Source organism: Nuphar pumila, chromosome 10 (genome assembly GCF_984573655.1).
Source record: "Nuphar pumila chromosome 10, dmNupPumi1.hap1.1, whole genome shotgun sequence".
NCBI classification, from domain to species: domain Eukaryota; kingdom Viridiplantae; phylum Streptophyta; class Magnoliopsida; order Nymphaeales; family Nymphaeaceae; genus Nuphar; species Nuphar pumila.
Window position 1 is genome coordinate 5,967,456 of NC_143258.1, and position 72,089 is coordinate 6,039,544.

At 39.5% G+C, this 72,089-nt stretch overlaps 3 protein-coding genes and 1 pseudogene across 10 annotated transcripts; 1 reads left to right on the forward strand and 3 right to left on the reverse strand.

Annotated features, from left to right (window-relative positions):
* Positions 1-520: 520 nt before the first annotated feature.
* Positions 521-18,033, reverse strand: LOC149823358 (THO complex subunit 4B-like). 5 transcript variants are annotated; one of them, XM_090018800.1, is made up of 8 exons: positions 17,683-18,033; positions 17,307-17,459; positions 11,047-11,115; positions 10,782-10,966; positions 1,672-2,282; positions 1,388-1,490; positions 995-1,293; positions 521-891 (listed from the first exon to the last, which is right to left on the reverse strand). In XM_090018800.1, the coding sequence occupies exons 1-5, from the start codon at positions 17,866-17,868 to the stop codon at positions 2,120-2,122; spliced, it is 756 nt and encodes a 251-aa protein (XP_089874926.1). In that variant the 5' UTR covers positions 17,869-18,033; the 3' UTR covers positions 521-891; positions 995-1,293; positions 1,388-1,490; positions 1,672-2,119. The 5 variants fall into 5 exon arrangements, with proteins under 5 accessions (XP_089874926.1, XP_089874927.1, XP_089874924.1 ...); XM_090018801.1 differs by lacking the exon at positions 1,388-1,490; XM_090018798.1 differs by having other exon boundaries at positions 995-1,490.
* An 8,754-nt stretch (positions 18,034-26,787) lies between these two features.
* On the forward strand, positions 26,788-30,974 carry LOC149823359 (xyloglucan galactosyltransferase MUR3-like). 3 transcript variants are annotated; one of them, XR_016435073.1, is made up of 2 exons: positions 26,788-26,864; positions 30,617-30,974. XR_016435073.1 is itself a non-coding variant. In XM_090020035.1 (2 exons), the coding sequence occupies exon 1, from the start codon at positions 27,290-27,292 to the stop codon at positions 28,928-28,930; it is 1,641 nt and encodes a 546-aa protein (XP_089876161.1). In that variant the 5' UTR covers positions 26,821-27,289; the 3' UTR covers positions 28,931-29,106; positions 30,617-30,974. The 3 variants fall into 3 exon arrangements, 1 of the variants encoding a protein (XP_089876161.1); XM_090020035.1 differs by having other exon boundaries at positions 26,821-29,106; XR_016435072.1 differs by lacking the exon at positions 26,788-26,864 and adding an exon at positions 30,103-30,305.
* A 13,873-nt stretch (positions 30,975-44,847) lies between these two features.
* On the reverse strand, positions 44,848-45,810 carry LOC149823360 (protein SENSITIVE TO PROTON RHIZOTOXICITY 2 pseudogene; annotated as a pseudogene).
* An 18,812-nt stretch (positions 45,811-64,622) lies between these two features.
* On the reverse strand, positions 64,623-71,689 carry LOC149823361 (putative ADP-ribosylation factor GTPase-activating protein AGD6). 2 transcript variants are annotated; one of them, XM_090018802.1, is made up of 3 exons: positions 70,507-71,689; positions 68,350-68,427; positions 64,623-65,387 (listed from the first exon to the last, which is right to left on the reverse strand). In XM_090018802.1, the coding sequence occupies exons 1-3, from the start codon at positions 71,278-71,280 to the stop codon at positions 64,809-64,811; spliced, it is 1,431 nt and encodes a 476-aa protein (XP_089874928.1). In that variant the 5' UTR covers positions 71,281-71,689; the 3' UTR covers positions 64,623-64,808. The 2 variants fall into 2 exon arrangements, with proteins under 2 accessions (XP_089874928.1, XP_089874929.1); XM_090018803.1 differs by lacking the exon at positions 68,350-68,427 and having other exon boundaries at positions 70,507-71,673.
* Positions 71,690-72,089: the final 400 nt, after the last annotated feature.

Consider the following 72,089-nt stretch of genomic DNA (forward strand, 5'->3'; position numbering starts at 1 on the left):
AAAACTTTGATTGTTGAGCCAATCACTTATGGGGCTTAGTGTCCAAGATGAGGCCCAATCTGACTCGATTTGAAGAAACAAAAGACAAAAAAAAAGGATGAGCTTCATCTGTTTTTGTACTTAAGTTAAGGTGAGACCCTCGCCTGCTGATAGTCACAGTTGTATCCATTCTATTAAGAATAACTTAATTAACTTTTTGCAGAAAAGAAATAATGGCTACCCTGGCCCTGTTTTGACCAAATCTACCCTATGGATGTAACATGGTCAAATTAGTAAAAATCAACCTTAAATTGCATTCTTGAAAAAAAAACCCTTAACTGTATTTTTCTAAATAAAAATATATTTTTTTGAAGATTGAAAACTACAAAATCATTATAAGCCATTCAACTCCGACAAAATCTGAGACATCGGAAAAACATGATTCAAGAGCGCCACTTTCAAACTAAACCAAACATGTATATCACATATGGAAGGTCAGATGTGCAAAAACAGAATAAATGTATTTCACTATAAATTATACCGAAAATTGATATCGTCATTTTCTGCATGGAACCAATCTCCATTTGGGAGCATTGAAGCAAAGCTGCGTTCAGTGGCTTAGAAGAAGGCCGACTTAAACTGCAAGCAGATATACACAAAACTCGAGTTGCATCCAAGCATATGAACAGGTACGCAAAAAACAGAGGCTATGATGCTGTAACTACGAGTATAAAACTCTGATACATTGGCAGCTATTTTTTCTGGAACTGTAGCACAAGCCTGATGATCTTTGATTCAAAACAGGCCCCCAAGATCGATTCAGAAAAAGAATTTGAGAACTCACAAAATGCAACACATTCAAGAAGACTGAAATGGTTTTCCATGCTCACTTATCTATACAGATCAAGTTTCCTGCATATTCAACAAACCAACCACCATACACAATGATTAGCTCCATCTCTCACCAAAAAAATAAGAGAGACAACCAAAAGCGGTGTTTCTATACATTTCTCACCAGCAAAATAATTCAGCGCCAATTTAAGATGCCACAGCTCAGACCATCTAATAAAACCTCAACAGCCAACATGCTACCTGATTGATTTTTCTTCTGAAGTCTGTATCACTCTCACTAGCCAGCGCCCAAGAAAGAATTCATTTCATAAGTGCCTATCAGTAAACCAAATTGAACTCATTGCCCCATGATGTCAACTATAATTCTAGATAAACTGCAAGTCACTGCCGCATCCAAAGCTATGGTGCATGGCCGCAAATCCAGCTTAGTAGGCAGCCTACTAGGCTATTCAAGCAATCAAACTGAATCAAGAAGAAAATCACAATGAGGAATCATGTATGGTTCCTTTTTCTAGGTAAAATTGGGGATACCCTGCCATGGATTTGAACCTGAGACCTCTCAGCTAAAATAGTGTACCACCAGAAAACCAGCCATCCACCCCCCTCCACAATTTATTACTAAACTGACATTCATGAGAAGGAAACCAAAAATGCAAGATCTGCAAGAACTTCCAGTAATCAGAGATTCAGAATGATAATGAAAGATGAGATATAAAGAGAGCCTTTCTGCACATTCACGTCAGCCTCCAAAGTCCAAACTGCAAATCAAAACCATCGCATTCTACAAAAAACTACATTATCAGAACAGAGGGCAGAGATTAAGGAGAAAATGAACAATACCTTCAATGTGATCATCCACTGATTACACAAGAAGGGTCTCTTTGCTCTTCAGCATGCCTTGATCAGTAAGCTGTCATATTGAAGAGACAGCTCCACTGGTCGTGCATCTGACTTTTCCCACCACACCGCTTTTAGAAAGGGGTCCAGCGAACAAGGAAAATGTGGAGACTTCAACTCAGGACTCCGTGTTCAAGAATTCAAAATAAAAATAAAAGGGAAATCAAGCTAACCAGTCTGGTCCAGCACTCAAACCGTTCACTAATAGCCTTAATACCATGTCAGAAGCAATGGAATGAACGGCAAGAACAATTTTCAAGCCCCATTGTCCAGTAACAAGACCCCTTAGCTTCCCCCCTCTAGAAAGTGTAGCATGATGGTAAAAATACATAATATTCAGATGAGTATCTTTGAGCAAGCCCTAAGGCATCAGAAGCCAGGCAAACACACTTCAATTTATCTGCATTGCCTCCGTGTGGTATTTATCCAGGTCTGCATCAAGTTCTTCAGCAGATACACGTTCACCATGTCCTCTACCCCTTCCTCGCCCTCTACCCAATCCACGACCACCGCCACCTCGGAGACGTGAAACAGCAGCAACTCTTCCTTTGTTGCTGTTAGATCATAAGCACCAAGCGTTAATTAGTAACCTTAAAATCTCTCATTATAGAACAATAAGTTAAGAAGGTTCAAATAATATTCATAATACAAAGAAGATAACTAACAAAAAAGGGACGTGATTTGTGAAAGGCTTTGCTCAAGAGCAAAGGCTGCTGTTGCACAAAGCTGCATGCACATATACAGATGCATGGCTTGAGTTAACTAAAATGCCTTTTTTCCAAGAAGAGACCCAAATAGGTTCTTCAAGTCCACTCAACTTGCATAACTCTAGTGAGAAGGGAATTATGGAACATGCTTCAGTTCATTTAAGCTGATTTGAGTGCAATTTTGATCAAGCAGCAGAATTAGTATTTCTGCTACAGTTGTTAGCAAATGAACAGTGTTATCGTTACAGTTGTGACTGACTGACCAATTATTTGGAAACTAGAACTTAGAGAACCGTTTGATTGATAGGACACACACGTCCAATGGACAAGTCTGACCCACTTTAGGGTCATCCTGTTAAATATTATACTTATATTTGTGTGTGTGTGCATATAAATATATGTGTATACTATGTCACATGGGTACGGGTGCAGGGGGGGGGGGGGGGGGGGCACTTTCAAAAAACCTGGGTGCGGAGGTGCGGCAAAAATATAAAAAAATATATATATATATATATATATATATATATATATATATATATATATATATATATATATATATATATATATATATAAAGTCCAAAAGTTGGACATAAATGACCCTGGGTGCGTTGACTGCACTCAGGGTCAGGTTGACCGCATCGGGTGCGGGTGCGACACGGGCGCGACACCTAGTTGGAGAATCCCTGTGACATATTGATGCAGGGAGGGTTGCACTGCTCTTTCGATAACTGGTGCTCACGCTGTTGCTCCTTGATGCAGCAACAGGAAAAAGCAAACCACCCACGTACAGGCCGGACGCTGTCGTGGGTCTTTTGGTGCCGAACAGTTGTGCGACAGCAAAAATAACCAAGGAAAGGCAGAATAAAAAGGTCATATCAATTGATCCGATCAACGTTTATTTAAAAGGACTGATAAAAAAGAAACTACAGTGTTCAGAATATAATCAGACTGGTAAATAGTGATTGGATGTAAGGAGAATCAACAAAGAAATAACATGAAAGAGACAAAAGACTGCAGTGAACCAATAGAAACAAAGAACAGAAAAAAAACAGGCTGCAGTAAATTTCCAATATGCTGTGTAGCAGCACACAACCCTAAGAGGATCTTTTAAAGGCTTCAGCTGGGTCCGGGTCTCGGGTCCGGTCCCGGACCACTCCTGTGTGCTGCTGGATCTGGGGCATTCCGTCCTATGTGCTCGCCTGGAATAGGTACACAGCGGGGCCTCTCCCCCACGTCTTGGAACCATTATCTGGGTTGGATCCACTACTTGGGTTTGATCCCCATAGTGTAGATCCGGTCCCCTGCTTGGGTCACGCTAAATGGATCTGAGTTCATCCTGCTCTGCATCATTCTCCCCTGGTTGGGAAGAAGTCGGCTCTGACGACTTGTTGTCTCCACAGTAAGCATTTAGATCAGACACATTAAATATAGGAGAAAAGTGCCAATTGTTGGGCTGCTCAGGGAGGTAAGACCGATCAAATAGGCGCGCGAGCCGGGGAAACCCGGTCTCCTTGGTGGGAAGAAGAACTATCTTATGATCCTTAAAGGCAAAGGTGTATGTATTCCGACGGCCATCATGGATGGTCTTACGGTCAAACTGCTAGGGACGTCCCAAAAGGATGTGACACGCACTCATAGGGGCCACACTTCAGCGTGGTAATGCTCCCCATGGAGAACCGAACTAGACAACACATGGTGATGGGTACCTCGTTCCCTTTCTTGAACCATGTCATTTTATAAAGATGGGACAATTTTTTCGTTTTTAGGTTCAAGGTGGATACAACACTATCGGATACCATATTCTCACACGCCCCAGTATCAATGATAACATCACACGCGCGCCCCCTCACAGTTGCACCGAGTTCTAAAAATATTATTCTGCAACTATTTTTTCGGTGCCGACTCTCGAGATGTGGTCAAAACATCACGGATGGTTAACAAATTTTTTATGATGCCATCGAACTCTACGACTTTCATCTCCCCCCAACAGGCGATTCACCCTCATTATCGGACGTAGACTCAACAATGCCCTCTGCTATATGGGTGTTCTTACTCATGGTGGGACACTTGGACGCAATATGATTTAACTCTTGACACCTAAAACAACGAACGGTAGACTCACCGGGCTTACCTTTGGATCGGGTGTGGTACGCGGGTCGAGACTGATCGGGTTTGCTAGGGTCAAGTGGTCAACTCTAGGGGTGGACTTTGAGTCTTCTTTCCTAGGGGAGCTCGCTCCCCTGGTTGGGAAACTCGACTTGGGTTGACTAGACTGATCACTACGGGATGTCCTATGTTCCTGCCTCCTTTTCAGTTTCTCCTCCACATTCATGGCATAACTAATTGCCTGATCTAATGACTCGACTGTGATACAACTAAAGTCATCAGAAATAATAGGACGGAGACCAAAAATATAACTCGTGAACTGCTGGTGGGCAGTATCCTCGATATGCACTCGTAGGGAAAGACGATGAAACTCAGCAGTGTAATCCGCCACAGTATTGGTGCCTTGACGCAAGGTCAGGTACTCCTTGTAGGCTCTCTCGACGTGATCTAACGGCACGAACTTAAACTGCATCAACTGCCGCATCTCTTCCCAAGTTTGTACGTGCTCTAATCCCTGCCGCTCCCTCGACCTCTGCAGTTCAACCCACCATGTCTGTGCTAGGCCTCTCAACCGGGTAAGAGGCTAGGGAGACATGATGGTGCTCGACGACATCGTGGTAGTCGAAGAAGAACTGAACGATATATGACCAATCGAAGAACTGCTCCGCATTGAACCGACCTGCGAACTCTGGAAGCTCCAACTTCACCCCATACGTGGAGGGGCGCTTTTGTGCTCTCTGCAGTCGAGCCTTCACCATTCTTGTAGGATGCTCGTTCAAGAAGGTGTTATCATCCCACACTGCTTCATCTCCGTGGTCCTGTTCGCCTGGCTGCTGGGGTTGGCGGATTTCGACGACCTGTTGTCGACCCTCTGGTGGCGTCGGTCCCTACTGAATCTGCCTCGGTCTGGCTGGCCCGTGGGTGGGAGGGAGCCATCTGTGGCCGGCGTTGTGGTACCAGTATGACAGGAGGTCTAAGGTAAGGGGGATGGAGCTGCCGGGTCTCGGGCTCTAGGTGGGTAGGAACTGGATAGCGCAGGTCTGGGTTATGGGTTGGATTAAGGTAGGGGCAGTGGATTGGGTTTGGTACTGGATTCTGGATTTGGGTTGGGTTAAAAGCTTGGGACTGGTAAGGGTACTGGGATGAATTACCCGATTGGATCTGGATCGGGTCAAGTCCTAAACTACTCGTCGGACCAAGATTTTGATAGGTTGGATCGATGATCGAGTTGTGGGGATAAAAGGCTTGGTCTAAACTCGATCCATATGATTATGGGTCTGGTTTTGACTCGGCTCAAATTCAAACTGGAGCTCGGTCCAATATGGGTTTGGGTCGGTACGAGATCCATTTTGTGGGTCAAAACTAACGGGTTGGGTCTGGTTTGGGGCGAACAGCGAACCAAACCCAACTAGGTAAGTCGGGTGATGGGGTTCGGGGCTCGGACCCATTCCCTAGAACCTGAAAAATGGTTCCCGAGAACCTGGTTTGGGCCCTGCTGAAATGAACTCAAACACGGACCCTCTCGGATTCGGCCCAATGTAGTGGGACCCACCTACTCCCGCTCGCAGAGGTGCTGCCACAGGGCATCCACGCACGGACTCAGGAAGAAAAGGGGGGCCCTTCCCGGGTCGAGCCGACAAGGCTGGGTCGTGTAGTCCCGACCCGGCCTATGGCAGGGAAGGACCCACCATGATATTGGGGCCCTGCTGGCCAGGTCTGGCTGGCGACAGGGTTCCAGTGGCCCAAGTCCACGAACCTTGGCCTGCGACTGGACCAAGCGTGACGCTGGGGCCCAGCAGGCCCGGGTCGACCCACGACGCCGGGGCAAATCGGTGTCAGCTGCCAAGATTCATCGGAGGTGGATCGACTGTGCGAACCACAGTCGGTTCAGGGTGTTGAGGAGGTACCGAGGTCGCGGTGATGGCACAGACAGGCTGACAGATCTGCTGGTGTACGTCGATTGTCGCAGCTTCAATGAGAACGATAGTTTTGTTGACCACTCCCGAACCCCTTTGACGTGGGGTCGCCGTGTGGGGCTCCATCCGCGACTCGATGACCGCGATCCAAGTTTCAACCCCATCGAGTCGTTTCGACATGTTGGCCACGTCTCGGCTGACAGGCAGCAAATTTTTGTTCATTCGGGTCATCATCTCCATCATACGCGACATTTGACCGTCGTTATCATTGTCCTCCTGCTCCTTTCCCTTCGCTGGATCGTTCGTCACGTTTGGTGGCATGCTGCCGGCAACGGAGGATGCCCGGTGCTCTTATACCATTTGATGCAGGGAGGGTTGCAGTGCTCTTTCGATAACTGGTGCTCACGCTGTTGCTCCTTGATGCAGCAATAGGAAAAAGCAAACCACCCACATACAGACCAGACGCTGTCGTGGGTCTTCTGGTGCCGAACAGTTGTGCGACAACAAAAATAACCAAGGGAAGGCAGAATAAAAAGGTCGGATCAATTGATCCGATCAATGTTTATTTAAAAGGACTGATAAAAAAGAAACTACAATGTTGAGAAGATAATCAGACTGGTAAATAGTGATTGGATGTAAGGAGAATCAACAAAAAAATAACGTGAAAGAGATAAAAGACTGCAGTGAACCAATAGAAACAAAGAACAGAAAAAAAAACAGGCTGCAGTAAATTTTCAATATGATGTGTAGCCGCACGCAACCCTAAGAGGATCTTTTAAAGGCTTCAGTTGAGTCCGGGTCTCGGGTCCGATCCCGGACCCGATACCACTCCTGTGTGCTGCTGGATCTGGGGCATTCCATCATGTACTCTCTGTGCTCGCCTGGAATAGGTATGCAACGGGGCCTCTCCTCCACGCCTTGGAACCATTATCTAGGTTGGATCCCCATAGTGTAGATCCGGTCCCCTGCTTGGGTCACAGGGTATGGATTCGGGTCCATCTTGCTCTATATCACATATCGGGCAAAAAAAAATTTCTTGGCAAATTTTTTTTAAGTCTGAGAATTGGATCAAAATGACCCTAGGTGCGTTGACCGCACTCTCGTCGAGTCGCGTCGACACGGGTGCGGCACCCTGCTAGCAGAATCCCTGTGATATAGTGTGTATATTTTCCAATACTTATTTTTTGTTTTCTTTGTTTTTTTATTGTTTTGCAGTTCTAGCTGTTGAGAACTAGCCATTAGGAATGCCTAATGGCTAGTCTAACACATGCCTAACGGCTAGTGCTTCCTTCTCTACTCTCTATTGTAAGTGTATATATGGGCATCTTGCCCATTGAAATGAATGCTTGATTGTGAGCATTTTATTAATAAAATCTATATTTTTTATATTGTGTTCTCTTGTGCCTTAGTGCATTTGTATTTGCCCTTAGTGGCTTGTGTTTTTGCACATAATGGCTTGTATTTGGCCTTAGTGCCCATTGACATATCACGTACCTATTTTGGGTTGTTTGCTTACACATCCCATGTTGGCAAGAAACATGTGACGGCTATAAAATATATCATGCCCCACACATTTTTATATTTGCCCTTGGTGGCTTGTGTTTTTGCCCATAGTGGCTTGTATTTGGCCTTAGTGGCCACTGACGTATCTTGCACCTATTTTGGGTTGTTTGCTTATGCATCCCATGTTCGCAAGAAGCATGTGGCGGCTATAAAATATGTCCTGGCCCACGCATTTGTCCCATTTTCATGAGAAGCAAGAGTCAGATGGGGGAAGGTCCAACTCTTGCATCCGGGACATAGGCGACCAAGTAGCCGGCATCCAATGATGCAAACAGTGCCTAAGAGTCTCTAACATGCATGAGAGTCACTGACGTTTTCTTCAGCAAAAGAATTGGATGAGCATTGGAAACAAACAGCTTAATTGAAGTACACCAGATTATGCTTCCTGATTATAAGGCTTCATTTGCTATCCAAGAACAAAATCAACAAACACAACCAGGAAGCACAATCATGGCCTCTAATTTTGGCCAAGCAAATCAGGTTGCATGCTTACAGAACTACAGCTTAAACAAGTATAAAAAACGTGAAGTGATGCAATTCTATAACAGGAAACTCATCAGACATGCAAGAAATGTTTTTCAAACTTTATTCTTGGCAACAACACACATTAAGTTAGGGTAGGTTCGGGTGCCTCAACTCGACGGGATTTGGAATCAGAATGATTTCAAATCATTCTGATTCCAAATCCCAGGGAAATCACAGGCTGCCTGAAATCTCATGTTCGGTTAAACATGAGATTTCGGGCTTTTAGAATCGCTTTCTCAGGTTCCCCTGAGAAAGAAATTATGTGGGAACGAACGGAACGTCCCCTTAGTGTGCACATCTTATGTCAATTTAACACATAACATGCACACGAACCCTGGACATGTCCATATTTGGGAATAACTCATACATATGACCAACCAAACCTATGCCAGGCATAGTCAACAACATGCCCTTTTTTCTTTCTAATATCTCATATAATATTCCTAAATGCACATAACCATGCTTAATCCAAAAAAAAACCTAAACAACCTTATAGCCAAACAAGATATTCATATTATTTTTAAAATTAATATAAACCATAATAAATTTGCTTTAAAAAATGTCAACCTTAAATAGGTCCTAGACAAAATATTTGAAAAGTAAATATATAAACATAGTCCCATTTCTTTGAGAAAAATTGGCAACATGAAAGTTCTAGTGTAGCAGAGTTCATAAAAACCCATTTCTAACAGTATCATGAACATAAATTCGGGGGAGCACATAATGTGCTACCACAACTTTTCACAGAATTAATCAATTAAATTGACACTTCCAGTTTCTCTTTTGAGTTGCCTTTTCTTTCTGATTCGGAGCTCTTCAATATATGAAGACAGTAAGGGTGTGTTTGATTACATTCTCTGAGGAGAACTGAGGTTTTGTGGTTTGAGGCGTGGGGCCCATGCCTTGATCCAACCTCCATACAAATGGAGGATCTCAAGCCCCCCCCCCCCCCCAACCCCAACCCCAAATCCACAGATTTGAAGTTGGGGGTAGATCTTATACCCGAGGTAATCAAACACACCCTAAATGAATGTGTTATTTAAACAGGATTCTATGGAATGAGGGACTAACTGCCAATAAGTCTTTACTCTTTAGTCGAGAAAAATTAATTAGGCTTCATCATGGTGATGGACTATTTGGCTACAACAGCCACCAGTCATCGCAAAATAATAGGAGAATATAGGAAGATGGTTTTTGTTTGATTTAAAGACAAAAGCTAAACAAATATGCAAGAGGATCTTCATAATTGTGAGTTTTCCCAACACTGTCATCTGCTTGTCTTCTTAATAAGTTGGTGATCTCCCATATTTATCCAAAGATTCCAAACATAATATGTAGGATTAAGTACCATCTAACCCGTAACCAATTGCAAAGTACACAGCCATCCCATGTAGAGTGTCACACAGGTTGATATTGGTTACCCTTGTCGGTGAGAAAGGCCCCAGTTGGAACTCATAAGAGAAGATTATCTTAACCAGATCTGACCCCATAGATGTGTTCAGCAAGGTCAAAATAGCAGGCATAGGCCCTTGAATCATGTTTTTTTGACGTAAAATTGTGATATTATGAGGGATGAAAATCGGTACATTAGGCCATTGATTTCTCAACTCACAGAAAATCTGACATACATATCGAAAAAAACATGATCTCGGTTTCTACTAAACTAACATGTAAGTCACATCTGGAGGGTCATATGTGCCAAAAAAAGAGTGTTTCACCAAAGGGTTCCTTACTAATTGGGGTAGCAAACATTATCCCATTGACACATGACAATGTGCACTACATGCTCCATATGATATGCTAATTAGGCTTAGAACATCCAATGGGAAAAAATCCATAAATGTTTTGCAGGTTGCACAAAAATTTAGGACTTCTCAAATATTAGATCATTCCCTAAGGTTCCACAAAATCTCCTGTTCCATGTGGGTATTCACTTCTCAATCAGTTATCAACCACTATAAAAGCACAAGCAAAACAAAAAGAAAAAGAAAAGACTGATGTTGACACTGAAGTAAATGGTAGACATAATAATAAATTATGAAAAGAAGGCCAATCATAAAACAATATCAAAATATCAATTTATATATACTGAAAATTTTCCTCCCAGATTCCCTTTTAAACCTACAATCTGCACGGTCTAATATGAGTAATCCTAAAAGCATTATTTGTCACCAAAGGTATTTGTATTTGGAAACAAGGAAACCAGATCTAGGTTGCTAAAAGAGACAAATGGTACCTCTTTGGAATGCCATTTGGGATAGTGAGTAAGCCATTTGTAACCTGTGGTATCGAAGCAGTTGTTGACAGATTGGTCCCAACGATCTCTATTTTCATTGGCTTTCCATCAAGCTGCACATTATTGTACCGCTTAACAGCTGCTGTAGCATCCGATCTCCGTGAAAACACAACTTCAGCTGTACCCTAAAAAAATAGATTTTCATCATCATTACCACAACTTGCAACTCACATAAATTCAAAGATACATTATGAAAGATGCATACCTTTGACCTGCCACTCCTATCATAGTGGACAGAGAATCGTTTCAAATCACCCACCTCTGAGAAAAGTTCCTGTCACATATACAACAAAGTTAGGGATCCTAACGTTCCTGGTCACATAGTAGTGCTTCATTATAAATGTGAATGTGAGAGCAAGGTTCAACTAAACAGAAACAAGTGATAGATCTGAACTGCATGATCATTTTGGAAAAAGTAAAATAGATGGTAAAATGATCTCAGAAGTCAGAACTTGGAAGCCTTGGGTTATGTCCAAGACTCGAACCAATACGAACTTAGGTACTCATCAACAAAGTACACTAGCAAGGCGGTTCCAATGCACCATAGATGCATCCAAAAAAGCATGGCTTGATTAGAACTTTCAACATTTAAGTATATAACATGGGGTAGATCTTGGTGCCTTAAATGAATATAACGGACATTTTCTTTATGATTTTATATATTTTCCTAAATCTTAAGATTTAGATGGAGTAGTACAAGGGATATCTTATGGAGAAAAGCTTTTCATCGGCGGTGACCTTAATGGACATGTAGGCATTAGTAGAGATGGATTTGAGAGTATCCATGGAGGCTATGGTATAGGAGAAAGAAATGAAAGTGGAGAAAGGATTTTAGATTTTTGTTTGTCCTATGATATGATCTTAGCAAACACTTGGTTTAGGAAGAGGGAGTCTCACCTAGTAACATTTAAAAGTGGGGTTAATACGAGTCAGATAGATTTTTTCCTACTTAGAAAGAGAGATAGGGGTTGTTGCATCGATTGTAAGGTTATACCGGGAGAAAGTGTAGCTACACAACATAGAGTCTTAATTTTAGATCTTAGAATTAGACAATGCCGCAAAAGGGATAGACATAGGATAGATCCTAGAATTAAGTGGTGGGCACTGAAAGGAGCTAAACAAGGAATGTTTGTAGAGCAGGTAGTTAAGGAAGTTGATTGGTGTCCCGAGGAGGATTCAGAATCAATGTGGAATAAGATAGCGGGTGGCATGAGAAAAGTGGCTAAGGAGATATTGGGTGAGTCTAAAGGCGGTGCACCACTAGGTAAGGATACATCATGGTGGAACGAGGATGTCAAATTAGCTATTAAGGTTAAAAGAGAGTGTTATAGAAATCTAAGTAAGAGTCGTGATAATGAGAATTTGGAGAAGTATATGATAGCAAAGAAGGAAGCTAAAAAAGTAATTCGAAACGTGAGGGCTAAGGTATATAAGGAGGTTTATGACAAGTTGGATACCAAAGAAGGCGAGAAGGATATTTATAGGCTTGCAAAGATGAGAGATAGGAAATCGAGGGATTTGGGTATGGTTAGATGTATCAAAGATGAAACGCAAAGGGTTTTAGTTAAAGATGAGGAGATTAAGGAGAGATGGAAAGATTATTTTGATAAGCTATTTAATGATAGTCATGCTCAAGATCTTGGAGACTTCTCAATTCCTTTTCATGAGATAAATCGTGACTTCATGCGCAAGATTCAAAAGAAAGAAATTGCAAAGGCTTTGAAGAAAATGAAATCTAGAAGGGCAGTTGGACCAGATGGTATACCTATCGAGGCTTGGAAATGCTTGGGAGAGAAAGGTTTAGAATGGTTGACAAATCTTTTTAACTTGATTTGGCGAACAAATAAGATGCCTAATGAGTGGAGGAAGAGTACTTTGGTGCCTTTATATAAGAATAAGGGTGATATACAAGATTGCACAAACTATCGTGGTATAAAACTCATGAGTCATACTATGAAACTTTGGGAGAGGGTGATTGAGTCTAGGTTGAGGAAGGTTGTCATGATTATCGGAGAATCAATTTGGTTTTATGCCTGGAAGATCAACTATGGAAGCTATACATCTTCTTAGACAACTTATTGAAAGATATAGAAAGAGGAACAAAGATTTGCATATGGTTTTTATTGATTTAGAGAAGGCATACGATAGAGTACCTAGGGACGTTCTCTGGTGGACAATGATGAAGAAAGGTGTTTCCCTAAAGTACATTAGTATAATTAAAGATATGTATGAAGGAGTAGTAACCAATGTCCGCACTTGTGGAGGGGTGACAACCAATTTTCCGATATCGGTTGGGTTACATCAAGGATCTGCTTTAAGCCCTTTCCTATTTGTGATAGTGATGGATGAGCTTACGAGATCAATTCAAGAAAATGTACCGTGGTGTATGTTGTTTGCTGATGATATTGTTTTGATTGATGAGTCTAGAGCTGGGGTTAATGCTAAGTTAGAATTATGGAGACAGACATTGGAAGCTAGAGGTTTTAAGTTGAGTAAGAGTAAGACTGAATATATGGAATGTCGGTTTAGTAAGCAACGAAGTAGTGATGGGAGTGTAGTGAAGCTTGGTGAGAAAGAAATACCGGTGAATGATTATTTCAAATATTTGGGATCCATCATTCAAAAGTATGGAGAAATTGATGGAGATGTAAATCATAGGATAAAGGTTGGGTGGATGAAATGGAAAAGTGCAACTGGAGTGTTGTGCGATCGTAAAATGCCATTGCGGTTGAAGGGAAAGTTTTATAGGACGACTATTAGACCCGCTTTACTATATGGTACGGAATGTTGGGCTGCCAAGAGACATCATATTCAAAAAATGAGTGTAGCTGAGATGCGGATGCTTAGATGGATGTGTGAAAATACAATAAAAGATAAGATTCGGAACGAGGAGATGCGTAAGAAGGTAGGTGTTGCACCCATTGAAAATAAGATGCGAGAGAATCGTTTACGGTGGTTTGGACATATTCGGCGAAGGCCTAATGATGCTCCAGTTAGAAGGTTGGAGAAATGGGAAAATATATTAGTTAAAAGAGGTCGGGGTAGGCCTAGGAAGACTTGGATGGAGATGATAGGAAAGGATATGAATGCTTTGAACCTCACCGAGGACATGGCATTGGATAGAAATGATTGGAGGAAAAGGATTCATGTGGAAGACCCAAAATGAATTTCTTGTTTGGTTCATATCGCTGACCCCAATTGTTTTGGGATGAAGGCGTAGTTGTTGTTGTTGTTGTTAAATTGTATATGCTGATATTTCCTCATATTTAAAAAAACAAAATTTAAATTTATCACAAGGGTCGCTTTGCCAACAAAATTCCTGACACAAAATTTGTAATAATGGCATTAAAACAACATGAAACCTAGTAGCAAGAGGCAATGAGTAACACCACCAAACAATAAAACCAAGTATAAACAATCAATACTACAAAACAGGAAGCAGATGACGATAGCAGTTTTGGTCCAAACAGTCAACTATATTGATAATTTGACCAAGAACTGCCATGTGATGTGTCCGGCCCCACATCATAGCAAAATATAAAAGCACTTCAGCAAATTGTTGATGCAACATGAAATCTAAAAAGGGCCCTGTTGCATAATTCAAAGAAACATTCAATAGGAAGTATCAATAGTAACAATTTTACACAGTAAACTTGTTCCTGAAGTTTCCACATTAACATTGAGGAGCTCAAAATCCTGCATAAATTTGTTACAATGAAAAGAACCATCCACTCCACCCATGGACTAGGGGAAGCCTCACTATGCAGTAAATTCTAAATTTTTTTAAGAACCAACAAACATATAAACCTGAACACATATACATTATCCAGCAACCAGGAACCAAAAGAAACAACCAATGATTCTACAAGAGAAACAACTAGGAACTAAAAAGGTTTCAATACATTATCCAGCCACCATTACTCCAATTGGATGGTGTTGAGAAAGTCCAAGTTATATCTTCTTGGCCTGCATCTTTTGCTGTGCTATAGGTACCAAAACTCCACTACATCTTTTTTTTATCAAACCTTGAAAGACAAAAAAGGAAAAGAAAATTTCACCTTTTTTGGAAAGTTGGGGAAAAAAGTGTCCTTTTGTGGGAACTGGGAAATGAACATTTAGAAACTACAATTATATTAAAAGATCATGAAATGGCTTTAATTTTACAGTTTTTACCAAGGTTGTAAGTATTGTATCATTACCAGTATTGGTCGGGCCCAAATTAAGAACGTATCGTATCGTAAAATATCATAAATTTTTAATTAAAAATTTCAAAAAATCCAAAAAATCAGAAAAAATTAGCAAACATTCTGAAAAATCACATCACATGAAACAATGATGAATTGCACAAAATACAACCATAAAATCACATATGAAGCATTTATGCCTCTACGAGCAGAATAAGACATCATCAAACATCAACTATCTCACAAGAACAATGCAAAATATTAAATATTTTGAAATTAATAACATGCCACAAGACTCATACTTTCATACTATATAAACAAAAATATTATAACAATAGTTGCACTTGATTTTCACTCATTACTTGAGTGCCCCATTATCATGCCGGATCATCTTATGCCATCTTTGTTTGAAGAGTGTGAAGCCTGATTTCTACCTTGATATAAATTTTTAATGTTCGTTGATCCAACTCCATGGTAAGTTAGCGGGGGGTGTAGGGGGGCGCGAGGCAAAAAAATTCTTGGAAAGTAGTTTTGTAATTTTACTCATAATAAAAAATTTTGAACTTAACCCTTTTTTCTTAGTGGAAAAATGGTGGAAATGCACTTTTTTTACCTTAACCCACTTTTCGGGTGAAAAAATGGTGGAAATGCACTTCTAATGGCCTCTAGACAAATGGAGAAGTTGGCTCTCAAAAGGTATTTAAAACCCAAAATGAAAAAGTAACTTTCAGCCTTTTTAAAGTGAACTGAAGGTGCATCGTACGATACAGCTGAAACAGGTACAATAGTATCGCAAAACCCAAAAGTAACGATATGTATCGTACACTATCGTATGTACAGTACGATACTTACAACACTAGTTTTTACTATATCTAAGGTTTGAATCACATTAACCCTTAGATTTAATTCCAAACATTAACCCTTTAAATAAAATTAGCAGCATTCAATGGATGCAAATTACCAGAAGACGCATCAAAATGGTGGAAGTTTTAAAACTAACAATTACTTCTAAGGGTATGTTAAGCCTTTTGTTTTAAAGGAAAAAGAAAAAGATTATTTTCAAAAGCACAACGGGTATGACAAGTAATTTTTTTTACTCTACAAAATAGCTACATATTTCAAACTTGCCACCACTTATAAGGTCTTTTTTTTATGGTTTCCATGAGTTGAACCTTGCTACCATTAATATAAAAGGTTTAGATTTAGATTAACCCTGCACACATATGCACGTGTATGCATCACAGATAGACACAAAACCCCCATATTGTTTGTCAAGACAATACATTTGAAAGATCCATCCTCCACCTGGTACATTCAGCCCATTTATACCAACTAACTATCCTCACTCATCAACAATTCGAATGCCCAGCTCCTCATATCACTCAAGAAACCTGTTTAATGAGTCACCAAAATGTTATTCATTAACAAATCCTTAAGCATTCCCAGAAATGTGATAGACGTGATTCCAGCACAAACACCTAGACCAATTTCTACCAACTCCACCATCTAGCCTTTTCATATTCCATTCATACAAAACAAAACTGAAAAACAGATGCCATAGGCCAAGTTGATCCATAACCAAAGATTCTCAATGGTCAAACAATATGGAAATCTCAATCTCCACCAAGCCTCCGCTCCAACAAATATCCACCATAAAAAATAATTGAACTCCAGAGAAAAGAACAAATTCTGGGGATAAGCTAAATGGTTAAGCATGCAACGTTATCCATACCAACCAAGTGAACTTTAGCTAAATCCAGCGCACATATCCACCCAAACCACAAGAGAACAATATAATTTCTGTGCTTGATGGCCGGAGAATACTGGAATTATTTAATTCAACTGAACAAAACTTGTCAAGTCCCACGCCCATCCATCAAATCACAAAATAAACACAAGAAATGAGCCCAAATTTCCAATTGGCCTAGATGGAGGAATGATAAGGTTTTTTCATCCACATCAACACATTTTAGCATTGATTCCACACTAACCAACCAAAACTAATCTAAAAAATTCCAAAATACCAGCTGCAGAATTGGACTTTTCATTGTATTGCTGAAAAATACACCTTAATAAAATCAATTTAGGTTTTATCCCATCGCCACCCAATCAAAGATGGAATTTTGAACATACAAATTAAGAAATCAAATAACAATTTATATTAAGATTCATGTATTTATCACGAAGGTCATACTGCGCTATATACAATATGCAGTTACAGTAAAAAGGGAGAAAAACAGGAAAGCGAACTGATTAGAAAAAAGGAATACAAAGAAAGAACCTTAATATCTTCATTTGAAACACCATAATCCAAATTCGATATGTAAAGCTTTGTCCCCGTCTCGATCGACCTCGCCATCAGGCCTGGGTACGCCGCTACCTGATCCGTGAACACGTCATGCTGCCACGTCGTTTCAGGGGCCGCCGGGATAGGCTGCTCCACCAAAAAACAACAACAACCCGAAAAAAGAAAAGATTCAGAAAAACCTAACCCTAGTGAAAGGCACATGAAAAAAGAAAGAAAGAAGGGGAACAAAAAAAAAAAAAAAACAAAGATGTGCATGGCAAAGATACCGACAGAAACACCAAAAAAGGAAGACGCATACGATGAAAACCCTAACAAAAAAAAGAAGGCCCTGAGAGGAAGAAGAAGTCACCTTTCCGGCCGAATACGGGTTCACCCGATTGGCAGCGCGATTGGGGAATCGGCGGGCAGGGCCAGGACCGGAGCCCGCAACTCCGCGGCCCCTTCCTCTCGATCCGCCACCGCCGCCGCCTCCAGCCGTGGGCTTCTTGTTGCTCTTGATCAGGTCGTCGAGGGTCATGTCCAAGGAGCTGGACATCTTCGCGGGGGCCTGCAAAGCCCTAGAGGGAAGGGATCCGGGTGAGTGTGTAGGAAGAATAGAGGATGGGTTCTCAGGAAAAGATTAGGGCTAGGGTTTAGAAGGGAAGGCGAAGAGGGGGCGTTGGTGCAGGGAGGCAGCAGGGACGCTGATCTTCCTCGAAAGAGAGATGGGAATGGGAAACAGAAAGAGATGGGTGGACTTGGTCTTTTATATGTGGACCAGACTGTATGGGAACCGGTGCGGGTTCGGGTTCGGGTTCGGGTCGGATATTTTCTACTTTTCCTAATCTTCGAAGACTGTGCCGAAGTCCAATATTGTCAGCATCGTTGCGAATCGGCATGAATCGGCCGACTCGTATCGTATCGGAAAAATCATACAAAACTGAAGTGATTCTGCTTATTTTTAAATAAACTTCAAAAATACTTTTTAATGTTTTTAATATTATCTTAATATTTGTCCTGACAATTGCCGTCTGCTGGTTAAAACTGGCTCGATTCAGAATCGGAATAGGCTGCTTCCCCGAATCGATTTGAAAATTGATTCAGGGTCCGATACCATTCTGACAACACTGCCGAAGTCTCGGTAGGGAGCGAAACAGGTCGGATGTTCATTTTCTAAGAGTGCATCCTGATCTGGATCACACTGGGTTCTTTCGGTGGATCCAGTTCAAATCCAAGATTCTAAGCTACTTGATCCAACAAGAAAAAATGGGTAAAAACTAAAAAGCTAAAAACCTATTGTAGGACAAATGGGAACGTGAAATGGTTAGGGTTCAGGTTGAATATCCAACTGAAACCGAATCTGTTTAGTCGGAGTCAGAAGCAGAAGTTGGATCAGATTAATAATCAGATTCAAATTTGGTATGAGTATTACATTCAAATCCGAATCCAAGATAGGTCCGAACCTGAATATATGCAACTATCAATCCATTAGCCATTTAAGCTACTTGGATATTGAGTTCGGTTTTAGGTTTTTTCATCTGAATCTGATTATGCAAAATCCGGTCAGGCCGATGTTTAGACCCGAACCAAATTCAACCCGTTTACATGCCTAAGGATAAAGCTTGGCCATGATATGATATGATATGGTAGACAAGAAAATAAAAGAAACATTCAAAATTATTGTTCGCTGATTTTCCTCTTCTAGGTCACCCACCATCTGTTCGACCTTTTGTTTCAACGAACGTTTCATAGGAGATTGGCGACCCCCTCTGATGGGTGACCAGGGGCTTGATGGCTCCACCCCGCCTCTCCCCGCTTGAACCGGGGATGAAGGGCATGAAACAAGGATGGAGGCGGAGATGAAGGTTAAAATCTATCCCCGTCCAGGAATGGACTTACGCTTTTTCCCACCCTAACCCATCCCCATCCCAATCCCCGCCCCGTCCCCAATCCTTTAAGGGATGACTATAGACTAAGAGAAAATGGGGCCCACCCCGCCTCGCCCCCGTTTGGACTGGGGATGGAGGACATGAAACAGGGATGAAGGTGGAGGTTAAAATCCATCTCCGTGCGGGGATGAAGGTTCGGATTTTGAAACAGGGCGGGGGTGGAGACCTTGTCCCCTGCCCCCCCCCCCCCCCCCACCCCCCAATCCACTGCCATCCCTAGGTGCAGGTTATTGGGGCTGAGGAGCAGAGGATCCCCTACGTTTGGATATTTGGCCTGAAGGGGATGAGGAGGAAACAATAGTTATTATGGCTGACACTTGTTCCCAAATGCTAAATCCCTACTGATGGACCCTCCCCCCTCGCAGGCTTCGCTACTGGTGGAGAGGATAACAAGCACTTGGAATACAAGTTTGCTTACCAAAGGTTCTCAACCTATGGCCATCTAGAGATGCACAAGCCAAGCTCAGGCTCTACGAGCTCAAGCTCATTCAAATAATAAATGGGTCAAGCTTGAACAAAGGTTTAAGCTCTGTACACATAAATGAGCCGAGTTTGAATAGGTAGTCCAGCTCGGTTAGGCTCAACAAACCCAATTAAGCTAGATTCACATAGTTATATCAAGAAATTACATTTTATATATGTATATTGTTTTTTTTTTATGAAAATACAAAAAGAGGTGTTACCTTAGTGGGTAAGTCTTTGGACTATTTTAAAGTGGCCTGGGTTCAAATCCCACCACTTATGTTTCTTTCAAAACATGCTTTTGACACATTAAAAAAAAAACATTGAAAAGTTTTTATAAATGTGTTCAGCTCAATCGGGGTGGAGCTTTGCTCGAGCCGATCCCGGGTATAGGTTGTTCAAGCTCGGCTCGAACCCGGCCATCTATCTCCGATATGAAGTTCTCTATCATTGGAGGGGGGTTGTTAATGAAGAAGATATGAGACTAGTGATGAAAAAGGGGGGCTTGGAAGGTGGCTAGGTGCACCCTTCCTGTCAACAAGTAGAAACCTGGAATGGCCATAAAGCTAGAAGAGGATCTCGCAGTTCCACTTTGGTTGCACCTCCCAGGATTATCACCTGAGCTATGGACCAGTGGCGGAGCCAAAAGTTTTTTGTTGGGTGGGCAGACTTCGGGTGGTGATCATCGACCTCTGTCGGTGGCGCAGTGGCACGAAGCTTCCATGGTGGTGAAGATCATGCATCGAGATCGAAAGCCTGTTTCGGTAGTTGAGCCACCTCCTTCTCTGTGGTGATCCCGCAGCAAGCCGAAGGTCTTCCAACTGAGGTGCCTCCTCAGCTCTCTCTCAGAGAGGACGGTCCTCGCCACAGCATCGAGGCAGAGCAACTCTGTATCGCAGGGAGGCGTGATCTCCACTCATGCCCAACCCTGCTCTGATCTTCTTCGACAAGCATTCGCAAGGAAAGAATGCAACCTCCAAATCGTGGGGAATGAAGAAGAAGACCCAAGTCATATCATATTTCGACTCGGTTTCTAATTCTGGGGTGGGCGACCGCCCACCCCTGGCTCCGCCACTGCTATGGACGAGGGATTTTTTCAACAAGGTGGCAAAAAGGCTCAAGGGCCAACTGTTGCAAATAGATTTAATTGCTTTGAATTAGGAAAGGCTGGCGTTTGCTAGGATAAAGGTAGAGTTACTACTGAAGTTTAACCTTTTTCTTTAGGTGGAGAAAATGCCATTTTAAAAGGCAGATCTTTTGAACAAAATATAGTCTTTGAGGGACAAGATTTTGCAGCATCTGTGGATCGACATACCACAACGCTGCCTACTCCCCTCATCTTAAAGCAACAATAAAAAAGGACTCCCTGTCTAAGGATGAGTGGGTGGAAGTTAAAGTTGTCAAGCACTCGAGCAGAGCCTACTCCTAAAAACCAAAGTTGAGAGTGCCAATAGATTTAGTGTGCATGAAGTGGAGGAAAGTTTGGGGGAAAAGATGAGATAATGAAGAGGACGGATAAGGGAGCAATGACGCGAGCAGGTTGTATGTTCCCCCCGCGAACACGGGCCCGCATGTTCGGGGGGTCCGAATGAGTGCCACATTGGCACTCATTCGGGAGTTATGTACGGAGGAATATCTTGGGATCCACAATATTCCTTCATACACACCCAAACTGACGAATGAGTGCCAACGTGGCACTCATTTCGGACCCGCCAACACGCGGCCCCGTGTTCCAGGGGGAACATACAACCTGCTCTCAACAATGACCCCTTATCAGAAGAGTCAAGAGAGAAGGTTGGTCTTTAAAGAGAAGGCAATCAATAATACTTCATTGAATTGAATGCAAGAGAAGAGAAAAGCTATTCATCATGAGAGAAAAAATCCCTCATCTCCTTCACGAGTGGTTAACCAAGGAGGTGAAGCAGTTTTGAGCTTAGTTGGAGGGTCAGTTGACATGGAGGTTGCCCAAAATGTTGAGTCTAGCTATCAGGGTGAAAGTTACTAGGGAGAGATACCCTATTGAATGGAGCCAACAATGATCATAAGGACATGGCTCCAAGAACCTTTGGAAATGATCATAAGGACATGACTTGAGATTTGAGTGAGAGTTGTGAGTTTTCTTTTTAAGGTGCGTCTTTCCTCCTTTGTCAAGCTGGGACCAGTTGCACCAGGAGTTTAAAATCTTCAGCACAGGCTTCAGTTTGTAAGTGGGCGTACCAAAGAAACGAGCTTGATGGTGTGAGCCACCACCGAGGCTTAACAAAAATATAAAAACATAAAAACATGAACAAATATGAAAAAAATAAGAAAATCCATAAGTATAAATGAATGAAATAAATACAAAAGGAAAGTCAAATCTTACATCGGTTAGGTAGCATTTTCCTATGATAACAAGCGTGGTGAAATTCGGGCAACACTTTGACTAGGCACAAACTCCAAAAGTGGGTGAGATAGGAGATCTGGATCCTAGGTTAGGCTAAGTGGGCTTAGCTAAGCTATCATACTATATCTAGATGAGTACGGATTTTGGCAGAGTGTGGGCGCTTTTAAATATCAAATTCCATATGTTAGAAGGGAGACCAAACCTTTATTTATAGAATTCTCGAAGGATTCCAACACAATTTCTACATATCCAGGATTTGGAGATCCAGATCTGTCCAAAGATGAGATGGAGAAATCCTATTACTTATGTGGTTCAATGGTATATTGGTTTACAGTTTTCTGAATGAAATAGTGGTCCTAAGATGCTCCTGTATTCTTATATGATTAAACATTCGACTAAATGTTGCAAATTGTTATGACTTTGTTGCAGAAAGTATAGGACTCTTGTTTTTTTTTCACTCCCCTCTTTTAAAGTTGGTAGCAGATTCCTCCCAAATGCTCCCATGAAGTATCATAAATGATTGTGTAAATTAACTTCCAAGTTGGTGTAAATTATAGAACTTGGAATCATGCGAGTATTAACTTTTTTCCATTCAATGAAATTGTAATATTTTCCACACATTATTTGTAACATTAGTTATTCATTTCACTGAAATTGCTGCAGAATTTTATTCATTTTTGTATTTTCTATATTTGTGACACATAATAAGCAGAAAAAATACAGTTTCACTGAAAAAATGTGCAAATCTGTGCCAGTAAAAATAGTTTCACTGGTGCATATCTATGCCAGTGAATCTGTTTTTACTGGCACAATTATGTGTCAGTAAAACTATATTCAATGGCACAGACTTGTGCCAGTGAAAACCTATTCACTGATGCTATCTTAGTGTCAGTGAAAACTCTTCACGGGTGCAACTGTGCGTCAGTAAAACCATAGTTTTGTTGTTTCACTGGCGCAAATTAGTGCCAGTGAGAACCTATTCTCTGTCGCGAGTTTGTGCCAGTGAAACAGAGATTCACTGGTGCTAACTGTGCCAGTAGAACCGGTTTCACTGGCGCAAAATTGAGCCAGTGAATTTTTTTTTCACTGGGGAATGTAAATTTCACAACTTTTATTGGTGCATCTACTGGCACATGATTTGTGCCAGTAAAGGCTTTTACTGGCTCAATTTCTGCACCAGTAAAACCCCATTTTCTTGTAGTGAGTTTGCACCAGTGAAACAAAGATACACTCACGCTAACTGCGCCAATGAAACAGATTCACTATCGTAGATCTGTGTCGGAAGAATCAGTTTCACTGGCATAAAATTGCGCTACTGATTTTTTTTTTACTGGCGAATGCTTTACGGACGAGACTTTTATCGGCGCATCTACTGGCACATGGTTTGCTCCAATAAAGGATTTTACTAGCGCAATCTTTGCGCCAGTAAAACACCATTTTTCTTTAGAGTGCCACCCGTGGGTTTTGAACTTGTGATGTCTCGTCAACTTAGTGACATTCACAAGTCACACCTACCAGATGAGCGAAGCCCTTGTGGACTACTTTTTAAATTTGCTAAGAGAGAGAGAGAGGTATGATATGTTAGCCTGTCAGGGTTTTTTGTTTTATTCACGCGTTATAAAGATGGGATTCCTATCGTAGCGACAAAAGTTTAAAATGGCAAAATTTAGTTTTTCAAAAACTCTTGAGAATTTGAAATTTTTTCATAAATCTCTCAGTTTTTTTTGGCAAAATCTCCACAATAACAAATAAATTAAAATATATAAAAATATTTAAAAATAAAAACACACTTTTTTTTGTGACAAATAGCTGTTTAAAGTGTAAATATTGCATTTAAATTATGGCATACATTCATACTGGTTTTGATTTTAACCGCTATTCTCACCTCCATCCCCATTTTATGTCTTCCATCCCTGGTTCAAACGGTGCGAGGTAGGGCAGGGCTCTGTTTTTCTTCGATTCATTGCCATCCCTAAAGGTATTTTAGTTATTTTACTAACGAAGATTAGGATGGGGGTGGAGCTGGGAAAAGCGTAAGTCCATCCCCGCCTCTGTCACCGCACGGGTTTGGTTTTAACTTTCATTCCTACCTCCATCCCCATATCATGTCTTCCATCTCAGTCCACACTAGGCGAGGCGGAGAGGGGCCCTGTTTTCCGATCCACTACCATCCCTAGATGGGGGTTTGGTGATAAATAAGTAGAATCCGAGTCCAATACATGGAGCCGGGTATGGTTTGTGAATTTTCATACCAAACTCGGGCCCGACCTAAGTTTTGATTAAGATCCACAAATTTTCAATGTAAAAATATTAATAATTATTATTTTATCTAGTATGATTGAGGTCTGGTTCATGTAATCTTTATAGGATTCAGGTATGGTTTCTCTTATGATGGGTTCGATTAGACTTGAGTATGGACCCGGTACCATAATTTCAATCAGGTTTGGGTCTAGTTTTATATGAATCCAAACCAAACCCGACACATTGACACCCTTAATAGGCAGGAGAGTGTTGCTCATATTAGTCAATAAAATATTAATATACAATAAGTTAAATATAAATTCACATAGATGTACGTGTATGTACATGTATTTTCAACAACCTTTTCTAGATATAGATATAGTAGTGGTTTAAATTATTTAAAATATTAAAGTGCTACTTATATTCAAAGTGTCCAAATTATAATAGTTAATAAAATATAACATACCTCAATAGAAGTTTCTATACACATTTACCCATGCAGGAATATGCATATGCGTTCCCACATCATCAATAATATGCACATGACCTCAAGAAGTTTGCTCCAACTAGGACGGTTTATTATGTTGTTTATATCATGTTTTTATGGGATTTTGTATCATCAGAAAACAGAACACCTCACTCCCTCTCTCTCTCAACTTGAAATTATTGGTTGGCAAAAAAACATTCTTTTTTTATATTTAGAATTTGACATTATTGAGAATAGTTAATAAGCTTTTGATTTGTTTGTTAGCATAGTTGATTCTATTAATTTACATATTTTTTTTATTGATGAGTAATTAGGTCTAGAGTACCAATCATATCAAGACCCGAACTGACACCCGAACCTTTTAAGACCCGAACCAATAATACCTGAACCCTTTAACCCATATGGGTCTACTTTTTTCACCCATACCTAGACCCGAGGCCGACTCACATTAAAGCTTGTCTATTAAAGACCCAAACAAATTATACCTGGCCCATTAACCCATATAGGTCCAGGTGTACACAAACCCAAACCTGAAAGAGATTGGGTCGGGCTTGGTTCTGACTTTTAGACTCAATTCAAAATCACTTTTGATAAGACCCGGACCAGTTGCATCCCTAGTAATAAGTAGGGGTGGCAATCGTGTCGGGTTGGCAGGTCAACCCGACGGGTTGGCAGGTAAGCATACCTAAACCCGAACTCGACCCGTTTATTAAACGGGTCGGCTGTGGCAAACATGAACCCGGCCCGTTTAATAAACGGGTAACCCGACACGACCCGCCAACTCATTTAATAAATGGGTTGGGTCGGGTCGTGTAAATGGGTTCTCAGGTTCGTGGGTCAGGTTGGCGGGTCGGGTTGGCAGGTTGACCCACCCGCCTAACCCGTTTATTAAACGGGTCAGGCGGGTTGGCGGGTTTGCATACCCCTAACACGAACCCGACCTGTTTAATAAACGGGTTAGGCGGGTCAACCCGTTTATTAAACGGGTTCATTTTTTCCAAACCCGAACCCGCCTAAGAGGCGGGTTGGCGGGTAGTGTCAGGTTTTGCCACCCCTAGTAATAAGTACATTTTACATATATTTTATAAGAGTCACTAGAATTTGAGAAATGAAATATGAGTTTTTTTTGCCTCGGCACCGTGAATTTACTAAGAATCAACCATTAGATTGTGTAATTTTTTATGAAAAATATGATTTTTGAATGCTTGAATAATTATGAAGATTATGAGTCATTGATTTTAAAGCATAAAAATCTCATTTATAAATAAAAATCAACTGATTCAATAACGAGTTCTTATAAAACCAAGCATGTAGATCACATCTGTAACGATTAGATTGAAGAGAAAAGAACAAAAATCCCATAAAACTGACGGTTCATACATTAGTTCTCATATTATAGTGACTCTTTTATATTACAGAATATATGAAGGAAATGTTGGTCTTCTAAGTAATAAGTTTACAGATCGTATGCAATGAAACTGTATTTGTTTTTGCAAATGAGTTAGTTTGAACTTAGCTCAGTGGATTTAAAGTTTAAATTTTATTATTTTTAATATAAAATAAATTTTTTTTTTTATTAAAAGCTCAGTCTTTAGCTCGGTTAACTCAAGCTTGTGGTATGAGCTCGGGCTCGACTCGGCGCGTCACAAGATTGAGCCGAACACGTGAGGCTCGTTTGGGGTTTTCACTTTTCAGCGTGGCTTAACCGGCTAACCACACATGGGGAATTTCTGCAAAAGGTTAAGGGTATTATTGTCATCGTAAGTTCACATTCCTCGCTTCGACGGTGACCACGAGTACAGTTTCAATTTTTACAGGCTCAGCCGGTGAGGCCCTCGTTCCATAAATCGCCGCGTCATCGTTATGCTGCCACGTGGCGAGAAACTCCACCGGCTACCGACGTCACTCCGAGATAGAACTAGCGTCGCCGTTTCCCTCCCTCGTCGCGTAAAACCAAAGCCTTCCTTCCCTCGGAAAATAGACGCCGGGAATTTCTTCCTGCGAAAATTCCCATCGCTCTCTTCTCTAAGGTACGGAATTTTTTTCCCTTGTTCGATTCGTTTTCTCCCGTTTGGCTTAAGTTTGTTTACTCTCTCGTTCGAATTCCAGTGTTTGTCTAAGAGAACAGAATTCGAATTCGAACTCTTTTGCTAATAATCTCAGAATTCATTGTCACCGTCAGATTCAGAAATTCTCGCTAGGGTTTTCGTTTGTTTCCATTTTTGCTTGGGGTTTGGATCTGGGGTTTCGTTTTTTGGTGGTATGGTTCAGATTCTTTCATTGTTTGATGAATTTTCTTGGGTCTGAGTCCGTTTCTTGGGTCTGAGGCCGTGGGTGAAGATGAATTAGGGTTAGGGTTTTTGGGCTCTTGGGTGGGTTTCGGGATCGGATTGGCCTTGGAATTGGGGGTTTTCCAGGGTGTGCCGTTGGGGTGTTCTTGGGGCGTCATGATATAATGGAACGGCGATTCACAGCGGGACTGATGGAGAAGGGGGGAGGGAGATTCGGGATCCGGTTCGGCTTCGTGGCGTTCGCTTCCGTTTTCTTCTGGTTCTTGCTCTTCCACTTCCATTTTTCGGTCCTCGGAGGTGGCGATGTTGAGGGGTCCGAATTGTCTCTGTGGAATCTGCGCACGAAGTCTCCGCGGAAGGATTCGAAGGCGAAGGATTATCCGTTCATGCGGGCGTTGAGAACGGCGGAGAATAAGAGCGATCCATGTGGGGGTAAATACATATATGTTCACAAGCTTCCGTCTCGATTCAATGAGGATATGTTGAAGGAGTGCCAGACTCTCAGTTTGTGGACCAACATGTGTGCATTCATCAGCAATGCTGGGCTCGGCCCCCCGCTTGAGAATGTGGAGGGTGTCTTCTCGGATACTGGATGGTACGCCACGAATCAATTCGCAGTGGACGTGATCTTCAGTAACAGAATGAAGCAATATGAATGCTTGACGAATGATTCTTCATTGGCAGCTGCTGTTTTTGTTCCGTTTTACGCCGGGTTTGATATTGCCCGCTATTTGTGGGGTTATAACATATCAGTTAGGGATGTGACATCGTTGGCACTGGTAGATTGGTTGGGGAAGAGGCCGGAATGGAGCGTGATGGGTGGTAGGGATCATTTTCTGGTCGGGGGTAGGATAACATGGGACTTTAGGAGGCTAACAGATTCTGATTCTGATTGGGGTAATAAGCTCTTGTTCCAGCCGGCTGCAAAGAACATGTCGATGCTTGTAGTAGAATCGAGCCCTTGGAATAAGAATGATTTTGGAATCCCATACCCCACTTACTTCCATCCCGCAAAGGATGCTGATATCTTCTTGTGGCAAGATAGGATGAGGAAATTGGACAGGCCGTGGCTGTTTTCATTCGCTGGGGCGCCTCGTCCAGGTAATCCCAAGTCGATCAGAGGGCAGATCATTGATCAGTGCAAGCGGTCCAAAGTGTGCAAGCTCTTAGAGTGCGATTTCGGGGAGAGCAAGTGTCATTCCCCAAGTAGCATTATGCAGATGTTTCAGAGTTCTCTGTTTTGCTTGCAGCCGCAAGGCGATTCCTACACCCGTAGGTCGGCTTTTGATGCTATGTTGGCTGGTTGTATCCCCGTTTTCTTCCACCCTGGTTCGGCTTACACACAATATACATGGCATTTGCCAAGGCACTATTGGAAGTATTCAGTATTCATTCCAGAAAATAACATTAGGAAAAGGAATGCTAGCATTGAGGAAAGGTTGCTTCAAATATCTCCAATTGAGGTGAAGATCATGAGAGAGCAGGTCATAAGTCTCATACCTAGGCTGATTTATGCAGACCCTCGGTCGAGATTAGAAACTTTGCATGATGCGTTTGATGTAGCTGTTGAAGCAATAATCAATAAAGTCACAAAACTGAGGCAGGATATCATTGAGGGCCGGGATGATGATGGCAGTTATGTGGAGGAGATCAGTTGGAAATATGCTTTGTTGGATGGGGGAGCCATCGGACCACATGAGTGGGATCCATTCTTCTCTAAGCCGAAAAATGAAGGAGAGTCGAGTGAGTCATCTGCTGAAGCAGCCAAAAAATCCTGGAAGAATGAGCAAACTAATCGATCATGAATTCCAGTTGATGCTTGATGATCTCTTAAAGCTTTCTTCCAAAAAAAACTTGGGCTTGAATCTTTAGCATGCCTACAACAGATGGGGAGCTTTCAGTTTTGTGGACGCAACACACCATTGGCAGATTCATCTGTTTCTGAGTGATGGATTATCATTTGTTTCATGCCTCTGTTCATGTATACCCTTCTTTAAGTATATAATTTATGGTTGTCTAGTTCTTCCCCTCATATTTTCTTTGCAGCATATGATGCTTATATGTTTAATTCTTTAATATTCTTATAATCTTGTAATACCAAGTTAAGTGATCAAGTCTTTTTGTTGACTGATCATGTTAGTGATATGAAGAAGCCAACGGCCGTAAAGTATGTGATTTTTCCCTCAGAAATTTGCATTCTGTTCGGTTTCTCTTTTATGGTGTTTACTGTCAGTTCAACTCTTATTTTACTTAAGTTATGTAAGATTGCTGGGAATTGTAATTCACTTTGTTCCAACTGTATGAGAATTTCAGGCTTAGATGCTTTTTTCTATTTTAATAGCCTCTGCTCCGTGAATTCGTGGTTTCGAAGTTAGCATCTTCTTGCTTTTCCTGCAGCAGGGTGAAATGTTATTGATGTGAAGGTGTAAGAGGTACTTGAGATGTTGGAAAAGTCTAAGATGGTACTTTGGTTTTTTAGTGGCCACTTTGGTAATCTTCTAGCAGGTTCCAGTTTGGATTTGTACTTATGCCATGGTTCACATATTTAGGCATTTTTGAAAGTTGGTTCTTATTTCTATGTGCTTCATGGTGAATTTTGGCCCCCTCTCTCTCTGCCAGCACACACACACACACACACACACACACACACACACACACACATATATATATATATATATATATATATATATATATATATATATATATATATATAGGAATGAAAACCTACCCACTAAGAAATATTTATCTCTACAAGGTTGAACCCTTTTTTATTCACGCTGGGTCTTTCATTCACGCTTTTTGAACCCCCTTTTGCTTCTGGGTCTTTCGTTCACACTAAGTGCACAGGTTGGACTCCTTTTTATCTTTGTTTTAAATGTGTTTTTTTCGATGGGCAACTAGTAGAACAATGTTCTAATTTTTGTTGGTTCTGATTCTTTTGAATGGGAAAATTTGGTAGAAATTGGGATCTGATTTTCCTGGTTTTGATTCTTTTTAACTGGCCATTGGTAGAATGGTAGTCTGATTTGTAGCTGTTTGGTGATTTGGATTTTTCTGTTGGATGGTTCATTTGGGGTTTGCTGAGTTTCTCTCTGAATGATGAACTGCAATTTGATGAGTGTTTGGTTCTCTGCACTATGTACCAAACTGGGAGCAGAATCTTATTCTATAGCATTTTCGGTATGTTTCGAGCAAATCAGAAGTCTTGTTTATTGGTGTTGTTTGATATTTTTTGATCTTTTTTTGGTTTTAGTTTGATATTTTTCAATGCATGAAATTGTTCTGGCAATGTATGTCGTTGGCTCAAATTGTTCTGGCAATGGGGAGAGATTGATGTAATCTTGTTCTTAGGAGACTTGCCTTTAGACAATGTTTGGCCCAAATGTGTCTGTCATTGTTCATTTGCTGATTTTTTTGAGTATTACTGAGTTTTCTTTCTCTATTTTCTTTCTTCTGCTGAAGGCATAATGGTTCTCTGTAATTTGTGTCAGATGTTGCATTAACCTGGAGGCATGCCTCATTCTGATGAGGCTACTGCACAAATCAGGTTGTAATGGAATCTCATGTTCTTAAGAAGCAAGTTTTCTGTTCTTCAGGGACCTGAGCAGTATGCACTGTGGAACTTGTTATGTTGTTGCCTGTTGTCCGGGATCTTTTCAGGAGTTAAATTGATATGAGGAAGTCTGGGATAAGAATTTTGGACGGGTTCTTTGTGTGAGATCTCTAGAATTAGAGTTCAGGTTGCTGATTTGTTGCAGAGGAAGTATATTGTGTGCTGGACTGCTTATTGAGTTTTATCACTGCCCAAAATATTTTATGATTTAAAATTCTTGTTTATTGTTGATCAAATCCATAATTTAGTTCTTTTAAGTTATTTACTTTTTGTGAGATGACCACCTCTTCGGTAGTTCATAACTCGTTTGTGATTGAGATGGCGTGGTTGATCCGATCTATTGCAAAGTTTTACTAAGAAAATAGAACTAAATTCTGAATTATGATTCATTGTTGGCATACAAAGTTCTGTAAAGTAATATTTCTGCATCTTCAAGGGAAGACCGGTGAATTATGCGTTTAGTAGCACAGATGTGATATTTTTTTCTCCTTTGAAGTACGAGATCAAGTCGTGGATCTCCAGAACATCTAAGATCTCAACTGATGAATGTGTTTTATCATTGCTTATTTTAAAAAAATAAGCTTTTGATTGAATTGATTTGATGAAAAGACATGAATATTTTATCATCAAATTTTAGAGTAATATAAACCATTGATTGTTTATCTCTTCAAAAAACACATCTAAATATGATAAATACTTAATCAAATGCATGTTAACATATTCTAGTTTAGATCAAGCGAAAATTTCCTACTGCTGCAAAAATTGTAGGGTTCCTATTAGTGACCTAGTGAAAAAGAAGGTAGGATGATTCCGATCTCATATATATCAGAGGGCAGGGAGACCATCCAAACTACTTTCAAAATTTAGTTTTAAAAGTGTTCTTTGGCCAATCTGATTGTACGGATGTAATCTCTATGGTAAAAAATATAGGCGCTAGCTCTTATAACAAATTAATAATGATATACACTTTGGATTTTATAATGTATTAAATATCAACAGTTTGAATTTTTTGAAGTTCCCTAGGTTATGAAAATCCTACTTATAGATCAAAAAATATACTAAAAGAGTGATTGTATTATTATTATTATTTATTTCAATGGAGACCACACCCATATGATCAGATTTACTAAAAAACATTTTTAAAAGTGATTTGAAAATTTTGTACCTTCCTTTGGTTGGATGGTCCCTCTTCCCTATGTGTGTACATAACCCGTTTATAAAACGGGCTGTTTTCTAAGAGCTGGTTATTAAGTTTTTATTTTTTTATTATAGAGATCATATTTGTATGGTCAGATTATCTGAAAAACAAAATGGTTTTTAAACATGGTTTGAACGGTTTGTACATTCCTTTGGTTGGACGGTCCCCTTATCCTATATATGTGTATGTGTATGTGTATATATCCTGTTCATAAGGACAGGCCATTTTCTACTATATATATATATGTGTGTGTGTGTGTGTTTTGAACGGTTCTGGTGTGCATGCTTCATGTGCACCAGTGTTTGACATTGTTTTTTGGTGATGGATGTGTTCAACATGTTCTATTTGCTAGAAACAGATCCATGCACTACAAGAAAATTGTTAATTAGCGACGGAAATTAGCGACGGATTTTTTTCGTCGTTAATTAGCGACAGATTAGCTAGAGATAGAATCTGTCGCTAATTCGCGACGGATTAGCGAGGAAACAACTTTTATCGCTAATATGTCGCTACTTAGCGACGGATTAGCGACTGCATTTTTTTGTCGCTACTTTTTATTACAAGAACACCATTTTAGCGTTGGATTTAGAGAGGGAACTATGTCGTCGCTAATTAGCGACGACGTAGCGACAGAATATATTCCGTCGCTTTTTTTGTATTTTGATTTAGCGACGGAATCATTCCGTCGCTAAGCCGTCGCTAAATGTCGCGTAAATCCCTAATCCCATCCCTCTTTCTCTTTTTCCTGTTTCGCTGTATTGCTCCCGCCCGCCGCCCTCTCCCTCCCGCCGCCCGTCGGCTCTCGCCACCGTCCGGCCGCCGCCGCTCGCCAGCCGCCGCCGCTCCCCGTCCACTGCTCGCCAGCCGGCGCTAGCCAGCTGCCGCTCCCCGTCAACCTCCCGCCACCGCCCGGCGATGCGCAGGTAATCACTTGCATCTTCTTCTTCTTCTTCTTCACGTTGTACGCCCCGGCGATGGTCGATGAGGTTGAGCCCGGGCTATCGGCGACGAACCTCGCCTGAGCTTGCCTTGCCTCAAGCTCATGGCCTGAGGTGAGGCTTCGCCTGAGCCGGGCTTGCCTCAGGCTCATAGCCTGAGGTGAGTCCTCGCTTGAGCCAGCCTCATGCTCGAGCCATAAGGTGTGCTCGTTGAGGCCAGGGTCGAGCCCTCGCCTGGGCCAGGTTCACGTCTGAGCCTCCCCTGAGGTGAGCTCACCTCAGCCTAGCCTCCATTCCTCACTTCAGTCAGGCTTGAGGTCTTGCTCATCCACGCAACATCGCCAGCCTGTTCGTTGTCCCTTGTGTGCACGTTTTCAAGATCCACAATCCTTCCATCGCCCTCACGTTGGTCCCTCAAACCTTCAAGTTGTGGGTCTTTTGCTTGGTTTGTTATTGGAATCATCAAAATCACATTTCTTCCTTAAGATTCCACATGCTTGTGTTAATTTTTTTTTCCTTTTTTCCACTTTGGTGATGATCATGAATGTGTGCATCAAGCATGAAAGAATCAGATTTCTTTTTTTTTCCTACTTTGGGCGAAAAGTTTTGTAACATTGGTGCAATTTTGAATTATACTGAAAACATGGGAGCAATTTGAAAAATTAGCCTTTAGTTTTTTCATCGAGTTCTCACTACAATTTGATGTTCAAGCTTCAAAAACAAGGTTCGGAGTGCACTTATAATTTTTCTCCCTTTTTTTTAGGGGAAGACGCTAGTTTAAAAAAATATATCATCAATGCTTCTTTTTCACTTTATTTCATCGCATTTCATCATTAGATATATCATCAACAGTTTAGTTGTTTTTTGCATTGCATAAGTGTTTGTGTTTCCCTAATTAGCTTCAATATTCATTTTAACACAGTGTTTTTTGCAGATTTCTCAACGGAACTCGCTTGTGCCCCGCCACCCGTGGTAAGTAAGTGACAAAAACAATGCAAATCGGGTAAATACCCGTAGTGAGTAAGTGATGCAAGCGCATCACATGTTATTTAATTTATTGAATGTAACACTTTATTGTTCACACACTCACTTAGTTGTTGATATCTAGGACTGCTTTGTTGGAGTTCGGAGATCATGCTGAGCATGATTTTAATGTATGAGAATAGAAGTGTTCTTATTTTTGGAGTACGGAGTCCATGCTATGCATGGTAATAGTTAGTGGGATATTGAAGTGTGTTTGCTGCAGGTACATGTTTGACATTTGTTTGATATGAATTATTTCGATGTATTGCAATGTTTGATGTGATTGTATCCATGCTTACATGTAGTTACTTTCAATTTGATTATGTCTTCCATGTGAAATTGTATACTGAAAGCATGCTTCAAATGAATGTATCGTGTCATGAATAGTTTGCACATGAAAATATTAAGTTATCAATGCATGCATCATAATTCTTGTGATTGTATGACATCATATATTGCATGATAAATTTGATATTTTCTTCATCATAGCATTCTGATGGTTCTCTTTTAACTGGTTAGGATACTATTCGTAACATCATACGACAGAATGACTGCAAACCGTGAATGGATGTACCGTAGGATAGTGGACAATGAGTTATCGCATGAATATATGGATGGTGTCGATAGTTTTATTGAATTTGCAACGACAAGTGTCAGTACGGTAGATCCCACAGGTCGGATTAGGTGTTCCTGCAAGATTTGTAAGAATAATCGATTTGTAGAACCTCATGGCGTTAGACATCACCTATACAGGAAGGGTTTTGTGAGTGGTTATCAGAACTGAACGTTTCATAGAGAAGAATTTAGAAACGATTTTGATGCACGGGTGAATGTGGTGCACGATAATCCATATACGAATTTGATATTTGATGCTGCAGGAACAGAACTGGGTTCTGCTATGAGTTCTAGTGATGTAAGAACTGCCGTAGATGAAGAATCACCAAACGATGCAGCTAGTAGATTTTATGATTTACTTAAAGATGCTGATGAGCCACTTTGGAACGGTTGTGAGAGTCACACTATCTTGTCTGCAGTTCTTCAACTAATGAATTTGAAGTTTGAGTATAATTTGAGTCAATCATGTTTTGACCGTTTGTGCATGATTGTGAAGAGTATGTTGCCTAAAGATGAGAAATTGCCACAAAATTTCTATCGTGCTAAAGTTATGGTCAACGCTCTAGGTATGGGTTACAAAAAGATTGATGCTTGTCCAAATCACTGCATGTTGTATTTCAAGGAGCAGGAAAATGACATATCATGCCCGTCATGTGGGCATCCTCGGTTCAAGCCAAAGACAAGAGGCAATGGTAGCACGAGATCAAAGGAAGTTTCATACAAGTCGCTCCGCTACTTTCCTATCACTCCTAGATTGTAGCGATTTTATATGTCTTCAAAGACAGCTAAACACATGAGATGACATGCAAATAAAGTTCGACACGATGAAAACAAGATCACGCATCCTGTTGACGCTGAAGCTTGGAAGCACTTTGATCGTACTCATCAGAACTTCGCAATGGAAGTGCGAAATGTTAGATCCCTGGTCCGACCTCACCTGGCCAAAATCTTGATGTATATCTAAGGCCATTGATTGATGAATTAAAAGTACTGTAGGATGACGGTGTTACCACGTATGATGCCCAAAAAAAAACAAAATTTCAACATGAAGGTCGTTGTTCTATGGACAATCAGTGACTTCCCTGCATATGGTATGTTATCTGGTTGGAGCACACATGGGAGGTTGGCTTGTCCGTACTGCATGGAGGATTCCAAAGCTTTTAGATTGAGGCATGGAAGGAAGTCTTGCTGGTTTGATTGTCATCGTCGATTTCTACCCAGCGATCATCCGTTCCGACGTCAAAAGAATGCATTTAAAGCAGGCACAACTGAAACGGAAGGTCCATCCTCAAGATTGTCTGCATAGAGATTCTAAGAAGATTTCGATACTTTCCAGATGTATTAACATACTTTCCAGATGTATTGAATGCATTACAATGCTTGATGTGAATGACTTGATTGCATTGTAATACTTGATGTGAATGATTTCAATTATCTGAATGTATTATAATTTATGCAATTAACGAATGATTTGAATTGGTGCAATACTTGATGCCAATGATTTGAATTATTTAAATACATTGCAATGTTTGATGTGAATGACTTGATTGCATTGTAATACTTGATGTGAATGATTTCAATTATCTGAATGTATTATAATTTATGCAATTAACGAATGATTTGAATTAGTGCAATACTTGATGCCAATGATTTGAATTATTTGAATGCATTGCAATGCTTGATGTGAATGACTTGATTGCATTGTAATACTTGATGTGAATTATTTGAATTATCTGAATGTATTATAATTTATGCAATTAACGAATGATTTGAATTAGTGCAATACTTGATGCCAATGATTTGAATTATTTGAATGCATTGCAATGCTTGATGTGGAATGACTTGATTGCATTGTAATACTTGATGTGAATTATTTGAATTATCTGAATGTATTATAATTTATGCAATTAACGAATGATTTGAATTAGTGCAATACTTGATGCCAATGATTTGAATTATTTGAATGCATTGCAATGCTTGATGTGAATGACTTGATTGCATTGTAATACTTGATGTAAATTATTTGAATGTATTGTATGACATATGTTATTTGTTAGAATATGGTTCGTGGAGGTTATAGTGGTCGCTCATCCAGTAGTAGCCAGGCTCAACCTTCATCTTCACGGGCTCCTGTGATAGGTATATCATATAACTAATTAGATGCTTGATTATTTCAAATGCACATTCTGAGAATTTCTAATGTATTTTTTTACAGATGATGTTGCGCCTGTACACGACCCACCTACACCAGTTGATCACACAAGTCAACAGCCAACACAGGAAACAGGGTCTTCTCAGGCTGGCACAAGAAGACTCATTCGAATAGTGTATATCGATAATCGACCGTAAGTATTTTGTTTTAAATTATTGCATATCTTTTAAATATTTTATATTGATATTTACTGTGTAACAATTCATGTGCAGCACGAGGTTTAAGCCACAAGAAGTAGTACGGGAGATTAGGAATTCACTTCTTCAACATCTACCAGGACCAGTTGCTCAATGGAAAGAGTACCCAAAGGAGGTGTTAGATTGTGGTCTTCATTTATGGTATACAGTTATTCCTCATAGTTAATGTGTTTCATATTTAATTTATTTAAGCAATGTCTACTAACTTTCTGAAAATATTTGTAGGCTTCGAATCGCTTCGCAACTACGGTGGAAGAAAATGATGCAAGGAAGGTGTGGCAGAAGGTGGCTGCCAATCGATTTGCAGACATGCTGCACACTATGAAGACTGCAGCAAAAAAAGCATTTGGTGTAGTAGATGATCTATTACTGTGGAAGGGCCATGGTCCTATTACTATCAGGAGAGATTACTGGGATGAAATGGGCGATAAGTGGGCGGGAGATGCATTTAAAAATCGCTCTGCGAAGGCTTCACAAAATCGATCGAAGATGCCCGAAGCCCATCTACACACAGGTGGATCTAAGACATTTGGGAGCCACCTAAAGAAAATGGTAACTCATCAATATATAATATTAATTTTATAAGTATTGTCGCAAACTTGTGTACTAAATCTTTTGTCATTTAACTTCGCAGGAAGCAGAAAAAGGAGGCAGTGTACCATATAAGGATGTGTTTGTAGAAACACATAAACGGAAGACCACGGGAGTCTTCGTATCAGAGAAGGCGAGAACGACAACGGTATGTATTAATTCTATTAATAATCATTGCAATATATATGCAAGTTATCATAATGTTATCATTAATTATTAATGAATACTTTAAACATTATTTTGTAAGAGGCATATGAGCAACAGATGGTAGAGCGATATGGCGAAGACGCTACTCAGCATCCATCATTTGATCCTACAGCATGGGTGACTGCAGCAGGTGAACCAAAAAAAGGTCGCGTGTTCGGGTTTGGGAGTAATATAAACACTTCACCAGTTATTGGTTCTTCCAGTTACGGCTCACCGACTTCTTGCGCCGACATAAGCTCCAAGCAGCCGACTATTCTTTCTGGTGATGATGTACGCGAGATCATTAATGAATCACTGAATAACTACTTTCAATACACCGTCGCCCCCTTTCTCCGAAATGAGATCAAGGCCGTTGTTCAGGATAGGGGATCTTCGATTCCAGGTCCCTCTCAGGTATAATCACATATTCAGTTTTTTGACTGCCTTAGAGCACATATGAGCATGCTATATTCACATATTCAATTTTTTGACTGCCTTAGCACACATACGAGCATGATCGAATCACATATATAGTTTTTTGCCTCCCTTAAAGCACATCTGAGCATGGTAGAATCACATATAGAGTTTTTTTAGATGCCTTAGAACACATATGAACATGCTATAATCACATATTCAATTTTTTGACTGCCTTAGAACACATATGAACATGTTATATATCATTTATGATAGAATCACATATAAAATTTTTGGCTTTGCCTGCCTTAGAGCACATATGAGCATGCTATATTCATATATTCAATTTTTTTACTGCCTTAGCACACATATGAGCATGATAGAATCACACACACACACACACACACACATATATATATATATATATATATATAACTTTTTGTCTACCTTAGAGCACATATGAGCATGATAAAATCACATATAAAGTTTTTTTGACTGCATTATAACACATATGAGCATGCTATAATCACATATTCAGTTTTTTGACTGCCTAAGAACACATATGAGCATATTATAATCACATATTCAGTTTTTTGACTGCCTTAGCACACATATGAGCATGCTATAATAACATATAGAGTTTTTTTACTGCCTTAGAACATATATGAACATGTTATATATCATTTATGATAGAATCACATATAAATTTTTGGCTTTGCCTGCCTTAGAGCACATATGAGCATGCTATATTCACATATTCAATTTTTTTACTGCCTTAGCACACATACGAGTATGATCGAATCACATATATAGTTTTTTGCCTGCCTTAAAGCACATCTGAGCATGGTAGAATCACATATAGAGTTTTTTTAGATGCCTTAGAACACATATGAACATGCTATAATCACATATTCAATTTTTTGACTGCCTTAGAACACATATGAGCATGATAGAATCACATATAGAGTTTTTTTATTGCCTTAGATCACACATGAGCACATGATAGAATCACATATAGTGTGTAATTTATTTCATTATATTTTGTTTATCAATACTGACTGTCCTTTTCTTGTGTAGGCTGCTAGCGATAATCAGGGTAGTGGAGCTGAAGGGACAGATAAAGACAATGAACAAGAAGACGCACAAAATCTTGGCGATGATTAGAGGACTGTGTTGAAGAAGTTCTATTTTTTTTATTTTTCCTAATTGTAATTGTTGAATTGTAAATAATTAAACTTCTTAATTTTAAGGTGGAATGATTAATTGTTGTAGATTCTTGTTATATGAATTTTTTTGTGTGGTTTGTTTTTTATTTACAGGAAATATAAATTGTATAGGAAATAGAAATTGTACAGTTCTCGGTAATTAATTTTCAAATATTTTTTTTTTTATTTTTTTTCGTGTTTGCGACGGATTAGCGACGGAACCATCCGTCGCTATTCATATTAATATAGCGACGGAAGTAAATCCGTCGCCAAGCGATGGTCGACGTTGAGTACCGGCGGATTGGCGACGGAATATAGCGCTCGTTATTCCGTTGCAATTAGCGACGGACCTGGCGACAGAATAATTCCGTCGCCAGTTAGCGTCGAAATATTCGCGACGTAAGCATACTGTCGCCTCGTTGTCGCTAATCCGTCGCTAACCATGTTAGCGACGGATTAGCGACGGAATGTGGTCGTCGCTAATCTACTGCTTTGTTGTAGTGATGGTTTGTATTTTTTTTATGAAAAAATGATTTTATAATATTTACAATTTAAAATTGGTGAGTCATTGGTTTTTCAACCCTTTAAGATCGTTTAGACAGGTTGCAGGAACACCTCTCACGGCGCCTGTGAGAAAAGAGTTGACATGATACAAATAGGAGTTAGGAGGGAAAAAAAAATGAAAACTTGGACCGAGACATTTAGAGGTGACATGAAAGATTATACAGTGACCATGGTTTAATAAACGGCAATGAAGAAATAAGACTAGTAAAACCAATATCATGTAGTTGGAATAAGGCTTGATGATGCTTCGGGGTGGGGGTGGGGGTGGTCTGGTAGGAGCAGACGTTACAGGTTCAAAACCCAATGGTATAATTGTATAACTGGCAGGAGTCTGCCAAATCCAGCTTGCCTTAGAACAAAAAGGCTTGTTGATGATGACCATGGGTTTTCAACCCTTAAAAATACATGCTCTTGCTTTAGAATCGAATGATTCAAAAGTTGGTCCTTTCAAATTTTCGACCATATTGAGCATGTTATCAGAATTTTAAATTAAAAAACTTAAAAAAATATTTGGTGAAATTTTGAATGCACTCTTACTCAGATAAATCTGTACACACCTACCCCTTACCCTGTGTGTGCGTAGCACGCAAAGGGAAGTGTACTGTGAAAAGAATCAGCCTCTCATTCAACAAAGAAAGAGTAGGAAAACTCGAGGAAACCTGTTATTACGTAATTTTCTCTGTTGCAACAGAAAAGTTGGTAGGGAAACCTAATTTTGGTGTATAAGCATCACATTTTATCACCATCACCATCTTTATCTCCAGTCACCAGCATCCGTGCTGTTCTCCTACCGTCTGTGATCATTGGCATCATAGTTATTATTATCAATAATCTCCTTTTAATTATCATCCCGATGGCTCATGGTTGGGTCATGTAAGGCTGGGTGGTCATGTCTTCAACTCGGAGTTTTACCTTGCAGGGAGGCTGGCCTATTAAGTGACTTGGTTCTTGGCGAGGGTTCTCCTTGATCATCCAAAAGGAAAATATATATATATATATATATATATATATATATATATATATATATATATATATATATATATATATATATATATTTTGACAGTTGCATTGTCTAAAATGACTGCAGTATTTAGAAAAAGCTTTTTGCAGAAAACATGAAAAATTCTATGAGCACTCTCGCCGCCCATCGAGGATAGTTTTTCATTGGCTTTGCCTTGTGGCAAGGGACGCGCATCTCAGGTATCGATAATGGCTAAAATGTCGATGCAACTAATTTCACACTAACATCATATGGATCAAACCATGCTGATGCACTGGTGTGTCCTTAGCTTTCAGAGGTGGGTCACGTAAGGCAGGGTGGTCATGAGGCCTCGCTTGGGGTTTTCCTTGCTTTTGCGAGTAAAAAAAATGATAAACCCTTATTTCTGTCATATATAAAGTCGTGCAAATCCACATTGTACGCCTAATCATGTGTCACTACTGAAAAGTGAGTAGCCATCAAAGTTTTAAAAAATTTACTGTCATGCATCATGATCACAAAATTTAGGTGAAATATGGGTAACCTGACTTTCAAAAAACCACCAGAAAATTGAACTAAAGCATAATCTCTCCCCTAAATTTATGTTATGAGAATAATGACATCATATATGTTATAATAAAAGAAATACTAATAAAAGAAAAAACATTAAAAATCAAAATACTGTGTAATTTTGCCATGTATAGCTATATGTAAAAGCAAATTATTGAAAGCAAAATGTTTTAAAATAATAACCAAATAAAAGAAAACATAGAACAATCTCAAGCTAATATGGTCAATAAGGTAAAGGCTGCGTCTTTCAAGAATTTGTAAAAAGTATATGCAACTATAAGCATGATATCTTGCTTGTCTTCTCAACTCTCAACTATGAAATTGATATAAAGTACAAAAATCATGTTTAGATTAAAGAAAAAAATAGCCTTCCTTGACAGCCTCAACGGAAGAGAGAGACGCCTGCTGATGGTTTCAATAGAAGTAAGTTAGACCTACATATGGGATGTGAATGTCCTATTTTCCCATGTTTCACCTTATTTGAGAGAGATACAATGATTGCCACCATCACATATGAAACCAGGTTTGGTGCAGGTTTCACTTGTACAAGGGACTGGCTTTCTATATTCTTAGGAAGGAGTTTTGTATGCATTTAGAAACAAGTTTTTTTAGTATTTCTGACTGTTTTTTAAACTAATTTCGTACTAGTACCAGGCACTAGTACACTTGAAATGGGATACAGAGAGAAAAATGAAGTTTCTATGCAACTATGTTCTTAGTCTTCAATTGTAATCTCCATCTTGTTGGATCTTTACCTATGGGATGAGCGAGCTTCTTCTAATGTAATCACCATCTCATCCTAAGCGATATCTCATCACTTAAAATCTTTGATGTAATTCTTTTCATCTTGACAGTTGATTCATAATTATATTTTTCTTTCAAAAAATATGTTTCAAATATTTATTGCATGTGATTCAGCACCCCTTGGGATTTGGGAAGCCCATGGGTAGTTGCCACTAATTTGGTAGTCGTGACTCAAGAACAAGTTCACCAAGTTCATGGGATGTCACACGTTTGAAACTCATAGGTGCATATTTCTTGCCATGATATTGAAGCTGGGTGTGCTTCCAGCTGGTGGGTAAAGAAGAACTGAGGTTCTGCACCTTGGGTGAGTGAGATAGTTTTTCTCCATTTATTCAAAAAAAAAAAAAAACTCGTTGGGAAGCTTCTTTGCAACCCATACACATCGCACATTCTTGCATCATTATCAGCTAATTGTCCAAACAGAGAAAAAATATTAGCCAACACTCATGTAAAAAAAAAGGTTTATCTTAAGCTAAAACTTTACATACTTATCCTCACTTCCATTGAAAAATGTCTCACTTATGAACAAATGTTATGATTATTAGATTGATATCGTTTGAAAAATATCTAAGCGGCTAATCTTGCTTCCTAGAATTTTCATGAGAAAACGGGATACATGAGAAAATACCAAAAAAAAACAATTTTCAAAAACAACTTCTCTGCTTTGTATTGATTTCAATGAGGGCAATTGCTTGGTGCAATAGCAAGTGCTCAAGCTGTCAGTATGGAGACAAGGGTTTGAGGAGGCTGGATCTGGTGCAATGACATTGCACATTTTTGATGTGCTGCTGCACTTGAGCACCCTCCATCTTTCCCATACAGCCTGTCAGCTGTCGAGCTCAACAGCAGATGGTGGGTGCAGTGACATAAAAAATGTGGAATGTCATTGCACCTAATCTTTTTTCAAGTTTTGAGCCTCAAGGGAGCAGCTTCAGTAACCGGTGCAAAAGTACTCGGCCCGATCACTGGATCAATCGTCAGTCCAAGGGCAGGTACTTGTTGAAAAACAAAAGGTTAGGACCGACTACAGTATGCCCCTCCCCAACACCTCGAATCTCGAATGGTGTGGCCATGCTAATTATGGCCCTCTACTTGTTCAACGCGTCCTAAATGAAAGCAGATCCAGTGTTCGGGGCAGAACACATTATAAGGCCACAATTAGTGCGGTCACACCATTCGAGGTGTTGGGGAGGGGTCATACCGTAGCGCGGTATGCAGGCCACGGCTGTCCATGGCTGAGGGCCCTTAGCCTGACCCGGATTTTGGATCATGGTGCACAAAAGCAAAACACTTCTGCAAGAATTAAGGATCTTTCGGACTACTGCGTGCTATGCAAGCTGTAACTTCGAGCCTAGCTGATAGGGAGAGTCTGTCTTAGGAAAACATGACAGTGCGTGTATTGGAATGTTATCTTAAGCATGGGACGTCTATCCAGTGGGGATAGGTCACCTAACCCTAACCTGGTTTCTCAAGTAACATATATAAAAAGAGATCATGGGGATATGCATGCATGTTCATGGGAATTAGCAGAAGAGTAGGCTTCCATCTGTCAATAATTTTGCTATTTGCAAGTAGGGATGTAAATGGTTCGGATTTGGATTGGATGTGGCCAATACCAAATCTGACTAATCGGATGTTGGCTAAATAGATTCGAATTTGGATTTGGAGTGGGACAGTGAGTTCATACCAAATCTGCTTTTTGACATGTAAACAGATTCAATATCCATCAAATTCGAATATTCATTAGATTTGGTTGGTAGCAAAAAGTCAAAACCATATCTGCATCTAATTATAATCGGATATGGTTTTAGCTTACCAAATGCAACTAAATGGCATCAAACTTATTGGTGAAATATTGGATAAAATCTGATCCATTAACATCCCTATTGGCAAGTGAAGAAACCTCTCACCTGTGAAACTGATGGGACAATATACTTTGTTATGAACTGATATGTTCTAACCATCTAATCATCCAATCAATTGATTTCCGAGAAATTTATGATTTGTTGAACATATTGCGTTAAACTTATTAGCAAAAAGCGGTTTATAATTGATCAATCTAGTGAGTTTGTAAGTTCAGTAATCCTTGTGAATAGCCTAATTTCCATGTTTCTTATTCACAAATGAAATACCCATGAATACATGAATTGATCTTATGCAAAGGATTATAGTGTTTGGCTTTTTCTCACAATGAAAGGAGAAATTTATCATATAAAAGAAAATTATTGGTGTACTACTAATCTCATGAAACCTCTGATCTTAGTTTTATATATTGATTCATGAATCAGTGCATACATGGAAACAAACATGAAAAGTTTTCAGGCACCATGTTTATAAAGATTTTTTTTTTGTTATTTCTGGTGCTATGTATATCAACAACATTTGTCAAAAAAAAGAAAGAAGTACATCAATTACAAACTCTCCATGTTATTGGCATAGCGACATCTATAGTCAGAGATACAAGGTTACAAAGGCAACCCTTTTGTTTTGTTATGCTAATGATATTCTGAAACTTACCTCATCATATTCAATTTATTGATTTCACTTATTTATAAGAGAACAAATCTGCAACTAATATACAAGGACTTCAGATGACCACTTACGACCATGTTTTCAGGTTTTCCTTCCAAAAGTTGAGCACCTCACAAAGGGTGTGTGACCCTTGAACATGGCAACATGACCTAGAAGCTTGTCCTTTCTAGAGAAGCTCGTCCCACAGGAGCACTGCCACTTGAGATCCCCACAGCGTTTCTCATGTGTTCTTAGGTCTGACAGCACTGAAAACTTCTTACAGTTGCACCTCTTGCAGACATACATTTTAGGGCAGTGGCTTCTCTTGTAATGGTTCTTCGCACATGTCATTGATTTCAAGGGCTGGAATTTGGCATGGTTCTTGTTCCACCTGCACCCTTCATGTGGGCAAGAGTACTTTCTAGGAACCTCTAGGCCTTGCCCCTTATCCAAGCCATTGGTGTTTCCCTTAGAACTCACAAGTGCAGCGTTGGTCTTGTATTCATCCCCATGAGCCCTCATATGCATTCTTAGATTGGCCCCCCTCTTGAACCCTTTCCCACATATATGGCAGTAGTGAGTGAACTCAGCCAAGAGGTCAGCAGGACTCACTTCAATAATTTCACAAGAAGATGTGTCACCATTGAATCTCAAACCAGTACTATCTCCATGGTTCACTTGGGGGAAATCATTGAAGATATCTAAGCTCAACCCATTTGAGTTAACATCTAAATGAACATCATCCTCCATCAAGACCCAGTCCTCACCTTCAAGGGGTCCACCAGCCTCACTCGGATCCCTAGCATGGCCTGGTCCCACAGGGAACCCTTCAGCTAGCCTTGGAGCAGACTGGATCTTTGCTGTGTTCAGGCCAATGTTTTGACAGATGGGCATCATGGACGATGCTGTTAAGACAACCTCTTGCATGATACTTCCAAGTTCTGAAGCAATTGATCCTTGTTGTGTTGGTGATTGGTGTGGTAGAACAAGATGAATTAGTGCCTGTACTTGTTGGATCTTGTCATGGAGAAGGGAGAGATGGTATAATAACTGTTGCTTTGCCATCTCTCTCTCTCTCTCTCTCTCTCCCTCTAATGAGTTGCTAAGGTAGTGCTTATAGGTCAAATACACGACGGTTGAAGAACCTTCCTGTAACTTGCCTGGGAATTAAGACCCTTGGAAAAAACAAGCACGCTAAGTAATAAAAAAATACCATATAATGCCACTACCACTACATTACGTGATAGGGATGCCATCATTTACAAGTGTTATAGACATATTTGTTCATAAGCACAGTACTGATATTAATTCTAAAATACCATTTATGCACCACATTACCAACCATGCATAATGCTCCTCACCAGCTATGTTGAAAAACATAGGCTCCATGAAGATGAACCTTCACCAAATGACTCTCTACTTGAGAGAGAGAGAGAGAGAGAGAGAGAGAGAGAGAGAGAGAGGTTATATCCAATATCAGCAAAATTTGGTGATATTGCATTTAGACCACACATCGGGTAGTTCCCCACCTGATGGGAAGGGGATGGATTTCCAAAAAAGGTACATATATGGCCCACATAAAAAAAACCTGCCCCCTCATATGCATTCTTAGAACACGTAGGGATGTAAAAGGTTCAGGTCTGAGTTAGACATCTGACCTAATCCAAGTCTGTTTGGCTAGATTTGGTAGAGACTCCGATTCGGTTGTAGTACTTTTATTTACATTATTGTTCTGAATCTGAACTCAACTCTCAATCTGACCAACTTAAGTCTAGGGCTGGGAAGTGAGATAAGCTGCTTATGGCTCAGCTTGTAAAGAGCTTGTTCGAACTCACAAAATAGGTTCGGCTTGCTCAGCTTGTAAAGAGCTTGTTCAAACTCGTGAAATAGGTTCGGCATGGCTTCTGAACTAGTAGTAAATATAGTCTACAAATATTTTATATCATAGAGTATAGATGGTTGAAGCATTTGGCTTGCAAGCAATAAGTTTAAAGTTTAAATCCTATAGCTTACAACTTTGAAACAATGTATTTATTTTGGAAATTGAGTCATTTGAGCTTGGTTCAGTAGGTTTGGAGTCTAAATTTTAATATTTTTAATTTTGAAAAATGCACTTCTTTGTAAGTGCACCAACTTGAGCTGGGCTCACCTGATTGTGCTTACCATGAGCTTGAACTCAGCTCGCTCAACACAAGAACAAGCCGAGCCTGAACACCTTTTGTTCGATTTATTCGGCTTGTTTACAGCCCTAATAAAATTCAGCTACATCTGATCCAAATCCAACCTGTTTACATCCCTAAATTACAGTAGCATGCGTATGTGCGTGCATATGCTAACGTTGTAATAGGAGTTTCTTTATCCACTAGTGGTCATAAGTTTGTTCTTGTTTGTGGGTAGGTTAGCAGGAAGGGGCAGCCTTTGCTCATGCATGAGTTAGGATGTTTTGTTGAGTACGTACACTTGCTGCCCATGCTTTTCAGTAACCAGTGGCTCAACTGGTTGGGTGAGTTAGTTTTCCACATAGTGACAAAAGTTTAAAATGGCAAAATATATATCGGCAGCCAAAACTCGCAAGAAATAGATTTTTTTTTTAAAAGCTTGCATTTTTTGTGAAATATTGGCAATATAAACAAATAAAAAATAGGAATAAATAAAAATAAAAATATTTAAAAATAAAAAACACAATATTTTCACAATAAATAACATTTAAAACATACAATATCATATCATGTTTAAAACACAATATTTATGTTTTCACAAAAAACAAGTTATTTGAAAATATCGCAATAAATTACCATTTAAAAATTTCAGGTAATTTTTCATGATTTTTTCATAAATATCAGGATATTTGTTACACTGGTTTTCCATGGTTGATGTAAAGCCCTCATCAACACATCATCATGCACACAAGGAGCCTATAGAATCATCACTAGAATATGCAATTGCAAATAGAGAGCAATATTTTGAAAATATCTTCGTTTTGTTGCTGTATTTTCAACGGTTGTTAAAATGCCAAACATCTTCTCATATTTTCTTTTTACATTTTTATATTTGTTTACATGTTTAAAATTTTATATATGCTGATATATATTTCCTTGAAATTTGCTTTAGAAAATCAAATTTTTAATTCATTGCGAGATTGTCCCTCAAAATAGTCTTAGTAGCAAGCGCATCATGTAGATGGGACAATGCTGAATTACCTCCTTTGCCTAGGAGCTCTAAAGTGACAGCACTCCAAAGAGGGGGGCAGGTTAGATGACTAAACAATGGGAGATCACCAATGCCTCTGGGTTCTATTGTAATACTGGGTTTGACCAGTTAAGTAAAAATATGGAGGTATAACTTCATGTTTGCAATGACGTGATTTTTGGATTTTCTCAAGATCTTGTAGTAAATGAGAATCACTTCACTTTTTCAAGATCTGTGAAACATGAGAAAAGTACAAGTTATGATTGTGACTGCATGTTATGATTGTTCTTGTCTTGAAATTTGTAAAAGTTGGTCGCAAAATTGACCTTGTGACTAAGGCTGAGAAATGAGATGAGTGACTCATGACTTGTCTCATGTTAGGCTCGTTAAAGAGCTCATTCAAACTTGTAACAGGCTAGTCAAGCTCGAGCATGAACAACCAATGTTCACTCATTTATTAATAATAAATATATTTTACATATATTTTTTATTATAGAACGAAGATGGTTTACAATAAGTTTAGAGTTCAAAATCCATTTCTTACAAGTTTGAAAATAATCATTTATTTTGTAAATGAGTTAGTTTGAGCTTGGCTTAGCAGGTTTAGAGTCCAAATTCTATTGTTTTCGACTTTAAAAAAATATTTTTTTATTGTAAATGAGCTTGCTTGTGCTCGACTCCTTTAGCTCGGGCTTTTCATGAGCTCAAGCTCGGCTCATCTCAACACAAGAAATGAGCCAAGCTTGAGCACCCTCAGTTCAGTTTGTCTCCTTTACCAGCCCTACTTGTGATCAACATGCACAACCTCTACTTTCTCTCCCGGGGATTTTTTTATCCCCACTTGTGGCCAAACCAAACATACCCTAAGTTTAGGTCACTTCATACCCACAATGGCTCTAGTTATATGGTAAGGGCGACTCATGAAAGTCACCAAGTTAATGAGATTTCATGAGTTTGAAACTTACAAATATTGCACATCCTTTGCTGTAAGGCTGAGGCTGGGTATACTCACTGGTGGACAATGGGTACTGGAATTAAAAACTTGTAAAATCGTGTAATATTATACATTAGACATGATATTTGAGAAGTTGGATTCCCATGAAGAGAAGGAAAAATCTCCACCACATATTTAGGAAAGATCCAACTAAAATCAAGGGGATGAGGTAGAGTTGTTTTTGCTTTGGGTAACTACCAATTAAAGGAAATCTTGACATCTCCCTTGGATTAGGAAACCTCCACTAACAAGAAGATTGGGAATCCCCTTTGGATAAGGAAAGCTCCCTTAGATGTGTTCTCTTGTTTTGTATAAATACATGCATTGTGCATTAATTAATTAATTCAATTTTCTTGCTTCATTGCCTCTACTACCCAAGTTATTGATTTTTTATGATATTAGAGCTCTGAGGTAAGAGATCCTCATTAATGGTTTTGGGAACAGCAGTGATGAACCCCCCTCATCCAATGACTCCATGCCCAATTTTGAGTCAATGGAGAACTCATATTTCCTCCATCATTCAGATAATCCGAGAGCCACGCCTAAAACAACTACTCTATATGATGCCGAGCAATGCACATGGCATTAAGTGCCAAAAATCAATTGGGCTTTATTGATAATATGATTCCAGAGCCCATATCCCTTGCATCAAATATCGTTGCATGGAAACAGTGCAATGATATTAGCAATGATATTATCCTATCAGGGATCATCAACTCACTTAACAAAGATCTTGCATCTGAGTGTGATATATACACAATCATATGTCGAACTCTGGACAAAACTCTAAGAACATTTTTCTCAATCAAACACACCCAAGATTTATCAAATCCAACAGAAAACAATCAATCTTAAGCATATGAAGATGTCTGTATCAACATATTACACCAAATTGAAAAGAACGCGGAATGAGCCCTCCACATACATCAATGTTCCTACATGTTTGTGTGGAGCTATGAAATTCATTCATGATCTTTAGCAACAAGAGAGGCTCATGCAAATTTTTATAAGTTATTTCATACCTCACCTCACCCAAATAATAATATGATAAGATTATGACTATTGCCAACTTAATTAGGTAATCAAAATCCTATACCCATGGCAAATCTTTCTAAACCTTTTGCATGTCTTTCTATATTTTAAGTTTGAGTCATTGATACACGTGTTACAGATCATATGACAAATTCTTTATCTAATTTAATTTCTCTGATATCTGCATCATGTCCCCCCTATTGGCCTACCAAATCGATCGTTCACCCATGTGTCTCACTTGAGAAATGTTGTTTTGTCTCTAAAAATCACTTTGTCTAATGTCCTGTGCATTCCTTGAGAAATGTTGTTTTGCATTCCTCAGTTCCATTTCAACCTTAGTTTCATTAGTAAACTCATTTATAATTTGAAATGTAGAGATATATTTAAACAAGATCATTGTTTTCTTCAGGACCCTCGCTCGAAGATGGAGATTGGAGCGGGTAAGCTGTAGGGAGGTATTTACATTCTTGAGATCAATAGTAGACATGTTTTGCATGTTTTTTCTTCTTTTCTTTGACATTATAGACTTGATCATTTTGTCAAATTAGAGACTTTGTATTTTCATTGATTCTAATAAAGTGAATGAATGTATTCCCTATGATCAATGTTATATTTGACATATGGCCAAACAAACCAAAGAGTTGTTTCCCAATAGCTCTATGACATATGGGGTGGATATCAAACTCAATCGATGTTGAAAGCATAATATTTTTTGACCAGTCAGTGATTTTAGTAGATGTACATGGGTATATCTCATGAGATATAAGTCTGAAACTTATACTCATATCAAAGGTTTCATCAACTTAATTGAAAATCAATTCGGTACTAGCATTTTAAGTCTTAAATCGAACAATGGTACTAAATTTAGTTTCAATGATATGCAAAAGTATCTTAGGGAAAAGGGCATTAACCACCAACACAACTATGTTGCGATCTCACAACAGAATGGGGTTATTAAGTACAAACATAGGGATTTATTAAATGTGGCTCGGGTGATTCATTTTCAAACCCATTTACCTATCAAGTTTTGAGGAGAATGTATTCTCATTGCGGCTTATTTGATAATTAAAGCTCAATAATGATAATAGTGATGTCTTAGAAGATCCTAGTAAATATTGGTGTCTCATTGGTTGACTTGTCTATCTCACCATCATGAGACTAGATATTGTCTTTGTTGTCCATATATTGAGTCAGTTCATGAGTCAGCTACTCAAACTGCATATGGAGGTAGCTCTATGGGTTCTCTGATATCTCAAAAATACTTCTGACCATGGAGTCTTGATGTGTCTAATAGTAAGTTAGAAGTTGTGGGATATTGTGATTCAGATTGGGTCTCCTTCCCCATGACCCGAAGATCCTCTTCAAGTTACTGCATCATGATTGGAGACAACCCAATATCTTAAAAATCAAAGAAGCAGTCTACCATTTTTTCGTCATCAGCAAAGGCCCAGTACCATTTGATGGCATCGGCTAGTTGTGAGCTCACATGGATCAAATACCTATTAATGTGTTAATCTTGGCATTCCACATCCCCAATCCATGATCATGGTTTGTGACAACCAAGTTTCCATGCATATAGCAACTAATCCAGTATAACGTGAGCTTACAAAGCATATTGAAATGAATTGCTACATTATATGAGAGAAGATCCAAAGTAGATTAATCCATACTCAATTTCTTCCCACAACTTTCCAATGTGAAGATTTATTCACCAAGGCCATGGGCTGCAGTTGAAGACCAAATTGGGCATGTTAGATCCACATGCTCCAACTTGAGGAGGCGAATTGGAATTGGAATTGGAAACTTGTAAAATGGTGTAATGTTGTACATTAAGCAGGATATTTGAGAGGTTGGATTCCCATGAAGAGAAGGAAATATCTCCACCACGTATTTAGGAAAGATCTATCTAAAAAGCTTATTTCTGCCTTCAATAGGTATCACTTAGTAGTAGATGGATTTTTGTTTTCCTTCCTTACCTTGTGGCTAGCGTCAGTTCTGACTGCATAAGCATCATGTAGTTTATTTGTTTATATTTTTTACCGAAGACCTTTTAGGTTTGTTTGGGAGCCTTGAATTAGAAGTGCGTTGTGCTTTTTTTCAACACTCTTTGCCGTTTAGGAGCAGTGCATTACGGTTTCTCCAACAACCTCTGCTGTTTGGGAATATTGCATTGTAGTTTCCCCAACACCCTCTGTAGTTTGGGAGCAGTGATGTTGGCAAAACACTGCATTTGAATATAGTTGGCAAACCCAACACCACATTTTCATAACACCATGTTTTGGCAAAACATAGAAATGGTGTTTTCATCCTAATGGAGCACCCCTAAACAGGTTAATCAACTTTTGAACATTATTATTGTTGTTGTTATTTTATTTTTCACTACCATTAAGTATTATTATTATTATCATTATTGAAGTTTATACCTAACGTTATATTACTTTTTAGAAACTTGGGCCGCACGCTTGTGGCCAAGTAATAGTGATGGCAGTGGACCCGGGTGGGGGTGGGGGACAAGGTCACCACCCCTGCCCCGTCTCAAAATCCTGCCTCCATCACCGTTTCATGTCCTCCATCCCCGGTCCAAACGGAGTGAGGCGGGGCGGGGCCTCGTTTCCCCTCGATCCATTGCCATCCCTAAAGAAGGATTGGAGATGGGGCAGGGCAAGGGAGGGATCGGGACGGGGACAAGGACAGGGAGGCGCGGGGGAAAGCGTAAGTCCCTCCCCGCATAGGTTTTGATTTTAACCTCTATCCTCGCCTCCATCCCCATTTTATGTCCTCCATCCACAGTCCAAACGGGGAGGGGGTATTTCTATTTTTTATTTATTCTTTCAAATATGTATCTCTATTTTAATTTATGCTGAAAATATAAAAAAATTCAATTTCTATGAGAAATTTTGCAGCCGTTATTTTTCTGATATAATCGTTTTGTCACTAGGGTGAGCACTATAAAAACCCTACAACATAAACCAAGTAACATTTGCCCTATTCAAAAATCATTTTTTATGTTTTTGTTATTTTCCTGGCTTTATATTCAAGATTAGTTACATTTTTGTAAGAACTCAACGATAGAGAGAGAGAATTCCAAGATGTTTTTGTCCAACAATATCTTTAAAAGCCATTGTTGTCTTATGCTGTTTCTTCCTAGCTGTTTAGGGATGGCAGTGGACCGGGGCGGGGCGGGGGACAAGGTCTCCACCCCGGCCTCATCTCAAAATCCTGTTCTCCATTCCTGCCTTGATTCCCGCATGGGTTTTGATTTTAACCTCCATCCCAGGTCCAAACTAGGCGAGGCAGGATGGGGCCCGTTTCCTCCCGATCCACTACCATCCCTATTGCTTTTGTTGGAGTAGAAACTCTAAAACCAAAGAGGTTGTTAACGATGGCCACATGAAGTAACCTTTCTTGGGTAATCATCTACAAATAGGGCTAGTAAAAAAGCCGAATGAGCCGAGCTTGGGCTGTTCGGGCTCTGCTCATTAAGGGTACACCCCTGCTTCGGTTCGGCTCGCGAGCTCATCAAGAACCGTTCCAAGCTTGAGCTTGTTACAAGCCAATCACGAGCTGGCTTATTTTCTAAAACATTTATTTTTACGTCATTTTTAAAGCTTCATAAAATATACAATATATAATATATGAATAATACATGTATAATATGCATTTTATGCATATAATATATATATTATATGCATAAAAAATCTAATATATAAATATTTAATATGTAAAAAAACCCTATATGAGCCGACTCGAGTTTGCCATGTTCGTGATCGGCTTATTTGCCTATGAGCCGACTCGTAGTTCGGCTCACCAAGCTCAATTTCTGAGCCGAGCTGCTAGCTTCCCGGCTCTATCTACTAGTTTATTATTATCCTTACCCTCCTTACAACTCATGGCGTTGCTAAAACTGTGTCGCTATTTGGTAGACAATTTTCCAAAAACTGACGCTATACAGAAACATCAAGTGGTTTCTTGATAGAGAATAAACCATTATAATATGCACTCCTTATCTACAATAGTACGTAATTAATCTCCCTTAATATGACTATTGACATTTTGGTATTGTTAATGCCTTCATTAATACTGTCTTACATTAATAATCACATCTGAGTCATATTCCCTTTAACACTTATCACAATGTCCTTTACATACAAAAGGCAGACCTTTATCAATGCCATAAAGGAATCTCTCATTAATTTGGAAGGAAAAAAAATTTAATTACCATCCATGTTGATTTATTGTGCTTGCAAAACCAAGAGCAGCTAGCAGTTATATATATATATAGAGAGAGAGAGAGAGAGAGTAACAGGCTAAAACAATTTGGTGCTAAAGGGCATGCTAAATGGGTTTTCGGGTCGGGTATAACCAGGTCAGGTCTTTAGTAAGCCCGTTTTGATTTGGGTCGGGTTCGGGTCTGGGTATGACTGAAAATGTAGACGCATATAGGTTAACTGATTCAGGTATTAACGGTTTGGGTCTTAACGGGTTCGGGTTTCAACTCGAGTCTTGATATGATCGGTATTCTAGACTTAAATACCTGCCATTAAAAATATGTAAATTAATAAAATCAGTTGTTTATTAAGAAGATTATATGCTCACAAAATAGAAGCTTAATAATTATTCTAAATAATATCAAAATTTGAATATAAAAAGAATATATTCACGCCAACCAATCACTTAAGCTGAAACAAAAAAACCAATAATATATCATATTCAAAATGCATCAAATTCAATGAGTTTTTTAGTATTCAGAGTTTCAGTTCAATTTGACAAATTCCATGGCAAAAGGGCAATACCAAGTATATGTAAAAATGAATTAAAGTATAGATTACTAAAATGCAAAGGATATTAATTCTAAGTTTATCAACATCTTTAAGTGTTTAATTGAATATATAATATTTACCAATTAGAAACTTTCATATGGATCGGGTATGAAGCGAGTTCGAGTACGGGTCGGTTCAAGTATATAGTCTGGTCAGGTAAGGGTACATAATCACTTGTGGTTTAGGTTGATCTTAATGGGTTGTTTCACCTTAGGATACAGGAGGAAGTCCATAAATTACTAAGGGGCTTTAACCCCTGAACATGCTTCCAGCACTTACTACATTCTATTCAGTTACACACTTGCAAAACAATCTTCCCAAGTCCCAAGCCCCAAAGGGGATTTCCAGGCCAACGGCATCATATAAAGGGGTGTCAACGGGTCGGGTTTGGTTCAGACCCAGGTGAAAACAATCTTGGACCTGATTTTTGGGTATGGTACCGAGTCTGGACTTAAATTTAATTGGGTCCACTATAAGAAAAACCATACCCAGACCCGATTAAAGAAAGTTTCAGTCAGATATCAGATAAAATTCGATCCATTTGAGATTCCTATCCTTGACATAATTTGGCTATTTTTTTTTATATTGCTAATGCCTTCATTAATATTGTCTTGTGTTAATAATCACGTGTCTTATTCTCTTTAAGACAATGACACTATCACAGTTTCCTTGACAAAAGTCCGACCAATATTACCATTCAAATAAAAAGTCTCTCATGTTATTTAAAAGAAAATGAAAATAAATAAATAATTACTACTATGTTATATTGTGCTTGCAAAAAGCAGCCCCACAGTTTTGTATTTTTTTTTTATAGAGAAAACAGATTTATTAAAATCTGGTCGATAATATCATGAGAAATTGCCTGAAAGTTTAAAACAGCAATTTCTCGCGAGATTTTCAAAATATCACGAGACTTATGAAAAAAAACATAAATACCGCAATTTAAATGCGATATTTACGTTTTAAAGTGCTATTTATCACGAAAAAATTGTGTATTTTTATTTTTAAATATTTTTTATTAATATTTTCTTATAAAAAATACAATTTATTTTTTTATTGCCGAGAATTTGCCAAAAATGCAAGATTTATGAATTTTTTTCAATTTCTCGCGAGTTTTTGAAAAATGTGAAATTGCCTATAAAAACCTTTGTCACTATGGCACTAACTGATCCTGCCTGACAAGCAGAGCCTCCAGTTGGAAAAAGCAGCCCCACAGTTTGCTGCAATAAATAAAGATCTGATGATTTTTTTTCTCCAAGTTTTCCTATTTTTGTAAAATGTCACATCACACAGTTTTTTTAAAGGCAAGCTGGGTTAGGCAGGCCCCACCAGTTGTTCAACTGTACCACTGGGTTTTGAACCTGCAACGTTTCACCGCAAGGAGACGTGCACTGACAGCTCCTACCAAACAACACCTGTCTTGCTATAATGACAGCAATTCAATTTTGGCTTGATGTTTAGATTCTGTATTCAAATAAAGCAGTACAACAAGCCAAGCTAATTTATGATTGGTCCATTTAAGCTCAGTTTAAACTCATCCAAGTAAGTAAATAAGCTGAGTTTGAGCAAGGGCTCAAGCCCATTACAAGCAAATGAGCCAAGCTTGAGCAAGGGCTCATGCCCAATAAGTAAATGAGCCAAGCTTAATCAGACAGTTGAACTCAATTAAGTTTGATTAGCCTGAGTAAGCTTGCCCATATAGTTATATAAGGCATGTTTGAGATATGTATAAAAATGACAGTTCTGTCCTTGTAAAATAGAGCATTTTTTAAAATGCCTCATAATTTGCCGAAATCCTTCCCGTGTCTAAGATTTTAATTCTCAATTTTTTTAAAATATGTTTAGCCTTTGCGAACCTCCACACACATATAGCTGAGTTTGAGCAAGGGCTCATGCCCAATACAAGTAAATGAGCCAAGCTTAATCAGACAGTTGAACTCAATTAGGTTTGATTAACCTGATTTGCTCATATAGTTATATAAGACATGTTTGAGATATGTATAAAATGACCATTCTGTCCTTGTAAAATAGAGTACTTTTTAAAAATACCTCATAATTCGCCAAAATCCTCCTGTGTTCAAAATTCTAATTTTCAATTTTTTTAAAACATTTTTACCCTTTGTGAACCTCTCTCTCTCTCTCACACACACACACATATATATATATAGCTGAGTTTGAGCAAGGGCTCATGCCCAAAATGAGCCAAGCTTAATCAGACAGTTGAACTCAATTAAGTTTGATTAGCCCAACTAAGCTTGCTCATATAGTTATATAAGGCATACGTTTGAGATATGTATAAAATGACATTTTTGTTCTTGTAAAATAAAATGTTTTAAAAAATGCCTCATAATTCGCCGAAATTCTCCCTGTGCCCAAATTTTTTATTCTCAATTTTTTTTTTGAATTTTTACCCTTTGCAAACCTCTCTCTCTCTCTCACACACACACACACACAAACTTTTGCATGCAAACCTCTTGACATTCACTTATATGTACATGTAAAACCTCTTGACTTTTGCACAAATATGTTATTCCTCACGTTCACACAAATATATGGAGAACCTCGGGGGAGGGAGAGGCATTTGAAACCCCTCCCCCAGACTCCCGCTTTCTCCCCTCTCTCTCGGCTCCGGCCCTGCCCAACGCCTCCCTCCTCTCCGGCGAGCTCCGATTCCGATGACCCTCACCCATCGACTCTCTCTCCCCCTCTGCCATCTCTCATCTCGCCTCTCCCTCTGTGTCTCTCGCTTGGCTCCCCCTCTCCGACGAGCTCCCATCTCGGCAACCACCGCCCAACGACCTCCCACCTCCCTGGCAACATCCCTCATCTCCGGCAGCCTCAGATGAGTCCCTTCCCTCTCGCAACCTCCTTTCTCGTTAGCTACAGGCAGGGGCCAAAGGGCCCCTGCTTTGTTTTTCCAAAGCATCGACAGGGGCCACTAACCCCTACCCCGATGACTGTCAAGGTTGACAGGGGCCATTGGACCCTGCTCCCTCCTTTTTTAAGTCCAACAGGGGCCGATGGCCCCTGCCCTTTTTCTTAATGATCGACAGGAGCCATTGGCCCCTGTCTCTTCTCCTGAAAGCCGCAGGGGACCTTTGGCCGCTGCGCTCCCTCTCTTCCTTTTCCTATGTCCGGCAGAGGGACCATCGGCCCATGCCCATCTCCTTGGTTTTCGGCAGGGATCGACACCCATGCCCCTCTTTTTATTCCGGCAAGGGCAAGCCCTTGCCCCCTCCTCATTTACGAGCTAGTAGGAGCCATCAGCTCTTGCCTCATTCTGTTTCAAGTCAGCAGGGACTGTTGGCCCTGCCTTGTATTTCGGAGAAGCCGAGTCTTCTCCCTGTCCTTACTTATTCGTTTAAGTGCATGCTAACAACATACTTTTGTAGTCTGCGCAACGGAGCACGTTCGCGGCCCGCGAACCGAACCAACAAACACCTACGCTCGAAGATGACTTCTTTCTTGCAATACCTCAAGGTAGGGAAAGCTGCACAAGGACTTAAATAATTGAATTGAACTTAAATAATTAAAGATCGAAAGAACTTAATTACATATACATATACGTATATAAGTACACTTTTAATTCAAGGACGCGATTTCACGATCCTTATCCTTTGCTTTCGCATTTCGTGTTTCTGTTTGCCGCCGCACTTTACGCCCAGACTTTTGCTTTCGTATTTACTACTTATTGTCTTTTGCTCAAGGACGCGGTTTCGCGATCCTTGTCCTTTGCTTTCATATTTTCTGTTTCTGTTTGTCGCCGCACTTTGCGGCTAGGCTTTTGCTTTCGCAGTTACTACTTTCTGTCTTTTACTCAAGGACGCGGTTTTGCGATCCTTGTCTTTTGCTTTTGCACTTCCTATTTCTGTCATTTTGCTTTGCCATCGCGCTTCGCCCTCAGACTCTTGTTTTTCACATTATTGTCTTTCATTTTTGCCTTGCCATCGCACATGCTTTTCTCTGTTGCATTCTTCACATAGAATTCCATGGTTTTGACCTCATGGAATGTCCTTCGGCCTCCACCACTCTCACTCTCGCAACCATGGTGGATTTGAGGCTTAAACAACGCAACCTCGAAGTTAATTGGGTCCTTTGTGAGGTGTTCTTAGTTCTTCGATTGCACAGTTCTGCCGGTAAAGTTTGAGCCCCTCCCCCCCCCCCCCTTTTTTTTATGCGCTATTGCATCTGAGCCTCCCCGACTCAGCGTATTGGAGAGGAGTACCCTTTCTACTATTTTTGTATACTCGATATGTTTCAAAAAAAAATTTGATCTGGTGCAAGATCAAGCTGTTGGGCGATGGGTTCTTTTGTGTAGCCCATTTATCAAGACACGTGTGGAGACTTGCGTAGCATCCAGACATTGCGTTATCAGATGCGAGATTCGAGAAAATCGCATGCCATATGTAGTCAAGTTGTTGATCGTTTCGAAAGATTTAGAATGTTAAAATAACTTTGTAAAACATTATATCTTTGTGAAACACACTGCTGAGGCTCCTATTGAGGACCTATATCCCTTTCCTCATAATGTACTCTTGAACATGCGAGGCATGTTAGTACTACGATGATTGGATGAGATGGTCTTATGACCTCGATTAGTGCTTTGTGCACGTTGTTGAAAACACATAAAAATGGGATCGACTTCACAAGCAAGATGCTCGTTTGGTCAATGGGCCAGAGCATGAAGAATGAGGCCAGAGCTAAGAAACTCCGTCGCGCTCGATTCAACCTGGCTTCGTCAAGAGAGAGGACGAAGGGTACCAACTCCGATAGACATACCATTAATGGCTATTTACGGACAAAAGACCCGGCTTCCCCAGTAATCAGAGGTTAGGGGATAGAGGCTACCAAAAGATAGCCTATGGATGCATCCCTATCAGGCCTTGGGGGCTTACTCTCTCGACCACCAATCGTCCCCTTAGGAATAGGATTCAGTCAGACAACCAAGGTATCTTAAAATACATAGTATAATGAACTCTCGGCTTGGTCTTGGCTCTTTCGACTCACGTGTCATGTATGTACCCGCATGGCCGGTTAACAAGAAATAACTAAATTGAGCATGCTCACCTTTCAGTTTGTTACACATTCAGCTTTCTAGCTTTTAGATCGCATGCAGTTCAACTTATGTGTTAGCTTTCATGCTTGACTTAGTTGCTTAACTTGCTTCTTTAATTTATCTGCTTATCTTGTTTGTGCAAATTGCTTGTTTAAGCTTTCTTGATCAGCATATTTGCTTGACTTACTTGCTTAAGTAGGATCACTTAGCTTATTTGCTTAGTTTGCTCATTTCGCTTACTGTTCAGTTACTACTTGTAGTATTAATTATTTATGCCTTATTCAGTTCTTTATGTTCTTGTGCTCACCTCCTAGTTTTTCGTAAAACTAACCCATTTCATGAGTACAGGTGATGAATAGGTGTGCAACATGCGATGACGCGATTGCGAGATGACCTCATGATCCATTGTTTTTGCTCGTAGTTCTTCTCCTGGACATTTTGGGTTTTTATTACGCTTTCTCTAAAAGAATCCGAATTTTGTATAAACTTGACATTTTCTTTTTATAGAAGAAATGGTTTCCTAAGTAAATTGCAGATCATCCATGGTAAATTCTTGTTCTCTCGCTAACGTGCCCAAAGTTGTCAAACTTGTCAATTTTTTTTTAAAGAAATCGTTTTCGCTGATTTTAGAAATAAACTCTGTAAAGAAAATAATTTTTTTCAACTATTTCAAAGGTTTTATAAAGTTCAAAATTTTGGGACGTTACAAGATCTATGCATTTAGGGCCTTTTTGCGGATCTCAGTACCGAGGATTTGATATCCTCTGCTTTCAAATCCAGGGATCTAATCCAATATTCTTTTCTTAGTTGTGGCACAGGGACTCGCCATTTTGGGTGTGTCCCAAGCAACACGAGCGAACACTCTAAGACACGCTGACACATACAGCCATAATGTTAATATTTTTTAATAATATTATAATATTTTTTAATATTATTTCTATAAAAATGCTCTTTTACTATTCAAATATCAAAAAAACAGTTTTTTATTGATTAAAAAATTAAAACGTCCTCATTCCCTACTTTCCAAAAAAATGTTCAAACCTGTGAGTCGAACCAGTGTCACATATCCTCATGTCAGGTGTGGTTTCTTTATGTTGTAAATAAAATAAACAGAGAGAGAGAATCATCCACTCGCTGCAGTTTTAGTATCAAGCTGGGTAGTCATGATGCCACATAAGCTCATGTTTAGTTAATCCTTTTTAGGGCTTTTAATAGGGGTGTCAACGGGTCAGGTTTGGTCCGGACCCAAGTGAAACCAAACCTGCCCTGATTTTCTAGTATGTTATTGGATTCAAACCCAAGTTTAATCAAATCTACCGTAAGAAAACCCATACCCAGACCTGATAAAAACTACATGAACCAGACCCGGGTCATACCAGAACTCGGGTTGGGCCAGGGTCTAGTATAAATTTTCACAAACTACATCAGGCTCCATGTATTAATCGGACCTTCGGATCCAGATTTAGCAGACAGGACAAAGACAGACTATTGTCCCCATTTGTCTTATTAGCCACGTTCAGAGTTTTTACTTTTGGCTTGCTTTGCTCTCTAACATGTGCTGTACAACAAAAAAAAATATTATTTTCTTGGTGCTTCAAAAAATCAGGTGCAATATGATTGCATAAATATTTGTGCATTGAGCACCTGATCACCCTCCATCTTGAGAACAGGCATGTCAGGTGTGGGACCTAAGACCTGATTGAGGGTGATGGTATGCTTAATGCATAAATTTTTGTGCAATCATATTGCACCCGATCCGGAGTCATTATTCCTCCTCTAGCAGGTAAGCAAAACTACCTCATGTTACATCACAAGGCTGACTATTTGAGAGTTGATTTGGTATTTCATCAAGCCTCACTTTTGAATTCCATGCTTAAGATGACCAACTTGTTTGATTTAATGGTTTATTCTATTTTTTTTACTTTCATATTTTCAAGATCACTAATTATTCTTGTGTAAATCAAGATCATCTACTTGACCTCAATCTCACGCCCGGAACACACGCACAATAAGTGATGTAATTTCAGAATCACCTTATTTTCTGCCCATAGGAACTATGGGATTTGAATCCAATACCCAATGTGATTCAAATCTAAACTTTTTTTCTTTTGGGTCCTGGGTTTGTCTTTTCTTTCTTTTACAAAACATTTTAGTTGTTTTCAATAAATAATAAATAAATAAAATCATTTAGGATGAGACTTGCATCTATGCTATATGGTTGCCATCTACAAAGCCAAGCAGCTAGGGCTGGGAAACTCGTGGATGGATTCATGTTTGGTTTGTAAAGAGCTCGAGTTCAAACTCGTGAAATAGGCTCGGCAAGCTAAATAAACAGTAGGTACTCGGCTCGACTCGTATAAGCTCATTAAGAAATATAATTTTAATATATTTTACATGTATCTTTTTATAATCTCATTTCTTCCACCTCTAAAACAATGCATTTTTTTCTATAAACAAGCCAGCTCGAACTCAGCTCATTTAACTTGGGCTGATTATGAGCATGAACTCGCTTGGCTGTCACAAGAATGACCCAAGCCAAGCTTGAACACTTCAAGCTTGTGCCCTTCAGCTTGTCTACCAGCCCTAAAAGCAGTAACTCCCACTTTATTGTTTACCTAGACGGTATAGTGTAAGAGCTGCCTTGGATGTTGTTGATGAACGACAGCCAAAACACCATCAGTTTTTTTTTTTTCTCTTGGGTGATATCTCAGCACCCATAATGAATAAATTCTTTCAATCTTCTCTCTAAAAAAAAAGTTTCTTTTTGTTTCAGCCCTTTATTTTTTAATGTGTAAATACCATACATCTAAAACTTGAATGGCTCTCAAAAATTTTGCGAAACCATCTAAGAAACAACCTATCCATCCATGGTGTCCTGGCCGCCGATCATTGCATGGATGAATGGCATCCAAGGCAGCTCTGATCAATTTGGTTTCGTTTCGGCCGTTCATTCTTTAATCTGTACATCTATCAGCTTCAGATATGACTGCAGTTGGGTTGGCTAGATTCAATTCAACCATCAGTTACTCGATCTAATGGGAGAACGTCCCAGTCATCTCAAGGACGGTTATTTTTGCAAATTAGTCCATGTGTTATCATGAATTTTAAATATCAACCCTGCCTCATGCAATTTTACAGATCAGTCTCTCTTTTTTTCTTAACCCTTGCAAATCTAGGGCTGGGAAACAAGCCGAGCCACTCATGACTCGGCTCGTAAAGAGCTCGATCAAAAACATAAACCTTGGCAAGCTGAATATGAACAATAGGTACTTGTCTCGGCTTGACTTGTATGAGCTTGGTAAAAGTCACATTTAGATATATTTTACATCACCTATACTTAGAATATATAGTAGAACTATTTGGTTTGCAAAAAATAGGTTCTAGTGGTGAAATCTTATTACTTAACTCTGAAACAATGCATTTTTTTTTTGTAATCCTATTTCTTCCGGCTCTAAAACAATATGCTTTTTCCCTAAACATGCCAGCTCGAACTCTATCTGTTTAACCCAGGCTCATTATGAGCTCAAACTCAGCTTGGCTCGCCATGAGAATGAGCCAAGCTTGAACACTCGTTCAGCTCATTTACCAGCCCTACTAATGGCAGCCGTTTAATGCACATAAAACATAAAGTAACATCAATTTTAGTTCACAGTGGTAGAACAATCAGTTTACATATCCCCCCAAACCATGAACTATTTAATCATAGTTAATTTAACACCCTTTTAACACACAAATCCAATATAATTACAGTAACCACCACATTCATCTCAATCTCAATCTACGAGGACACTCAGTGAAATGCATCGTCCAAATACCAGATTTAATTTCTGATAGTTACATCGATGTAAAGGATACCAAGATCAACCTAAACGCAAATTTGATCCTAGCTTGTTCGTTCATGTCCTTAGGTAAATTGTACCCTCAAATGATCTCCAAAGGCCATCTACAAACAGACCGGTGACTTGGGATTCTCAAAAGAACATGAAATGGACAACCTTTCCATACAGAATCAGGCAGTTCGCTGGGCTTATTTTTCGAATCCTGAAGCCCACTAATAATCATTTTCTTTAATCTATTGTCTTTTGTAGAACAGTTAAAGGGCTTAGAACAAGCCGAGCTGCTCGTAGCTCTGCTCATGTTTGGCTCATAAAGAGCTTGTTCAAAAAAGAAGCTTGGCAAGCCGAACATGAACAGTAGATGTTGAGCTCGGCTTGGCTCATATAAGCTTGTTAAGTAGAAATAAGTATATTTTAGATGTATGATACATCATATAATGTCGGGGAGAAGAAATAATTGAAGCATTTGGTTTGCTGGAGATGAAATCTTATTGCTTCCAGCTCTAAAACTGTAACTTCTTATAATCTTATTACTTCCAGCTCTAAAACAATGTATTTTTTCTGTAAACAAACCAGCTTGAGCTAGGGCTGTTCATCTCATTTACCAGCGCTAAATGCTCAAAGGGCTGGTCACTATTTCAATCCAGCAGCTACAAACCTTGCCTGATTCACATAGTTTTTTATGACTAAGGAACCCTCACTGAGAACCAGGCCACTTAATGGGGCCCCCTCCCTGGGCCAGATTCACATAGTTGAATGCCAAAATGACCTATCAGTACCAACAAGGCTGCAAACATGATGTTTCTACTAGGCCAAAAGCACATGCACAGGCCAAGAATGGTACAAAGAACATGAGGGTTTATGTCTGTCAATGAACACATGAATATAAACCAAAATAGAAGGGGAGCAAGGGAATGCATGCTACAAAGATAATCAATCCACAGAGATAAATCAGGCAAGGAAACTACACACTGCTCAAGCAATATGTTTACAAGAATTACATTTCCGTTTATTAGCCATTCAGCTTGTCAACGCCACATACATAAAATATATAATTGAAAATGGAGAAGATTAAAATAAGAGAGCAAAAGAACTCACCTTATAATCGATCAAATTCCTAACTTTGTTTGAAAGGACTAATGGAAGCCACCACCTGTCCATGATGATCCAGATGATTTCCCGTTCATGCCAGAGCTACTCTTGGTTGATCCACTGCAGAAGTCATTGTCGTCGTCTTTCACATCATCCCATCCAGCCCAGCTATCCCCACTTTTAACCTTTGAAGCATCTTCCTTCGCTGGTTCTTTTCGGCCCTTCACATTGTCCCATCCAGCCCAGCTATCCCCAACCTTGGAAGAATCTTTATTTGCCAGTTCTTTTTGGCCCCAATCGTCCCAAGAATCAGATGACATACTGGGATAGTCACCAGTCTGTCTATCAGAATGTCCACCTGAATATGTTGTAGCTTTGTTCTCATGTGCAAATCGTTCATGGTAACCACCATTTCCTTCACCATTTGTACCGTTCTCATTTGGACGCCAACTATCCGACTTCCAGTTCATCCCACCCTCCTTGGCATACTCTTCGACTTTCTGAGATGCCATCGCCATGACACCCTTCATGATTCCCCAAGTCTTCTGCCCAATTTCAGATGTCTTTGATGCAACCACACTTACTGTTTCATTAACCTTTTGGTCATAGCCACCTTCTCTTACCTGTTAGATGGCAATGCTAACATTTCAATAATGTCAAGACATGTTTACCAGCTAATAAACAATTTAGCAGTTCTGAAACCTGAGAAATGGCACGACTTGAAATTCACTTGAACGTCAAGACATTCAATGTCAAGAAAGACCGTCACAACATTCCAAAACAAACAACAAAATCTAAACAAAGCCCTTTTTTTGTAATTTGTAGGAGGGCTTCACTCATTCTCATCGATATGGCACTATTACCACACAACAATACACGCCCCCAGCCCACCATAATTTGTAGGAGGGTTTAACCCATTCTCATCGATATGGAACTATTCCCACCCAACAATACACGCCCCAAACCCCAGCCCCCCCCCCCCCCCCTCTCCCTCTCTCTCTCAATGTATAACAAGCCTGCTTGAGCTTAATTGATCTCGATGAGGCTGATCAACCTCAGCTTGTTACACAAATGATATGAACAAATCTAAGCCAAGCCCTAGTAGATTGAACTGTTAGGGATTTGACCGTTAAGGATTAAGTTCAACTCCCAAATGGGTTTGACCGTTAGGGATTCTGCATTTCCTCTCTGGTGCCCTCTGGTGGAGATTTCCCAAACAAGGCCTTAATTCATCAAATTTTGCATAGTAAATATTAAATAAGTCTTATTCAAAATAAAATACTAAGTTACAATCAAAGTATACAGAATTTACATAATCTAAGGAAAAAAGATACAAAATTTGCAGATATTGAAGAGATTTTCAAAAGCAACTCCATAGTCAAAGTGCACATTAAGATAACATCCAATATATTCTAACACACAATTGGTGTTTCAAAGCAACTTGCGAGGATTAAACTAAAACACAATTCCTTTTTCATCTTCTGTCGATGCAAACTAGGGGAACACACAGGATTTGAAAGAGAAACCCCTCTGGTAAGATAGTATTACTCAAGTACCCAACTATCCTATTTGTGCCCAATTAAAATCCAAATTAACTGACAGTCATGTATGGTTGATATTTTCATTTTCTGCAGTACCATGGAGTTAAACATGTGCCAAAAGGACGCCAAGAAATCTCAAGCTTATTTTAAGCCAACTGTACAGAATATTGAAAAGACAATAAAGATCCGAATTTCATAATAAACACTTAAAAAACTGTGTACACATAACTGCAAAAAGAAAAGGATAGGTAATTCAAACACATGAAGCATTTCACTTTTTTAACACAAGTAGATAAAAAACATCCAGCATACAAAGGATCAAATAAAACAGAGGAAAAGGAAGAAGAAACATAGAAAGTTGGAAACTTCCTTTGTTCCTTCGACCACAATATTGACCAAAAGAAAGTGTTGCTCTCCCTTCAAGTATGATGAAAAAGGATGTGACAAAGAGAAACCAGAAAAAACACCATCAACCTCACATGTCAGCAGAAACAGCGCCAGATTTTGATTGTTTTCAATTTCAAAAAAAAAAAATCAAACATCACAATAAAAGCATGACACCGCTTGAACAACAGAAAAACTTGTCCTTAACAATCCAAGAATAGCATGGATTTTTCTGAAAAAAGATCAAAAGTTTATGTTGCCTTTCTACTATGAGAGCTAGCATGAATGTAAGGCCTTTACGAACTGGTAACAGAATCACTATCACAGCTTCCTGCCTTCCAGGAATGGTTGCACCATCCAACAACAGAAAGCCACAAAATGATCCCTGTCGGCCAGGATGGATAATTATCAGTGTAGCCTAGCTTTACTAAGATTGGCATAACTCGTAATTAATGTGATATGGAATTTTTTTTCCTAATCAACTAATCAAATCTTTTGTAAAATTCTGTAAGATTCATGTCAGCTTCTATGGACAACGGGACTACTTGCGGAATGCATCTGTACCTCTTACTGTTTTAATGACAAGAGAATGAAAACAGAAGCATTATGAGAATTTAAAGGTACAATTAGTAAGGAGGGATGGGAACAAGCAGCTATGTCACACGGATACTCCATTTTGGCTCCCGTATCATATTCCCTTATATACTTGTCATATTGAAAACTTCATAAAAATGGCAGTGTCCCCGTATCCACAACTGTATCCATGTGACATAGACAAGCAGCAATGCTAATGTTTCCATGATTACCACCTAGACACATTATTAATGCGATATAGAAAATTTTTTCCTAATCAAGTTATCAAATTTTTAACAAATTTCTGCAAGATTCATATCAGCTTCTATGGACAAGGGGACTACTTGAAGAGTGCAGTTGTACCTCTAACTGTTTTAAAGACAAATGCAAATGAAAAATAGAAGCATTATTAGAATTTATACAAAGTTCTGTAAGATTCATTTACGCTTATATGAACAAAGGGAGTATTTGCAGAGTGCAGCTGTACCTCTCACTGTTTTAAAGACGAATAAAATTGAAAACTAGAAGACAAAGCTGTCAGTGCACGTCTCCTTGTGGTGGGACATTGCAGGTTCAAAACCCAGTGGTACGTTGAATAATAACTGGTGGGGGTCTGCCTAACCCCAGCTAGACTTTCAAAAAAAAAGAAGAAGAAATCAGCACACCCATGATGGAAAATAGAAGACGGGAAGGGAGCAAGCAGCAATGCTGACGTTTCCATGACTACCAATTTAACACACAGGCCAAAAATTTATGTAACTAAACATAAATTTTGAGTTAGTAAAGAAAAACAAAAATGCTTGGACTCAGAAAATTTAAAAAGCAAGCAATAAAATGAAACAAAAGATGCATGTCCCATTTCCACTGCAACCAGAATATCTGTTCATCAAATTAGAAGAGATGAGATCAAAATTGGACATCTACATCATTATAATTATCTATTAAAAGAGGGAAAAACATACTTGTCAAAGATCATGAAGAGAAAAAAAAATTGACTGTGCCACATGTGTGACAGTTTACTTTATAGTTTATATATATATATATATATATATAGAGAGAGAGAGAGAGATGCAGGATACTCTATTACCTTAGAAGTCAGCTCCTTTGAGCCAGCTTGAACTACAGTAGCAGCAGAAGCAGCAACCAAAGACAATCGACCAATACCCTAACCAATAAAAGAGCAAATAAGATATATTGCTGATTATGTGCAGTATACTTTTCCAAATGTAGCAAAAAATAGGATTAGTTAGGGGTTATATATATATATATATATATATGTGGTTAATATTTGGTGCTATTAAAGGCACAAATCTATTGAGCTGAAAATCATAGGTTCAAACTTTATTAACTAAATCTGACTACATAGATGTGTTCAGCATGGTTTGTTTACTAAGGATCAAACCTTGGATCATGTAATTTCAACCTAAAAATATTATTAATTGAGTCATGAAATTTTAATGCATTGTGGCCCATTGATTTTAGAAGTCCTTAAAAAAAACTGCTTACATGACACATTGACATGATGCAAAACTCATTTTCCACTAAAAAGACCTTGTAGATCACATTCATAAGGTCTGATTTAGCGAAAAAATCCAAAAAATATGAAAATATGGTGATTTGTATTCGATAGTTTTGTGCCTTCAATAGCACCATATATATATTGCCAAAGTTGATTGTATGTACCATTGGCCTAGCATCTTTTCCCTTTTTCTGGTAAATCTAAGCCCACAGATGTGATCTACATGGTCTGTAGTGTTTGACTCACCAAATTATGACATGCGTGCCAGTTCCAGCAATTCAAGATTTGGCAGCTGTAGACACACAAAAATTCCATGATTTTAAAAAAAGAAGTTTTTTTACATAAAAAAAACACAATCCAAGGTTGGTCATATTGAGTAAAAAAACTTGCAAGGTGAATGTAGACACACACACACGATTTTTTTATTTATATATGGTTTGTGTGTGACCCAAAATGAGCTTTAGAGCATTTGGAGTGGTTAACCCAATAAAGATGAAAATTAGCTTTTGTTACACAGGGGACCTATAGTTATAGAAACTAAGCATGAATGATTCATGCCCGAAATATGTGACAGCCCTGACAAACCAGTCATGCGACTCCAATGTGTTCCATATGATCTGGAGGCTTATAAATGAGGTTGAGCATTTGGAGTGGTTAGAAACCCAATAAAAAATGACAATTAACTTCTGTTACACAGGGGACCTATAGTTATAGAAACTAGGATTTAGTGATTTATGCTCGAAATATGTGACCGCCCTGATAAACCAGTCATGCCACCCCCAAGGTGTTCCATATGGCCCGCAGGCTTATAATCATCTCATGCCTTTACCTCGGCACTCAAAACTAAGTAATATCTGACATTCAAATACTCCTTAGCAATTATAAGTGTGTGTTTTCGTTGAATTTAACTTTGTGCAGTTCAAGTACATGTTCACACTAGAAAGGGCATGAAAAGGAATTTGAGATATTCGCTTAAAGTGAGGTGCTGAATTTCAACTGGAGAATTAAATGGAAAGCATCCAATGGTGCATTGAATTGCTGTCACATCCTTAGAGATAAGCGCGGAGGTCTGATATTTTTCAGTATGACCACTTGGCTCAAGCAGATGCAATGTCGTCAGAAGAATTGAAATCAAGTTATGGCACCTTTCAGTCAAATCTATAGGGGCAAACAAGAGATAATCACAATCATTGAGTATAACCACTTCCAAAAAGATGCAATGCCACAAGAAGCATAGCAATTCCTTGGAAGCTCACATTTGCTGACTTCCTTCGTTAAACATGCATGGAAGCAAATTCTCTTGACATCATAATGGGCCTTCTCCCTCCAAAGGCTTATATCTGTAGGCATTAATTCAACCTATAAAAGATCCGCACAAAACTTGGTTCATATTCTTGAACTATTGTTAATGTTAATCAAGCACTTCTATCTTTACAATGAGTGCAACGGACAGTTATCTTTCTCCACACGTTCCTGTGAACCATATTATATTGTACATCTCAGGCATTGCTGCCCAAAAAAACACAAAATAAAATGGAGAAACACCACACACATTGCTATAAAATTCTGAATACTACTTACATTTTTCTTACTGAAATAAAAAGTGTAATAACTATCCGTCCATGCAAACCAACACCTCAAGCAATCTTATAGAATCAAAAGCATTCATAGATGAAAACTAGAAGAAAACAACCAGAATTAAGTGGATGGTATGATGATCCTAACCTGGGAAACCAGAGATGCGGTATCCCGAAGGATGTCACCCTGAGGATTACTCCTCTGAGGTGACATGCTTCCGGACGAACCGAACCCGACATACTTACCCCCCTGTGAAGGGGGTATCCCTTCCGGCCTCGCCTCATTCTCTGCGATCTTCCTCGCGAAGAAGCTCCCCTTGTTTGAGGCAGACGCCTCCAACTGCGACTGAGTGTAGATGTCGCTGGACGACCTCGAGCGTGTTGGGCCGCCAGAGGCGACCCCACCCCTGAAGTCATCGACCGAGTGGTTCCTCCTCATATCGGGCGATCCCCTGTAATCTTCCTCATTGTCCCAGCTATCCCATCCACCGTTCTGCCTAGACCTAGCCGGGTTCTGCCCCAGCGGCGGCTTTCCGCTCTCCTTCACCACCGGCGGGTCCGTCCACGGCTTCCCGTCCGCCAGCGCCTGGATCCGATTCCGGTAAACCGACGCCGCACGCGAATTGTACTTGGTGACGATGTCGGTTCCCTTGGGGATCCCGTACTGTGCGAGGAACGCGTTCAGCTGGTCGTTCCCGCTGGCCTCCATCTTCCTCAGCTGGATCTCCGACCACGAGTCCATCGTGACGGACCGCACGAAGCTGATGTGCACGCCAAGCCCGCGGTGCTTGCCCGAGCACTCGAGGCACATGAAGATCCCATAAGAAACAGACGCCCATTGAGGGCTCTTCTGCGAGCAATCGACGCAGACCTTGTTGCCCGGCTGAGATTGGAGATCCCTCAATCTTCTTGACGCCGCCATCGGAAGCAAATTTCAGGATCCACCGAGATCTGGGCCGCGAAAAAACCACTAAAATTCGACGAATCAAGAAATGAAAGCCCTAGGTTTTGTTGGGAAGATATGAGAATGAGGATGGTCGAGTTTTGTTGCCGGTTTCGCGAATAATCGAGATCTAGGCCGGTAAAAATCGGGAAAAAGAGCGCGAGAAAATGGAAGGATTGAAGGAAAACACCCTAGATTTGTGGGGAGGGTTCGAATTGGGGCAAAATGGGGACCGGATTTTAGGGTTTTCTGCGGGTGAAGAGATCTGTCGGGGGATTCGGAGAGATGGGGAAAGAAGGGTAGAAGGGAAGGGTGGTCTCTCTCTCTCTCTTTCTCTCCCTACCCAACTTCACCCAGTCCCAAACTCTCTCTCCGCGTTGGAATGGATCTATAAATAGCCTTGGGATTTGTAGAAGTGAACTGAATTGGAATCCAATTTCGTCCAAATATTTGTCGGTGGAATTTGGAGTCTATTTTCATCTTGGGTCTTTTTTTTTCTTTTGTTTTAGATAGAAATTTATGAAATTGGGATGCAGCACGGTTGAGAGAGAGGAATTCATAGAGATTTTCACCCTAATTCCAATTCCATCAATTCAAACACTCTTTTGTTGTGTCCTTGGTGACACGATTGGATACACTATTACACGTGCAGATATTTCTTTATTATTTTTAAAATTTTAATACATATATTTTTATCTATTAAATTATGTGACAATATTTTTATCAACTATATATAGGGTTAATATTTAGTGTCTTTTCAAGCCACCCAATTACATGCAACTATTGAG

Coding starts and splice junctions, on each gene's coding strand:
- LOC149823359 (XM_090020035.1), top strand. CDS start 27,290: ATGGAACGGCGATTCACAGCGGGACTGATGGAGAAGGGGGGAGGGAGA.
- LOC149823361 (XM_090018802.1), bottom strand. CDS start 71,280: ATGGCGGCGTCAAGAAGATTGAGGGATCTCCAATCTCAGCCGGGCAAC. Junction 68,428..70,506: donor CCGCATCTCTGGTTTCCCAG/GTTAGGATCATC, acceptor TTTATTGGTTAG/GGTATTGGTCGATTGTCTTT. Junction 65,388..68,349: donor CAAAGGAGCTGACTTCTAAG/GTAATAGAGTAT, acceptor GCCATCTAACAG/GTAAGAGAAGGTGGCTATGA.
- LOC149823358 (XM_090018801.1), bottom strand. CDS start 17,868: ATGTCCAGCTCCTTGGACATGACCCTCGACGACCTGATCAAGAGCAAC. Junction 17,460..17,682: donor ACCCGTATTCGGCCGGAAAG/GTGACTTCTTCT, acceptor TTGGTGGAGCAG/CCTATCCCGGCGGCCCCTGA. Junction 2,283..10,781: donor CCAAATGGCATTCCAAAGAG/GTACCATTTGTC, acceptor ATGATCTAACAG/CAACAAAGGAAGAGTTGCTG.